The sequence below is a fragment of the Lactuca sativa genome, chromosome 7 (genome assembly GCF_002870075.4).
Source record: "Lactuca sativa cultivar Salinas chromosome 7, Lsat_Salinas_v11, whole genome shotgun sequence".
NCBI classification, from domain to species: domain Eukaryota; kingdom Viridiplantae; phylum Streptophyta; class Magnoliopsida; order Asterales; family Asteraceae; genus Lactuca; species Lactuca sativa.
This window is the reverse complement of record NC_056629.2, coordinates 166331138-166402054: the sequence shown is the minus strand read 5'-3', so window position 1 is coordinate 166402054 and position 70917 is coordinate 166331138. Positions and strand designations below refer to the sequence as shown.

At 34.1% G+C, this 70917-nt stretch overlaps 7 protein-coding genes and 1 long non-coding RNA gene across 9 annotated transcripts; 4 read left to right on the top strand and 4 right to left on the bottom strand.

Annotated features, from left to right (window-relative positions):
* The first annotated feature begins 14381 nt into the window (after positions 1 to 14381).
* LOC111919078 (V-type proton ATPase subunit a2) lies at positions 14382 to 20146 on the top strand. Its single transcript, XM_052765330.1, has 16 exons — positions 14382 to 14676; positions 15474 to 15518; positions 15619 to 15741; positions 15880 to 15987; positions 16062 to 16172; positions 16254 to 16427; positions 16517 to 16654; positions 16763 to 16870; positions 16965 to 17072; positions 17168 to 17316; positions 18331 to 18645; positions 18725 to 18931; positions 19023 to 19290; positions 19373 to 19560; positions 19649 to 19708; positions 19791 to 20146. The coding sequence occupies exons 1-16, from the start codon at positions 14524 to 14526 to the stop codon at positions 19993 to 19995; spliced, it is 2460 nt and encodes an 819-aa protein (XP_052621290.1). The 5' UTR covers positions 14382 to 14523; the 3' UTR covers positions 19996 to 20146.
* LOC111919079 (cysteine protease RD19A) lies at positions 20114 to 21638 on the bottom strand. The gene is made up of 4 exons (XM_023914686.3): positions 21136 to 21638; positions 20907 to 21026; positions 20584 to 20830; positions 20114 to 20484 (listed from the first exon to the last, which is right to left on the bottom strand). Exons 1-4 carry the CDS (start codon positions 21577 to 21579, stop codon positions 20213 to 20215), a joined length of 1083 nt encoding a protein of 360 aa, XP_023770454.1. The 5' UTR covers positions 21580 to 21638; the 3' UTR covers positions 20114 to 20212.
* Positions 21639 to 25378: 3740 nt separating this feature from the next.
* Positions 25379 to 27229, bottom strand: LOC111919077 (E3 ubiquitin-protein ligase RSL1). The gene is made up of 2 exons (XM_023914683.3): positions 26358 to 27229; positions 25379 to 25764 (listed from the first exon to the last, which is right to left on the bottom strand). Exons 1-2 carry the CDS (start codon positions 26981 to 26983, stop codon positions 25593 to 25595), a joined length of 798 nt encoding a protein of 265 aa, XP_023770451.1. The 5' UTR covers positions 26984 to 27229; the 3' UTR covers positions 25379 to 25592.
* Positions 27230 to 36160: 8931 nt separating this feature from the next.
* Positions 36161 to 38756, top strand: LOC111919075 (uncharacterized). Its single transcript, XR_002859402.3, has 5 exons — positions 36161 to 36341; positions 36793 to 36850; positions 36934 to 37023; positions 37114 to 37240; positions 38568 to 38756. It is a non-coding gene; the product is annotated as an uncharacterized LOC111919075 (long non-coding RNA).
* An 11712-nt stretch (positions 38757 to 50468) lies between these two features.
* Positions 50469 to 54844, bottom strand: LOC111919074 (protein COFACTOR ASSEMBLY OF COMPLEX C SUBUNIT B CCB4, chloroplastic). Of its 2 annotated transcripts, none has more exons than XM_052765329.1 (9): positions 54708 to 54844; positions 52114 to 52272; positions 51864 to 52030; positions 51557 to 51656; positions 51393 to 51466; positions 51145 to 51323; positions 50999 to 51069; positions 50812 to 50892; positions 50469 to 50650 (listed from the first exon to the last, which is right to left on the bottom strand). In XM_052765329.1, exons 2-9 carry the CDS (start codon positions 52219 to 52221, stop codon positions 50555 to 50557), a joined length of 876 nt encoding a protein of 291 aa, XP_052621289.1. In that variant the 5' UTR covers positions 52222 to 52272; positions 54708 to 54844; the 3' UTR covers positions 50469 to 50554. The 2 variants fall into 2 exon arrangements, with proteins under 2 accessions (XP_052621289.1, XP_052621288.1); XM_052765328.1 differs by having other exon boundaries at positions 52114 to 52255; positions 54708 to 54837.
* Positions 54821 to 57790, top strand: LOC111919073 (purple acid phosphatase 2). Its single transcript, XM_023914680.3, has 8 exons — positions 54821 to 55507; positions 55730 to 55930; positions 56046 to 56157; positions 56245 to 56474; positions 56602 to 56740; positions 56844 to 57064; positions 57250 to 57371; positions 57486 to 57790. The coding sequence occupies exons 1-8, from the start codon at positions 55328 to 55330 to the stop codon at positions 57676 to 57678; spliced, it is 1398 nt and encodes a 465-aa protein (XP_023770448.1). The 5' UTR covers positions 54821 to 55327; the 3' UTR covers positions 57679 to 57790.
* A 2701-nt stretch (positions 57791 to 60491) lies between these two features.
* On the top strand, positions 60492 to 64265 carry LOC111919072 (uncharacterized). Its single transcript, XM_023914679.3, has 11 exons — positions 60492 to 60885; positions 61094 to 61203; positions 61438 to 61528; positions 61645 to 61792; positions 61882 to 62019; positions 62133 to 62272; positions 62578 to 62625; positions 62710 to 62820; positions 62906 to 63087; positions 63172 to 63293; positions 63827 to 64265. Exons 1-11 carry the CDS (start codon positions 60682 to 60684, stop codon positions 64027 to 64029), a joined length of 1497 nt encoding a protein of 498 aa, XP_023770447.1. The 5' UTR covers positions 60492 to 60681; the 3' UTR covers positions 64030 to 64265.
* A 1716-nt stretch (positions 64266 to 65981) lies between these two features.
* LOC111919048 (chromatin remodeling protein SHL) lies at positions 65982 to 67560 on the bottom strand. Its single transcript, XM_023914661.2, has 5 exons — positions 67433 to 67560; positions 66993 to 67338; positions 66611 to 66679; positions 66320 to 66455; positions 65982 to 66218 (listed from the first exon to the last, which is right to left on the bottom strand). Exons 1-5 carry the CDS (start codon positions 67515 to 67517, stop codon positions 66192 to 66194), a joined length of 663 nt encoding a protein of 220 aa, XP_023770429.1. The 5' UTR covers positions 67518 to 67560; the 3' UTR covers positions 65982 to 66191.
* Positions 67561 to 70917: the final 3357 nt, after the last annotated feature.

Here is a 70917-nt window from a genome sequence, read left to right as displayed (position 1 = left end):
CCGCATAGTGCAGTTTGATAAAATGATGAACCGCAAACCACACCACGAAATTCTAAACCACATTATGTGGTGCGGTACGGGCGGTTTGTGCGGTTTTTTGCACAACCCTTATATATATATATATATATATATATATATATATATATATATATATATATATATATATATATAGGAAGATTCAAATTGGTGTTTGTCGATGAAAATTTTGAAAAGTCAAACTCGAAAAAAAGTCAAAATCAGATTTTCAAGTGTCGATTCTATGAATTGAAGGTTGAAATTAGATGATACAAATCGAACTTGGGTTGTTTGATGTCGAAATAGTGCTTGATTGAGTCTAATTTCAAAATTGGTTGGGTTCATGGATTTGATGTCGAACACTGTGAATGAGTTCATGTTCGCATTGTTGAATGTGATTTGGAAATCGAACCTCTTGTGATCAATATTGATTTCGACATAAGGAGACTTTGTGTTGAAAAGAGTTGATTTCGACATGTAGTATCAATTTTGGTTTGGAATTGGATCATGGTGTCGAACGTATTTAGACTGATGTTGGATTGAGAACGAATGGGTGTGTTCGTGGTCAACAGGAAGTTCTGGAGTCGTTATTTTTTGTTTGGGATAATTGAAATCGAAATCAGTTTCGTAATTGGTAGATTCGCTTTTGAGGTCAACTTTGAGTTCGCATATGGATCATGTTTTTGTTTTTGAAATCAATAGAGGTTGTTTTGGCACAACGGGTCACTGCATAATTTCGAAATTGACAGTTTTTACCCGAATTTTTGAAATTTAGGTCAAAGGAGGTCTGAGAAGTATCAAATTCGAAAATTATGATATTTTTGGATTTTCCGATCTGATAAATTTAGGTCAAAGGCGGTCTGAGAAGTATCAAATTCGAAAACAATGAACATATATGTGTGTGTATCATTAGGATTCAATATGAAGCTTATCATTCATCCCAAATTGGTTATAACAATCGTGAAGCATGATATGCCAAGATTTCTCATAGGTAGTATAGAGGTTGGGGAAGCCCACAACATACCTTCTTAATCAGAATCAAGGATTCAATTGAAGCAATTGAACCCAATAAATTGATTAGCCTTAAGAATGAAGGAATCCCCAATTCCTAGAGGATGTCAATGCTTACACATCCATAAAGCAGTCATGATTCATAAGCTAGAGATGATTTCTACATTGTTTTAAAAACCGGTTTTTTAATTGAATCGGTAGTGTGACGTTTTCCGGTTCAACCGGTTTAACCGGTTCAACCAGATGGTCAAACCGATTATATATTTTTACATGTTTTCAATTATCCTGCATACATTGATTACAAAACTTTTCATCTTTTTAGTATTACAAACGTAAATAGAATGCAACATATAAAGACAATCATTATACAAGCCAAAATCAAACAAATAAACCCAAAACAAACACAAAAATCCAAGACTCTCCAGTTCAATCTGGTCCATTCCAGTTCGATTTAGCCGGTTGAACTGGTTTTTTACCAAAACCGACCGGTTCAATCCTGTTAGGAAATAGTTATAAAACCGGTCCAAATCGAACCGTCGTCACCTCCGGTTCCCGGTTCAACCGGCCGGTTCGAACCAGTTTTTAAAACACTGGATTTCTACCATCATAAAGCCCTTGTTCTAAGTAAATTCAATGATTCAGTGCTAAACCAAAGAAATAAACCAACAATTGCTCATTCAAGTATCAGGCTCATGATCAAAGTATTAAACAAGCATAAGAATTATGAACTAGAATCATAAACATAATATAATTGACAATTAAACATGAATCCTTCAAAAACCCACAAATATCCAAGGGTTTTAGCCAAAGTTAACCAAAATAGAGAAATTAGTCACTCATGGCAACAAAATAACAATCACAAAAGTATAATTGCATCAAGGAACTACCAATTACTTAGAAAGATGAGAATAATGAGTATCAAGCTCCAAAAATCGCCTCTAATGGTCTCCAATTGTGGAAAATCAAAGTGTTTGCTGAAAGATCCAACCCTAAGGTAAATGGTGAACAAAATGACCAAAATGCCCAAAAGGGTGCAGTTGTGCGGGTACAGTGTTTGCTAAAAGATCCAGCCCCCAAGGTAAATGGTGAACAAAATGACCAAAATGCCCAAAAGTGTGCAGTTGTGTGGGTACCCGCGCAAGTGTTGCGCGACTGAGACTCCACCCTCGCAGATATTGTTGGAATGCTATTGGCCCATTTTTCTCCACTACACACCCCACTACCCAAGATTCCCTTGGTCCTCTCCATGCCTCAAATGATTCAAATTTGGCCAATCATCTTCAAGCTTCAAATATGGATAGTCCAAGCCCAAATATCCTTTGATGGATCCCTAAATCCCAATAATGCATCGAAAAGCCCACCAAGCCCAATTGTAGTTAAACCGCAACGAGCTCCAAAACCCTGCAAAATATCTCATGCAAAATAGAAAGTACTCGATACGATCCATGATAAAGAAAATAAAGAATATACAATGCAATACTAATAAAAGAGCTAAAAAATACTAAAATAAACGAATAAAAATAAGGTATAAATAAGCTATCAAATCACCCCAAGCTTAAACCTAACTTGTCCTCAAGTTAGAACAAGACTAAAATGAGCTCAGGATGAGCTAAACTAAAAGGGAAAAAGAAAGATACCATAGAACTTGGTCAACATCAGTCAACATGGTCAGAATTAGTCCTTCATGGATCCTATGCCTCTTCAAAATGTTCCCCGCTTTAGAGCCATAAACTGCATTCTCAAACCACTTGATGGGCGAATAGATCACGGTTGGATATAGTCGCGGTGTGCAATACAAAGGAAACAGAGGATGCGCCCATTGGGGGCACTTTAAATCACCAATGCAGATCATAATGCATGAAGGAAAGCCGCCTCTTCACACACGATGATTCCTACATTTGTCAGGCTAAAGTGTATAATAACAAAATAGGGTTTTGCAGCGTGGCCTCCGGGAAAACATCCGGCTTCAGGGGCTTCTCCCTTGTACTGTCCTTTATAGTCTACCGTCTCATCGTCATATCATTTTCTCACCAAAATCAAAAATAAAATAAAATAAGAAAAATCTACTTAACCTAAATCTAAACCTAACATCTTAAATCTTCAATCTTGAACTTTTGTTATTTGGTCTTCAAACTCATTGCTGCTTGAGGGGCTTCTCCCTTGTACTGTCCTTTATAATCTACCATCTCATCGTCATATCATTTTCTCACCAAAATCAAAAATAAAATAAAATAAGAAAAATCTACTTAGCCTAAATCTAAACCTAACATCTTAAATCTTCAATCTTGAACTTCTGTTAGTTGGTCTTCAAACTCATTGCTGCTTGATCTTCTGCCTTCTCATTTTTTTTTTGGAGAGAAGTCTTGAACTTGGATTCTTGTTCTTCTTTTTGTGTTGCTCTTTTTCTTCATTTTTCTTCTTTCTTTTTATTGCTTTTCTTGAATCTTCTTTTATCGTCTCTTATTGTCTTCGCTTTTCCAATTTCTTCATTTTTTTGTCTTTTCTTCTTGGAAGGTCTAAGGAATTTCACCATGTAACATAGGACTCCAATAGTGAAAATGGAGTAATAGATAAAGGCTAACATGAACACCTAATGATCATTGACAATGTGTCAAGATCTACTAAAAAGGGTGGGGAATGACTCAAAAATGGGTGTTACCAAAAAAACTTGGTCCCCAAAGAAGTGAATTGGGGGACCTACTTCAAAGTTCATCAAGCATCTCAATGCAAGGTGTGATAAACAAAATCTATCTAACTATATACTCTAGACCCCTAGAAAAATGACGACATATCTTAAAAAGGTTGTGAGAATCTAACTAAGCAAGGCTCGGACAAGACTTGGGAGTACTAAGGGGTATTCCCCCCAAAACCAAGATGCGAGTCTTCAATGCTTCAAAATACCTTACCGGGATAATCTTTGCTCGCACACATCGGTTTGACCCCGCACCTAGACCCAATCAAGCTACCTGCATCTGACCCCCACACAAGCGGTCTCAAAGTGGTCTGTGAGGCTCAAAATGTGTCCCATTTGTCCAATACAAAGAATTCCATATCAAGATCCGGGACCAATTTATGATTCAATACTTATGACTCGGCGCTATGGTACCTATAGGGATGAGAAGACAAGATAGAACAAAAATGCATGAACTTAAACTAGAATGCATCTAAAAAGTATGAAAATTAGAAAAGAAGGAAACAAAATATGTAATACTTTTGAATTTTTTTATGCAATTTTTTTATGAATGACCTGGATGACTTACTCTAAATGCAACTATATACAACCTAAATGCAATAAAAAAATAAAAGATAAAGAATAACCCGCCCCAAGCTTAAAATTAAGCATTGTCCTCAATGCTTAGGATGGGAGTAAGGAAAGATCATACCGGGATCAAGGTGGTGGAGGCACGCGAGGACGGTATGGAAGCAAGACATGAGTCGAACAATAATGCATGGGTGGACTTCTTGGCGGCCTAAATACACACGGTTGAAAGCTTGGTCGCGCAAAGGAAGCCGGTGCAATGGCTCGAAAATTTATTATGAAGTGGCAGGTTTGCACGGGTACCCTCGCAAACTTTGCGCGGGTGATGGTTGGGTCGCGCAAAAATCTGCGAGGGTGGCAGTCAGCCACGCAAACGTCTGCATGGGTGGGGGTTCATCCGCACGCTCACATCAGAATGCACCTCGTGTTAGGGGAATTTTGAGCTCATATTTGTGTGAATAGGGCTGGGTCGCGCAACGTTTGCGCAGGCACCCTCGCAAATTGCAGATTTTGACACTTTTTGCAAACTTTACCAAGATCATTGCTAAGCCTCAAGATGCTTATTTTTGACCAAATTCAAGCCTAGAAACACCAAAACTTCAGGCGGAGATTATTTATGTACAATGCATTTATTTAATGTCTTTGCCAAGACAAGTCCCGCTTCCGTCAACCTTCGTAAATCATAGTTTCCAATGTTACGTTGTCGAATTCACCCGTGTAAAAGCCTTCATAAAATGGTTTCAAATGGTGCCCATTCAGTGTGAATATTTGATTCGTTTCTAAACTCTTGATTTCAACCGCACCATGATCAAACACTTTTATAACAATAAAAGGTCCGTTCCATCGAGATCGCAATTTTCCCAGGAATAACTTTAACCGCGAATGATAAAGAAGAACTTTTTGACCCGGAATAAAATGCTTTCGAGTGATGTGCTTGTCATGAAACACCTTTTTCTTGTCTTTGTACTTTTTTAACCTTTTAATTATCTTCTTCTTGATCACGTCTATCATTGGAGGATGTGTAGGTGGGTGGATTATGGAATGGGGCATCTTGTTTGGAGAATGAGATAAGGCAACTTGAGAGAAATTTTTCCTTGTTGACTTGCTTACTTCCAAAGTGTTCATAATCTTTTCAACTTCGGAGTCCAATGTAAACATTTCTAGTGTTTTCTTCAAACTTTCACAATCAAGGTTCATGTTGAGTATCATCTCCAAAATATCCCCATGAGACAAATCAAACACTTTTGGGGTTATTGGCTCAATTACATCAACCTGATACAATGGAGAAATGTTGCTAGGGTACCTCATTGCTTCAAAGATGTTGAAGTGAATATTTTCTCCATCAAACTCCATGTTTATCTTTCCTTAATGGACATCAATGATTGTGTGAGCAGTATTCATGAAAGCTCTTCCAAGGAGGATCATAGATCATTTGGAAGGAGTCTTCTCTTTAAGATCAATGACATAAAAATCCGCGGGAAAAACATGTTGATTAACTTGTACTAACACATCCTCCAACACTCCTCTTGGAGACACACTTGACTTGTCCGCTAATTGAATGATTACTCTCGTTTCTTCTAAAGGTCCAACATTGAGAGATTGAAAAATCAAATATTACATCACATTGATTAAGGCTCCAAGGTCTAACATGACACTTTCGACATGAAAATCACCAATGATACAAGGGATAACAAATATTCTCGGATCCTTGCATTTGGGAGGTAACTTCTTTTGGATAACCGCAGACACATTTGTATTGACCTGATTCTTTTCATTTGCCTTGAATTTCCTCTTCTTGGTGCACAAATCCTTGAGGAAATTTGCATAACTTGGAATTTGCTTAATAGAATTCAATAGTGGAATGTTGATTTGGACCTTGCAGAAAGTTTCAAAGAATTAATTTTCTTCCTCTTTCTTCTTTGAAAGGGCTAACCGGGAAGGAAAAGGTGGTGGTATGACCAATGGATTTATGGTATTGTTGGAAGATTTGGGTCGATCAGTGTTTGTCATAACTGGTTCCTTTGGAGGAACTACAACCTTTGTAGGCTCAACAACAATAATATCATCTTCTTTTTCTCTTGAAACTCTTTTGGGGTTGCTTTCTCCAAGGGTTTTCCCACTTTTCAAGGTTATTGCACTCACATTCAGATTCTTCTCGGTTTGAGATGGAAGTTTGCCCCGTTGTTCTATCTTGTTGAGAGCGGTGGCCAAGTCTCTAATTTGTGCTTGAATGTTTGAGAATGTGTTCTTGGTCTCTTATTGAAATTGGGTTTGGCTTTGAGCAAGAGAAGTAATAAGTTCTTGAAGACTCATTTGATAGTTACCACCTGATTGACATTGTTGTTGAGGTTGTTGGTAATTTGGAGGGGTATAAGATGTTTGTGGATATGGAGGTTTTTGGGAAGGATATTGTGGATATCGGGGTCTCATCATAACATTTGGTGGGTTTTGCTTTGGTTATTCCTCCAATTTGGGTTATAGGTGTTTTGAAATCCCATGGGTCTTGGTTGACCTTGATATCCTACCATTGCATTAACATCCTCCGGTTCACTACCAAGTGTGGGACACTTATCCATATAATGTGTGACAACCATCAATTTACGGTCAAGTCAAAGTCAACTGAAGTCAACAAGTCAAACCGTTCGACTCAGTTTTCCCGTGGGTACTAGAGTTTACGTTATGTAATTTCTAAACAACTCGCTATTCTAATGAGAGATCATAAATCGAAAAGTACGTACATCTAGATCTCCTTAACCTAAAATTGTGGTGAGTGACGAGCCAAACCGATAAAACAATGTTGCATACTCATCGGGAGTGTGTAAGATCCTTAAACAAGGCTTAACAGGGTTCACGGACCTTGTATTGCGAAGCCATACACTCACATTTGTCACACACGAAACCTCTCTCAATCGTTTTCACTCTATCTCACTTTAATCGAGAATCTCTCCCAAATCTCTCCAAGAATATGAAATCTCTCCCAAATCTCTCTAAGTATGTGAAATCTCTCCCAAAACTCTCTTTGTATGAGAAATCTCTCCAAGAATGTGAAATCTCTCCCAAATCTCTCTCAAAAGTTCCCGTAACTTTTTGAAGTCATTCGGGTCATTACGACCCTTAAACGGGTCAAAACGGCTTGAAACGGGGTAAAAACAAGTAAAATAAGCTTCAGGACCTGAAACCCCTCTTAAGGAGCCGAAACCCCTCTTAGGGACCGAACCCGAAGGCTGCTGAACCGAACCCGAAGCTACTTTTCATTCGGTCTATTTCGCTCCTGATGATTTCGGACCGAGCCTCCTCTTCGCTTCTTGCTGTCTCGCCTCAGTTCGCTTCGGACCCAGCACCAGAAGGGACCGAACCTTCGGCCCCCTTACGAGAAGCCTCGCAGGAAGAGCCTTTCTTCCCGGTTTTCGACTACGACTTCATTTTAGTTTCGTTTTTAATTATTTTAACGCAGGATTTTTACCCAAAACTTTATTTTAACATATAAGGCCCCATATTTATTAATTATCCACGTTTTTGGGGATAAACCTTATCCAAGAAGAGTGGGTGAAGTACAAGAGGTGGAGTGTTGACTTTCCTTTATTCTATGACACAAGCAACCACTCTCATACCCACTCCATGTCACTATTCACCATAAGCCCATATCTAGTCATTTCATGGTACTTTTCCCACCTTTTTCCAACCACACAATTGGTCAAAGGCTAGAAAACTCTCCTCTCTCATCACACTTCTCTCATTTTCTCATTCTTCCATCAAGAACAAACTTCACTTTCTCTCATCTTCTCTCTCTAAAATTCGAGATTCGAGGCTATACTCCAAGCTTTTCTTCTACTTTTGGTAAGTATTAACATCCTTCATATGATTATTTCACTTCCCTCTTTCTCAAATCAATGATTCCTTACACAAACATCATCACATTCTTGTTAGATCTTCGAATCTTCAAGTGTTCCTGAGTTGGACACTTCTCTTCTTCAACACTCATCTACTGAAACTACTCAAGGTGAGTTCATACCCCTACATTTTCATGTTTCCTCAAGTTTTAGGGGGGGGGGGGAATACAAGTTAAAACACCAAGAACATAACTAAAATTTTCTAACAGCTTTCATCAGAAAAGTTGGACTCCATTCACGGACTGTTTTGGACAACTTAAACATTTTTGTTTTCAAAACTGTTTTAGTTGTAAGTAGTTTCAGTTCTTAGCTTTAAAATGACTACTTGCACATCTCCATACGATTTTTCTACAATTTATGGTGATTTTTACAAAACTGCCTATCATTTCAAACACCAATCCGGACCAGTCTGTGATTATGGACTTTTTCACCCAAGTTGGAGGTCATTAAAAATCATGATAAAAATTATGAGTAAACTAGACACATTTTGGGAACTCTCAGAATTTACGAATTTAGTTTTTCACCCAAGTTGGAGGTCATTAAAAATCATGATAAAAATTATGAAGTACAAGAGGTGGAGTGTATGATTTTTCTATGACTTTTCTAAAACAGCGCAGAAAGGTTAAATTTAGTTAACAATATATAACTTTCATAACACTTTGTATTATGTTGAGCAAAGTGTATAACAATAAGTTCTAAATATTGAATGTGTTTCCTTGTTAGTTTATCATCATAAAGTGAAACTTAGTCATTCATGATAAAATTATTCATTCATTTAGAACACGTATATTAAGCTATAATGAGCATAGTTTATGGATTCATAACATTAAGGCAATTTCATAAAAGAATTCTTATACATTACAAACGTTTTGGATAAACTACAATAGGTATAGTTTATGTATCATTTACTTCTCAAACTTATTTACCAAAGGTTTTCAGTTTAGTTCACGTAAATCTGTTAATGAATAAATTTGTGAGTCATTCGATTCGGGTTACTTCCAAAGTAACCAATTCAAAAAGTCCTGTAAATTGTAACCATAGTCTCTTGTAGGGAGAACGTGATAGTTGTGTATAGATCTATATTGAGTTTGACAAACCCACACCTGAGCTGCATGCAACAGCTAGACCGGCAGGTCTGTGGTGACAAGTGTCATTTCAGTTTCGCGACGCCTGAAGAACGTCGCAATTACAAGGCCGTCTAAGTCAAGTATGGTTATGATAGCTCACATGTGGTATTAACAAATCATAAGATTTACGGGTTCTAACTTTAATTTAGCGAGTTATGTCGATTTAGCTCACTGAAATTACTTTAAGTATGGAAAAATACTTGTACGTCTTCATATCAAAAAAGGTTTTATGTCGATTTAAAATCACCTTTTTATATCAATAATTACAGATATTTTTGTATATTTTCAGTCATGGTATTTAAGACTACACACCATTCATTACGGGAGTTTTCTCAAATCAGAAAGGGTTTTTACGCCAATTTGAAACCGCTTTTATATCTTTAAGTATGACAAATACTTGTTCATTCTCGGTCCTGGTATTTAGGACCACATAATTTTTGTAAGGAAAATATTGGATTTTTCTTGGTAAAATACATCTCTTTACAAAGATCGATTTTCAGACTCTTACTGTCAAAAGCTTATGAACTCACCAATCTTTGTGTTGACACTTTTCAAAACTACTTGTATTCTCAGGAATTCAGTGAAACAGGAAATCAACAACGTTTTGAGGATGGGACGATAAATCGTCAAACAGTTCATTTTGTATCATAATGTAATTGATTCGAATCATGTAAACATATACTTTGGTGTAACTTTTTCAATTATATTTATGATGGTTGTATTTACTTTGAGCACTATTATACTCGTTGTTGTGATACTCTACATGAAGTCCTCCACCCCCGGACGTTTCCGCCATCCTTGGTTTGGGGGTGTGACATAATGCCCTGTCATTGTACAAATACCACACACCATCAATTGTTGACCATTTCCCACCACCATTTGACTTAACACATTAGTCAAATCCAAGAGCTTTGATTCCAAGTGTTGGGTGTTGCTAAATTCACCAACCACTTGTGAGGAATTTCTCTTAATCTCATTTCGAGTCCCGAAGTTTCTTTAATTTTGAGAAATGGTACAAAAATGTAATTTTATCTCTTGAGGTGTCTTGTTGAAGATGTCACCACCACTTGAAGCATTAATCATCCTTCGATCTTTTTCATTCACACCCTCATAAAATTGTTGAAGAAGTAGTTGTTTGGGTATGTTGTGTTGAGGACAACTTGTACATAAGTTGTTAAATCACTCCTAAAAATCATGAAAAGTCTCATTTTCCCCTTGGCGAATCCCCAAAATGTCACTCCTTTGACTTGATATTCGGGAAGTGGGGTAGAACTTGCTATTGAAGGATTTGAGTAACTCTTCCCATATGTGAATAGATCTCGGTGGTATGTTGAATAACCACTCTCTAGCTTTATCTTCCAAGGTGAGAGGGAAGGCAGTTAGCTTGAAATCATCCAATTTCACATGTTTAGGTAACATGCTAACACATATCATATGAAAGGACTTCAAATGCCTTTGAGGATCTTCTATATCCAAACTATGGAACTTGGTGAGTTGATGTATGAAACTAGACTTCAATTCAATCCCTCAGCGGTTTGCGGGATAAACAATACCAAAAGGTGTGTAAGTAACATTCGTATCCATCATTTGTCTAAGTGTCAACTCTTGAGGGGGGTTGGGTGGATTGGGGTTATTAGGATATTGTTGCATGTAAGTGGGAGGTTGTTGGTAAGGTTGGTATGGGTATGGTTGGTGATTGTACATTGGTGGTGGATAAGGTTGGTAGTAAGGATATTAGTTATAGGGAGGTTGTTGTTGTGGGTACATTGGGTATTGATACATTGGGTATTGATACATTGGAGGGTGTTGGTAATTGGGTTGATTTGGTTGATGTGCTTGTTGTTGTTGAACTTGAAAAGCATTGTTTTAAGGTTGGTTGTTTTGGTGGAAGTTTGGGTTTTGTGGTTGTGGTTGTTGATAATTGGGTTGATTTGGGTGAGGAGGGGGTTGATTCCAAGGTGGAATATCCATGAGAGGTTCTTGTTGTTGTTGTTGTTGTTGTTGTCTTGGTTGTTGGAGTGGGGTATTGACATCTTGATTATTGGGGTTTGGGTTGGGATTGTGAGGTGGAGTGTGATCATAGCTATGTAGTTTTCAAACGGAATGTCTTCAAAGGAATGACCAACAATTGGAGAACTCGGCTCGGTGTCGGTATCACTTGAAGTATGAACTTGGTCTTCTATGATGATTAGTGGAGAAGAGGAAGAAGCTTGAATGAGTTGTTGTTGCTTTGCTTGTTTAGCTAACTTTTTCAATCTTTTTGCTTGTTTTGCAATCTCTAGATTGTAGAGTAGTTCACCGGTTCTTGTAGACCTAGGCATAAACAATCAAATAACAATAATCAAGTTCCCCAAACAACGGAGCCAAAACTTGGTGGGATGTCAAGTCTACCAAGAAAATTACACCCTTTTTTTGCAAATAAAACGTAATATAATGGTAAAAATGGGTATCGATCCTTAGGGAAATGGTTGTATTCAATCACCAATGCAATCCAATAGACTAGTGTAAATAAACTAACTAACTACAATTAAACTAAAAGGGGGTGTTGTGATTTCTTGAAAACTAAAAGACTTGAATAACTAAAAAGCTTGCAATTAAGAAAGATGGTGACATGCTCAAATATTGGAGAGAATTGGTTAACCAAGGCAATTCAACACAATGAACATTTGTGTGTTTATCATTAGGATTCAATATGAGGCTTATCATTCATCTCAAATTGGTTATAACAATCATGAAGCATGATATGCCAAGATTCCTCATAGGTAGTATGGAGGTTGGGGAAGCCCACAACACACCTTCTTAATCAAAATCAAGGATTCAATTGAAGCAATTGAACCCAAGAAGTTGATTAGCCTTAAGAATGAAGGAATCCTTAGTTCCTAGAGGATGTCAATGCTTACACATCCATAAAGGAGTCATGATTCATAAGCTAAAGATGATTTCTACCATCATAAAGCCCTTGTTTTAAGTAAATTCAATGATTAAATGCTAAACCAAAGAAATAAACCAACAATTGTTCATTCAAGTACCAAGCTCATGATCAAAGTATTAAACAAGCATAAGAATTATGAACTAGATTCATAAACATAAGATAAATGAAAATTAAGCATGAATCCTTCAAAAACCCACAAATATTCAAGGGTTTTAGCCAAAGTTAACCAAAATAGAGAAATTAGTCACTCATGGCAACAAAATAACAATCACAAAAGTATAATTGCATCAAGAAGCTACCAATTACTTAGAGAGATGAGAAGAATGAGTATCAAGCTCCAAAAATCACTTCTAATGGTCTCCAATGGTGGAAAATCGAAGTGTTTGCTGAAAGATCCAACCCCCAAGATAAATGGTGAACAAAATGACCAAAATGCCCAAAAGTGTTTAGTTGTGCGGGTACCCGCGCAAGTGTTGTGCGACTGAAACTCCACCCTCACAAATATTGTTGGAATGTTATTGGCCTATTTTTCTCTACTACACACCCCACTACCCAGGATTCCTTTGGTCCCCTCCATGCCTCACATGATTCAAATTTGGCCAATCATCTTCAAGCTTCAAATATGGATAGTCCAAGTCCAAAATAGGAATCCATGACCCATTTTCACAAGCCCACTTCATCCAAATCTTCAACTTTTTAAGCCCAAATCTTCTTTGATGGATCCGTAAAGCCCAATAATGCATCGAAAAGCCCACCAAGCCCAACTGTAGTCAAACCGCAACGAGCTCCAAAACCCTGCAAAATATATCATGCAAAATAGAAAGTACCCGATACAATCCATGATAAAGAAAATAAACAATATACAATGCAATACTAATAAAAAGAGCTAAAAATACTAAAATAAACTAATAAAAATAAGGAAATAAAATAAGTTATCAGTATTTTTAAAATAACAAAATTACCCCTTGGTATTTTCATTTTCTTCTATTTATATTAGAATAACTAAAAAAGAAAAAAAAACGTATAATCACCCTCTCCTCTACTGCTACACTTCTTCCTGATTCATCTTTCATCCCTCCGGTAAACATCACCACCACCACCACCGGTATCATCTCCCCCCATTTACTACCACATATTTCCGACCAAGCTTCAACAACGATAGATTTTGGATTTTAGATGGTGTTTTTTGGGTTCGATGGCTCATCATCTGCCCCCATTTAGCTCAACGCCTCCACCACCATCGGACCACCACCGTCTGCATATCTGCAAATACCAACACCACCGACGTTAGGGAAGTAGAGAGACGACGCCACTCCTAACCTTAACCCTAACCCTAACACCATTGAAGCTGACAGAGGTGGTCAGATCTTGAAACCCCAACCCTAGCTTCGTTGCGATCCTCCTTACGGATTTGCAACACCCACCCAACGCTTTCATCGTCAGAATTAAAAACCCTAACAATCAACTGTCTTCGCCATTCCGACGAACACTAGGGTTTGCAGAGGATTGGAGTTGACTGGAGAAACGCAACTCGAATACCTCTATCAAGTAATAATAATTCTACCCAATCCTTTGTATCATTAAAACCAGAGTTAGAACAAGAAGAATAAGAAAAGGGTTTTAGTTTTGGCAACATGATGGCTGCAGAGAAGAAGTTGTCTGAGAAGTGCTCCGACAAGGTTATCGACTCCAACGAGATGTTTGCTTCCGGTGAAAGGGTGGCGTTCCGATTGAGAAGTCGTTTGAGAAGTGTTCGATTTCTTTGTAAGAGAAAGAGAGGGAGGCGGAAGAAAAGAAAAGAGGGGTGGGGGTTGTGGTGTATCAATTTTATTTTTATTTTTTAAAATTTTTATAATGAAATGAAATTGAATAATCAAGGATAATTTTGTCATTTTAAAAATATCCAAAATAAATTGGATCAAACTCGTAATAAAATGAAAAGTTTGGACTGATGGTGCAACTCTAAACTTTTTTGGACCAAAATCATACTTTTCGACATAACAGAGTACCATTCTTGTAGTTTTGTCAAAAGAAAAATAATAATAATCATGAAATGATTTTGTTTTTAAATTTTGTATTAGTCGACCAAAATCGTCTAACTCTTATCTTTTTCTAATATAACAAAAAGAAAAAGAATATAACTAAAAATCCGAAAAGCAAAAGCGAATCGAAATAACGTGGCTGCTGTGAATATATTGTAGCGATAAGACTATCTGACAGACACAGAGACTCTGATCGATCCGGAAGGGTGACGACGATAACAAAGAGGGAGTAATCGAACAGCGACAGATGGCGGACCACGGTGGCGGAGGAGGATGTTGTCCACCGATGGATCTGTTCCGTTCAGAACCGATGCACTTGGTACAAATCATCATTCCTATTGAGTCAGCTCACTTGACTGCCTCCTACCTGGGAGATATCGGCCTCATTCAATTCAAAGATGTATGTACTCTTTCTATATCTCTGCTCGGTAGTTGTTATTGTGTGATTTCGTGATCAGTATGAAGAGTGCTTCAAATTGGATCTTTTCTTTTGGTGCATTAGCATCGTTAGTATAATTTTAATGACGTATACTGAAGCGAATCGCTTATAGGACAAGATCAACATGTTATTAAGCTGAAGTTTGAAATGTTGTTGATTTATTGAATTTAGGGCTTCAAGGTGCTTTAAATTTGCATTTTTTAAAGGAAATTTGCTTGTTCTAGCTTAAAGTTACACTGGATTGAAGATTGATTGAGCAACACTAGTTTTCTCTCTGCATAATTTCTATTTCCAACAAATCTGTTTGTTTGTAATTATGTACTCTGAACTTAATTGCTCATGGGACAAGATCAGGGTGTTGTAGAACTGAAGTTTGAATATTGTTGAATTTCGATTTTACAAGGGCTTTACAGTGGTCTAAATTAGCTCTTTTTGGGGGAAATTTGGTTGTGTGACCCAATTGAGCAAAACTAGATTCCTCTGCAGAGTTTTCAGTTTTGACAAATTGTTATCTTTTTAATTATGTATTCTGAACTGAAACACTTATAGGGCAAGATGAAGGTGTTATTGATTTACCGAACATAGGATTTTACAATTTACAGTGATTCAAAATTTTTATATAGAACTTAGTTATGTATGAAAAAGGCTTAAATACTATATAAAGGTGCTAGTTTTTATAAGCTAAGATATCTTCCTTATTGTTATCTAATTTGTTATTTTGATTCCTTCTTTAACATTACTTCCATCTGGTGTTGCAGCTGAATGCAGAAAAAAGCCCTTTTCAAAGAACATATGCTGGACAGGTGATTTTCTTTAGTTAATGCATCTGTTTTTTAGTTACTTCTTGAACTTTTTTTTTTATTATTAATGAGACAATGCTTTAAATTTTTTTCAATTGTGAAGATCAAAAGATGTGGAGAAATGGCAAGAAAATTACGTTACTTCAAAGATCAAATGTCAAAGGCAGGTCTCACACCCACACCAAAAACCGAAGCACAAGGTGATATTAATCTGGATGATCTAGAGGTATATATGAATTTTAATGAAAATCCACAAATATATATATATATATATATATATATATATATATATATATATATATATATATATATATATATATATATATATATATCCTCAATGAGGCTCATATTTGTCGTTTTTAAGGTAAAACTTGGAGATCTAGAAGCTGAGTTGATTGAAGTAAATGCAAATAGTGAAAAGTTGCAGCGTGGTTATAATGAGCTTGTGGAATATAAGCTTGTCTTACAGAAGGTATATGGAACTACATTTTGTTTTTTCTTCCATTTGATCATATACCAATTACCAAAAATACCCTTATTTGCCAGGCTGGTGAGTTTTTCAGGACAGCGGAAAGCAGTGTTGTAGCTCAACAAAGAGAACTTTCATCTGATCAAACTCCTGAAGAATCTTTGGAAACTCCTCTTCTAACAGATCAAGTACAAACCATGACACTAATCTTTTATATATATGTATATATTTTTTTGTTATCAATTGATTTAAATAATTAATTTTTGCAGGATTCAAAAACTGAGCAAGGGAAACAAGTGAAACTAGGGGTTCTTGCTGGGCTTGTGGCTAAAGGAAAATCCATGGCTTTTGAAAGAATTCTATTTCGTGCTACAAGGGGTAATGTCTTTTTAAGGCAATCTACTGTTGAAGAAGCTGTTGTTGATCCTAGCTCTGGAGAAAAGGTCGATAATACCCTTCTTCTTATTATTCATTCCATGTTGTTTATTAATCAAATCTAGTTCTTAGTTCTTACTTATTTACCACTATACAGGTTGAGAAAAATGTATTTTTGGTTTTTTATTCTGGAGAAAGAGCAAAAAGCAAAGTTCTTAAAATATGTGAAGCTTTTGGAGCAAATCGTTACCCTTTTGTGGAAGATTTAAGCAAACAAGAACAAACAATAACTGAGGTATACATTATTCAACTTACAACCATTTTTTTGTCAGTTATTGTTGTTACAACTTACAATAACTCAATAACTGAATTTTTTTTTTATTATAATTATAATTTTTTTTAGGTATCTGGAAGGACATCTGAGCTGAAGAGAACAATAGATGCTGGACTTTTGCATCGTGGAAATTTGTTACAAACAATAGGAGAACAATATGAAAGGTGGAACCTTTTGGTATGTGTTGTCTTTTTCTTTTTATTTTTTTTATTCCATTTAACCCTTATAGATAAAACATTTCTTAATCTATGTTTTCTTTAAATTTTTTAAGGTGCGAAAAGAGAAATCTATCTATCACACTCTAAACATGCTCAGCATTGATGTAACAAAAAAGTGTCTTGTGGCTGAAGGGTGGAGTCCCATATACGCAACTGAACAGGTATTTATATTTCTGTTTTCTATTTATATAAATAAATAAAAATAGTAAATTACTATTTCTTGCATTTAACCCTAATATTTTACTGTTTTTTACAGATTCAAGATGCATTGGCTCGTGCAACTATAGACTCCAACTCACAAGTTGGTGCTATATTCCGAATTTTACACACAAAAGAATTGCCTCCAACCTTTTTTAGAACAAACAAATTCACTGAATCCTTTCAAACAATTGTTGATGCATATGGGTGAGAATCATAAATTATGTGAATAGCTAGAGTAAATTACATTTTTGATCCCTTAGTATAGCTGGTTTTTGTAATTTTGGTCCCATTATATTTTCTCTTACAATTTTGTTCCTTTTTTGAAGTTCTTGTAACGTATTTTTGTTCATGTTTGAAGTTAAATGACTTTTTGGTCCCCAAGTCTACCTGATTTTTGCAATTTTGGTCCCAAACATATAGTGATTTTACTTGGAACAGGGACTAAAAATGTTACAAATATCTTAAATAAGGACCAAAATTGCATGAGAAAACTTTTTGGGACGAGAATTGAAAAAATAGCAATACTCGGGTACCAAACAACGTAATTTAATCAACTAAAAGTTTTACTTATGTTGAGTAAGTTACATTTTTGGTCCCCAGGTAGAACTGATTTTTTCAATTTTGGTCCCTAATATAGAGTGATTTTTACTTGTAAACGTTACAAAAATCTCAAAAAAGGACCAAAATCGCAAGAGAATTTTTTTGGGACAAGAATTGAAAAATAGCAATACTTGGGTACCAAAAATGCAACTTAATCAAACAAAAGTTTTACTTATGCTGAGTAAATTACATTTTTGGTCCCCAGGTAGAACTGACTTTTGCAATTTTGGTCCCCAACATATAGTGATTTTACTTGGAAACGTTACAAAAATCTCAAGTAAGCACCAAAATTGCATGAGAAAACTTTTTGGGACAAGAATTGAAAAAATAGCAATACTCAGGTACCAAAAATGTAATTTAATCAAATAAAAGTTTTTCTTTTTTGAGTAAACTACATTTTTGGTCCCCAGGTAGAACTCATTTTTTGCAATTTCGATCCTGGAAACTTGTCTTGCAAATTTAGTCCTTTGAGGTTGTTGTAACTTGTAACGTATTTAGTCCGCAAGTCATTTTACTTGGAACAAGGACCAAAAATTAAAAAATCAAGTATATTCAAGGACTAAAAATGTAATTTACTTGTATTCTCATTACCAAGAGTTTTAATCTGGTGCTATGCAGGGTTGCAAAATACCAAGAAGCAAACCCTGGAGTATACACTGTTGTCACATTCCCATTTCTGTTTGCTGTAATGTTTGGTGATTGGGGCCACGGAATATGCATATTGCTAGCAGCTTTATTTTTAATCTTCAAAGAGAAAAAATATTCAACTCAGAAGCTTGGAGACATTATGGAAATGACATTTGGAGGACGCTATGTTATATTGCTCATGTCACTCTTCTCAATCTACACTGGCTTAATCTACAACGAGTTTTTCTCAGTTCCATTTGAGTTGTTTAGCCCTTCAGCTTACGTATGCCGTGATACTTCTTGCAGGTAAAAAAATAAATAAATAATAATATATATCTTTTTTAAAAATGAATTATATTTTAAAACTTATTGAATCGTTTTGTAGTGAAGCTACCACTATTGGTTTGATAAAGGGGAGGGACACGTACCCGTTTGGTGTGGACCCCGCATGGCACGGGAGTCGGAGTGAACTTCCGTTTCTAAATTCTTTGAAGATGAAAATGTCCATTCTTATTGGTGTAGCGCAAATGAACCTTGGAATAATAATGAGCTTTTTTAACGCTTTGTACTTCAAGAACCCTGTAAATATCTGGTTAGTTAGTTTGCTTCAAATAGTAAAAACATTACTCTATGTATGTATGTATGTTTTTTTTTTTTTTTAAATTGTTTTTTTTAATTTTCAGGTTTCAGTTTATTCCTCAGATGATATTTTTGAACGGGTTGTTTGGATACCTTTCGTTTCTTATTGTTCTTAAGTGGTGCATTGGTTCAAAGGCGGATTTATATCATATAATGATATACATGTTCCTTAGTCCTACTGATGACCTTGGAGAAAATCAGCTTTTTGCAAATCAAAAAACAGTTCAACTTGTGCTTTTACTATTGTCCCTCATTGCTGTCCCATGGATGTTGCTTCCCAAGCCTTTCATTTTAAAAGCACAATACAACAGGGTATGTTTTTTCTTTTTTTTTTTTTTTTTTTTTTTTTAAACTCAAATTTTTTTAATGGAATTTTGTTTTTTTGTAACCTTAGACACACCAAGGGGAGTCCTACACGCCACTTGAAGGAGAAGATCAATCATTACAAGTGGAGGCAAATCATGATTCACATGAAGAATTTGAGTTTAGTGAAGTGTTTGTTCATCAACTTATTCATACGATAGAATTTGTACTCGGGGCTGTGTCAAATACAGCTTCTTACCTTCGTCTATGGGCACTCAGGTGAAATGACTATAATACCCTTTCTTCAATCACTACTGTTATGTAAATAATAATCTTGAGTCTAATAAATTATAAGTTTATCTTTTAGTCTGGCACATTCGGAGTTGTCAACTGTGTTCTATGAGAAGGTTCTTCTTCTTGCTTGGGGGTAAAGTTAACTCCACTTGCTTTGGATTCTAAACAGTTATACATGGTGTGTTGCTAACTATACATTTTTACAACATGTGAAGGTACAATAATGTGATAATTCTTGGCATTGGAATTCTCGTGTTTATTTTTGCAACGGTTGGTGTGTTGCTAGTGATGGAAACTCTTAGTGCCTTTCTACACGCATTAAGACTTCACTGGGTGGAGTTTCAAAACAAGTTCTACGAAGGAGATGGGTACAAATTCCATCCTTTCTCCTTCATGTTACTCGGTGATGAGGATGAATAATTGTTTAATTATTTCACACTCTTTACAAATCACCACGGACTTTATACTTTATACTTTATTTATTTATTTATAAATTATACTGTATTGTTTGCTACTACTATCTATCAACAATAATAAAGAGGTGTGAATGTGAGATTGTTATTTATGTTAATTAAGTATTGGTACATAAAAATAAATTATTAGAAATTAGAAATATGTTTAGTAAGTTTGAACAATGTTAGTGTTGGGCAACTGCAACGACTGTGGAGACCATGGAATCAACACCACAAACATTAGGACCTTTACAGATTTTGTAATATCCGTTTTCTCCCCAATTTGGTCCCCATGAGTTCTTAATGATCCAGTATGGTTTTTCCTTCCTTCTTATTGGGGAGTATCCAGAAGCACCATAACCAACCATTAGTACACCATGGTCTAGCCTTTTTGAGCATACATATGGGCATGACACTCCCCCAATATATGTCTGCATATAAACCGCATTGATAGCCACTGCATGTGAACACAAATTTTAAGAACAAAAAAAGATGAGATAAAAGAATCAATTCGTTAGGCAAAACTTAAAATCAAAGAAAAAAGATGCATGCATACCAGCAAGAGGACCATGTTTCACAAGATTAGCAGCAATCTGATCTTCATCAAGGGACACCACACTGAAATTACTCACAGATGCTACAATCTTGTTTTTATCAAATTTACATCTTCCACCATCGCTCCCTGTGTAAGGATAGTCTTCTTCCCTCATAAGCCCACCAGCTTTCAAAGTGTACTCAAAAGCACTGTTCATCAGACCTCCGTCACATCCTGAATCACATGAATCCTTTTCTTCTGGATCACACTACACTTGACACAAGTTTCAATCAATACAATAACAAAAATTGACATAAAGTGATAAAGTTATAATCGAATCAAACCTCATGGTCACAATCAACAAGTTGCTGTTCACTAAGGCTTTCAAGCTTCCCTGTAGCAAGGAAATTAGCACCTTCGAGTGCTCCAGTTGTACTAAACGACCAGCATGACCCACACGAACCCTAATTTACCACTCATCGTTTGAAAAATCAACGTCGAATTTTGCAATTTGCATTACGGAAACAAATTAGAAACAGAGTGTCGATATACTGATTGTGTAAATCGGAGTACCTGATTCTTCACATTGGTGACTGCACCATGATCTCTCCAATCGAAATCATCGGGAAGATCGTTTGTCGGAAGGATCGGAGCCTCGCTGGCGTCCGCCGGGAACCTGAGACGAGATCTCAGTCCGAGATGCTTTCGGAATTCCGATGGAGTCATGTCGGAGAATTGAGTGATGCCATGGACCGCCGATGGATCAAGCTTCTGGTGACGCTTTGCGCGGCGGAGGTTAGTTTTGAAGACAGTGAACCTGTAATCATGTTCTTCCTGTGACGCGTATGATTTACCGAATTTTCGCCTGAAGACACCGAAGTGATGCAGATGCTCCTCCGTGTTCAACGACTGGACTCGGTCGTCGACCACCTGACGGATGAAGGCGTCGTCTCCGGCGACCAAAGAGGCAACGGCGAGAAGAGAACAGGAGAGGAGGAGAAAGAGCCGGTGATCCATAATGTGTTGAATGTCGGAGTGTTTTGTTGCGGTTCTTCGATTTCAATTTCATGTACCAATTGTTCGCCGTCGAATGAATAGGAAGAAGGTTGCTTGAAAACAGCCAATAAGAAGAAGACACGTGGATGTGTTTCATTGGTGGAGCTTGCTTGTTGGTTCGGTTATTCTTGCCGCTTAGTATTGGACCGACCCGAATCCAAAGAATAAAGCGGGAAAAGACATTTCGAGCAATTATATGGATTTTTATTAAATATCAAGATTTTTAATGATAAATATTATTTTTGGTTATACAAAACCAATCAAAAATTATAAGTATATGATTCTTAACTCAAACAAAACTTATTAGTATATTAAGATTAAGAAAGGTAATATATTTATTCTGAATAAATAGTTTTCTGACATCAAGGGTATTTTGGTAGCAAGTTGATAAAAACTTTTAGGTTTTTAAAAAAATTGAGTAAAAAGTTTTGTGTGTAAGTATGAACTTAATTTTTTTTTTATTTTAAACAAATAATGTAAGATCCAAAAGTAGTTGCAAATATCTTTTAAGAATATTATGGATTTTATACGTATTTTAACTCAAACATATTTTAATCTATTATCCAAATCGTATGATAGGTTGATCTATCGATCTTGCTATTTCTATTTTTGTGATTTAATTTCCAAAAAATTATAATAGGTATAAGACTTGATGCAATGAATTGGATTGAAAGAATAATCGACTTTAATAGTAAAAATTGAAAAAAAAAGAAAAAGGCAAATATCAAAAGAATAGACAACAACTGATAAAAAATTACTACAATCATTGATAAAGCTCGCATTGGTGTCACTGAGGGGTATAAACTAAAAAGGAACAAAAACAACTCCAAGGGTTATGAACATAAAACTTAGAATATGATTTTCAGATCAATTCACTGAAAATAGTACATTACTACATTAAAGATGGTAGACAACATATACATTTAAGAAACTAATTCTAAATTAACGAAAGTAAATGACCTAAATAAAGCAGGTATATTATTTTTAATAAACCATCTCTAACCTAAGGAGAGTAAAAAAAAACAAATAATATCTTTATGACTTTCAAACAAGAAAAGTAAACAATTAAAATGTATGTCTAAAACTATAGTTTTTATTTTCTTTTAAGTGTTTTGCAAAAATAATTGTAATAGTTTGAAATGTGTAAAATGAAATAAAATCTAAAAATCTAAAAGCTCTAAAAATCGTGAATTAGATTTTGGATATGATATTTTTATTCAAAATAAAAGCTTCAAGCTACAACTGAATAAAACTTTTTTTTTTTAATTTGTTTTTTTTCTTAAAAAGTAAAATATAGGTTCTCTATTTTAAATTTCGAACTCCTATATTCAAGAGTTTTACCTATTAATTTTTTTTTCTCTCTCATTTTTCATCATCATTCTCCTCACATTTTAATTTCAAATCTTCAGTTTGTAACGAACAAATTTGGGTTCTCATCTTTCTTCTCTATGATATCATTCAAATAGATATCTAACATGAAAATACAGTTCGTATCTCAACCCAAACACATGCAAAAAAATTGAAACTCATGATAACGTTTGAAATTTTCAATTTTTCCCTGAAAGTATTTTCAAACATTCGTAATTAATACAGGAGTTCGAAAATGGTCTATTTTCAAACTTCATAATCATTTTCATATTTTATAAGAAACATCATTATCTGATATTCATGTATATGAAAAGTGGTTATTTTGGTAATTATTCATTATTCAACAATGCACAGTTATCCAATACTTTTATCACTAATTTTAGTCTTCTATCCTTATTTAAATATTTCGAAATTATGATGCTTTCCATTAAAGGTATCTTAAGCTTGGCCTCTAAGTTTCATATCTCTCGAATAGTATCCAATATTTTATTATTCAAAATCTATAGAGACACATGTAGAGCTGAATTTTTGACCTTTTACTATCTTAAGTAAAATTATGAGATAAGATAGATATCTTTGGAAATAAAGCCTGCCAAGGTGGTAGTGGTACTGCCAATTTTTCTTAAGATAAAGTTTTGCTCCATTTGAATCTGTGTAACGATAGTGTAAATGATTGAGAATGTTATAATTAAATAAATGCAATTTTTTTTATTGTAAAACATTAATATTAAAATTTTGAAAAAAGACGATTTTATAAATTAAACGAGTGAAAAAGATATTAAAATTTTGATAAAATGATATAAAAAGTCGTTCGATACATGCCGAATGAGTTAGGTTTAATTAAGTCTAATTCTGACTGATTCAGTTTGTTCAAATATTATAAAACCGAATCAGATGCTCCAAAAGCTCTTAAAATGGTTTGAATCTGACCATATCTTATCGACTCAATAAAATGCATATCCATAAATATGTTTTATTTAGCAATTTCTTTGAAATAGGCAAAGCGCGTGGGGACAATTGGTATCATTTATGCTTAAAGGCACCCCACCACCCATTTACATGAAACATGCATTAAACTTATTTTTGAAAATCCAACATATTTTTATCAAAGTTTTTAAAAAAGTCACTATATTATTTATTTGTACGTTAAGATTTTTATATTTTTTTGTATCATTTAAGGCATCGAGTTCGGTATATCCTAGATAGCCGAAAATGTTAACTAATTGATTCTCAATGTTATGATTTTTACAATTCATTAGATTAATTTTTATTTTAAATATGAGGGTTTAAATACACTACAAAAGTAATATAATGTTTTTATTAATCCTTTCATGAAAATATATTAGGTTTTTCTGAGGTCAGAAAACCTTAAATAAAAATTCCTGAAAATATAAGAGTTTTAGTGGACTAAAAAATAATATAGTTGCTTTTTTTAAGCATTTGATGAAAATAGGTTGACTTTTTCTGGGTTGGGTTTTTCTAAGGTTTTCCTATTTGAAAACTACAAACAAAAACTATAATATAATTTGCAATAACCTTTTATTTTTCTTTAATTTTGTTTTATATATATGCAAACAATGGAAGCTTAATCAAAAAAGGGTGTGTAATAAATTTGTACGAATCTCAAGTATTTTTCAAAAAATAGTAAAAAATGAAGGTAATTTTTTTTCCATTAACAACGCATTTAGCAATTGACATTGCAAAATCAATTAAACCACATTGTTTCAATATTTTGGAAAAGAAAACAAAAAATAGTATTGTGTTCGATGGCATGAATGTTTTTTGATAAGGAAGAGATCAAGAGTGGTTCCATGTTATAGAATTTAGGGTGAAATATAAAATTGCAATTTTTATCTTATTGACTTAGTCATAGTTCAAATAAAATACATCCCAAATATAAAATTATAATTTTTATCTCATGGGCATTAATCATAGTCCAAATAAAATACACGCAAGATACAATGGCAACATGTTCTATGTAACAAATGAGGCCTACACATAAGCACCAAATATGTTTGAAAAATAAGCAATTATAATTATCATGCCCATAGTTTCATGTAACATAACCAAGTTGGAACTATAACATGCAATTTTGAGACAATATGGATTTGTTTGTTACACAAGGTTAGATTTGACTAAACTAGACCACACAAACTTAATAAAACTATTTTCGATGATGAAGATCATGATACAAAATTGCAATTTTTATCACATTCCAAATGTCATACATGTCAAATGCAGTACAATATCTTCGAAGTATCACCTTGCTTGAAAATTTGACAAGATTCATATCACACTAAAATGTGATCCATAAAAGCATCACACTATCACAAGAAAAACAACCAAGCAATATAACAAAAACAAGATAATCAACATAAGAACAACAAAAAGATGGTAAATATAGTAATTTTGGATTATATAAATCCATCACAAGTAATATATAATATCACTCTTTACATAGAGAGAAAGAGGGCTTCAAGACTTATTCTAATATGATAACCAAAGCTTGTATTTAGCAAATTTTTTATTTACATTCTCTCGCATGATATAATATGAAAATCATTAAAAGACCTCTATGATAATATCATCTTCTTCTATGAGTCAAATCAATGGTGGCCTTTTCTTGTTATAGCTGTAAATAGAAGAAAAAATGGCCATAGAACCAAAATCACTATGCACAAGTGAAAAATCCACATGCAAAATGTAGATGATCTTCGACAATTGCACCAATGGTGATCCACCTTTTTTCCACACTTGTAACAAAATTCAATTCCACATCTACACCAAATGTTTAAAACCCATCATCATATATTCATATTCAAGAACAAGAACAAGAATCAAATCAAGAAAATCTTGAAAATTTTATATTCTTTTTGGGTTTTGGAGACACCATATGGATATGATATGCAAAAAGTTTCGTTGTAAATATGATCATCTTGAATTTCCCAAAACATAAACTTTTCCAAATTTAGGAGAAATTTAGGTATGAAAACACCAAATGTCATTCTCGGTTTTTTAAATCAAGAAATAACATATGATGCAAAGTTTCTTCTTACTTCAATTATAACCGTAATCAAGCTAGGAAACACGCCAAAAACCATGAATTTTTTTTGAAATTTTAAACACAATTTGTGGATCTAATCAGTTAACCATGGATTCCACCTTCTAAATTCTAATTTATCTTGATTCTTTCCCTCAATACCCTCAATCGGTTCTTTCTTTCTTAAATTGAATAAGAAATTCACAAACACAAATACCCAGGATAATAAACAAAACAATCAAGTTATTCACATTAATATATGAAGAAAAAAAAATCCTAAATTTGTGAATGGAATCTTTGATATGTGTTTGATAGAGGGAATAAGAGATACCTGCATTTAACAATGGCACAACCTTTGACAAGTTCAACACAGTGTCTGCACATAGGGCACCTCATCCATTGATTCCTCTCGGAAAGAACACCAAAAGCGATGTCGTTTCGATCCCTCATTTCACCACTCTCCTCGCACCTATACCCAGCATGCCATGGAACCTTACATCGGAAACAGAAGGCTTTCTTACAATTAGGACATACACATCGCTTTAAATTACCTTCGCCACCACACTCGTTGATAACCAAAGCCGAACAATCTCTGTTAGGGCAGTAAACCCGATCAAGCCCTAGCACCGCCGACTCGCAGAGTACGTCACACCATTTGTCGAACAGTTGGTGTGCAATCTTTGGGCGACATGAGAGGGGCTCGAGGGAGTGATCGCAGGTGAGAGCTGGACATTTGATGTCTGAAACGTTGTCCTCGAGCTTCACTTGGATGTATTTGATCATACAGTCGGTGCAAAAGGGGTGGACGCATCTGTTGCTGTTCTTGAATCTCTTGTTCGGGAGTGTTACGGGTTCTATGCAAATCTCGCAGGTGAATGTCGATGATGCTGATTCTTCTTCTTCAATTTGTTGAAGGGTTTGTGAATTTGGTTGGGGTTTCTGATTAACATTTCCCATCTAACCAAATACCAAAAAGAAAAAGGTGCAATGAAATTGTGAGCAGGCGGAGTGGAGGTTATAGAATAGTGTCGAGTAATGGCGTAAACTGAAGGCATTTACATGGGAAAATTGCTAGTAATTGTAGCGAAAATCGCTGTGTTTTCGGTATCCTCCATGGGGATGATTTAGGGTTCCTGGTCATTCATTAGTCCACTTTATCGACTCTAGAGTCCAAGCCGGGGTGAGAACTGGGACCGTACTTGGAAAAAATGTACCCGTACCAATTATAAATTATAAATTATAAATGCATATAATATTTTAGGATCAAAATTACTTAATTGGTCCCTCTCCTTTATCAGATTTACATCTCCAGGACAATCATATTTAAGTTGGCTTGTCTTTGTTAGGTTTCCGAACTTTATATTCATAATGATGTCATGTTTGTCATTCTTTTTTGGGTTTCCGTACTTAAGAATTTATGTTTGTAATGATGTCATGTTTGTCTTTAGGACTTCAGCAAATCTTAATCGAACCTTTAAGTTTAGGAGATACAATTTATTCATGGTAAAACTTCATATGTGTTCGATATATATTTATCTTAACTAATGGCTCGACATTCAGTACTGGTCAAAATATATGATCGTTGGGTTGGTAAAACTTCATATGGTTGTCGGGTTGGTTAGATAGTATTAAAAAAAAAAAACTTACGTCCACCGCACTTAACAAACTCATTTCTCATTCTCTTTAAAGAAATAGTCATGTCTCTACCCTACCACGACCAGCCAGCCAACCATTGCCATCACAACAACATATATCTCCATCTAGCTTGAAGACCCATCTCTCTCCTCTCTCTCCCTCACTAACAACTCATCCTTTTCCTCACTACGAACTCGTTACCAACAAACACTAGTAGAAGAGGAGGTAAGTACTTTTGATTCAAAACCTATAAATAAAGGTGTCAGTCAAAGGATGAGGGTTCATTTGATATAGGGCTCCATTGATGAAGGTAATAGTTAGAGGAGGAGTAAGGTGATGGGAAAGGTTCACAGCTAACCCTTAACACCTTGTTTATTAGATTTGGATTTAATAACATGCATTAATATAGGGATCCTTAGGTGAAGATGACTATATAATTTGTGAAACAAAAATGGAATTTATGAAAATTGATTTAGGTTTTCATTTTAAATCAGAATTTTGATTTATATGACTTCAGTTTAATTTGGGATTTTTCGTTCATGTTCTCATTTTAAATCAGATTTTTTTATTTTTTATTTAATCTTGGATTTGATTTCAAAGAAGTTATATATTGTGATGCTTCCTTAGATTTTTATTTTCGTAATTCTTCTAATATATTTGATTATCGAATGTTTTATGTGTGTGTGTGTGTGTGTATATATATATATATATATATATATATATATATATATATATATATATATATATATATATAGTTGCAATTAATTGATTAACTCAGTTTCATCAAGTTCCTTATGAGTTTGATATTTATTCATGTTAGAGCTAAAATCAGAGTAGTTAGATGATTGATTTTCATGAAGTAGGGGTGGGGGTGGTTGGTTGTAGACGGTCATGGTGGTGTTGGTAACGGTAGCGGACGGTGGTGACAATATGTGGTGGTAGCGGTGAAAGTGGTGACAAACCGATAGTTGGTGTGTTTGTTTTTGAATGTGTGTGTGTTTGTGTGTTTTAAAGACCAAACTCATAAAATCTAGAGTGTGTGAATGTGTTCATAAAGAAGTCCAAGAGTTAGTGAATGTGTGTGTGCGCGTTCATGAAGAACAAACCTAGATGGGTAGTGACGGGAGAGAGAGAGAGAGAGAGAGAGTTGTTTTCCTTTTCTTTTTATTTTTTTTTCAAAACAATGTATAAAATGCAAAAAAAAAAAGCAAAAAAAATCTTTTTATATAATCCAAGGACCAACCAAACAATAAAATGAAACAATATAGACTAAATGCATAAAGGTTTCCAACATTCTCCTTAGAGTGTTAAGTCTAGTAAGGCATATGGACCCATCATGTAATTTTGTATATTTTGTAATTTTGCATATTTTGTAATTTTGTCTATTTTTAAGTAAATTTTAAAATTAAACATTTCCATACGCTTTTTTTTATCAATTAATCTAATTCCTTCTGTTTTACTATTTAATAAAAAAATATCATATTCTCTTATCATTTAACATACAAAATTGGGTTTTAAACCATTTCTTGCAGTATTATGCATGGGCTTTTTAGTTAAATAATCTTAATAAGTGTTTAAATAGGCAACTTAACATTTAACAAACAAACCATGTCATTCAATATTGGCATGCATTTCTTTTATAATTTATATTTAAACACCAATACTGCAAATATATTTTTAGATTATCATATGCTTCTCTATAAATATTTCCAAATCATCGGAGAAAACCATAATATTCGATTTTCTTCCTCCTCTAGGTAGTGCTTGTATTTTATTATTATGGAAAAATATAGAAAAACACCATGTATCAATATTCAGAAAAACTCTTATATTTTGTTTATATATAGAAAACCCTTCAATTTTCAGAAGTTACCAGTTGTTTTGTGACATAACATTTATCTTGTTTGTTTTTCGGTTGATATAAAAAAAAAAAATTATCGATGTCATTTATTTTTGCTTGAGTAAATGATTTATTTATCACGTATTACCATAGACAAGGAGCAACTTTACTTATTTTTGTTTTCATATTAACCTAAAACATAAAAAGATAAATGTAACGTCACAAAACAACTAACAATTTCTTAAAAAAAAACCCAAATATTTAGGTTAATGTGAAAGGTAGCTGAAAATATAGTCTTTGAGAAGTTTGAGGAATTGAAGAAGGGGTTTGTGAATGAAGTTGGGCCTTCTTTCACGAAATGGGGAGAAAACGAAGAAACTCATAAGTCTCCTCATAAAGCTACATATACTTACCCTCCAAAGAATTCTGATGAGAAGAAGATTCTAGAAGGAACCATCCTTCAAACTCTCTCTGGTGATGATGGAGATGCCAACAAGTCCAAAAAGTCTTTTCCTCCAAAAGTGTAACATCCGTTTTCCAGATTAGATCACCTAAGAGCTTAGAAGGATTAAAGGTAAGGTTTTGGGGGAAAACCATGTGTTACGACGTGACGAATGGGGTGTCACAGCGTGACGTGCCAATTGGATGTCGCGTTTTCGGAATGCTTGTCACGATGTGACAGAATCTGCAACCCAAGCCCATGAATTTTTAGGGTGTCCTCCATATTTAATCCCCTAAACTCAAGGTTTAGGGCATCCTCTTCAGCCTCCATTCCTTCCAAACAAAACCCTAGCCTCATTGAAGCTTTGAGATCTTGTCCCTTCGGTTTGAAGCTTAGTTCTTAGTCATTGGTAGAGCTTGAAGAAAGAGGGAGATCATCTTGGTGCAAGGGAACAAGGAACTAGCTTGGATCCACCATCCACTTTAGATTTATGAGTAATTAGAGGTATAAAGCTATCATCTTGGCTTATGTTCTTCTTGGTGTAAGCTGGAGTCCTTTTTGTAAAATTTTGGTCCCTTCCATGGATGCTCTTGGAGTTTGGAGAACTCTAAAGTCTGTGTTGGCTTTTCTAGGACATTAGGCTTCTATAGAATGAGAAAAAGGTCCACGTTTGGTGTATCTTGTACTCATGCTCAAGTTCTAGCCTCATTAAGGACTTAATAGATTTAGGATTTAGATGTAGCCTTGGTATGTAGTTCTAATAGATAAAGTTGGAAACTTTATCCACTAATTCAGAGGGAAAGAGTAGATCTGATGTTTTAGGCTTTGATCTGAAAGGATTAAGCAGTTAATGGAAAGTTGGCATTTTGTCAGGTTTCACGACCTGACCAAGGGATGATCACATCGTGACGATACTCTGATGATCGACTATTTTGTCCTTATCTGACCACGACGTAACAACAAGCTTGCCACGTCGTGAGGAGTCATTGACATGTTGACTGTTGACTGTTGACTTTTTAACCAGTTTGACTTTGGGTCAAACTTGAAGGAGTTGGGTTATTGATTAACTTTCTACTGTGGTTTTGTGCTAGTTGGTTCGTGGAGCAATCAGTATGCATTACAGTGTATATCCTTGCATGTTAGGATATAGGAGTAGGGGTATGCTAGTTATAGTACCCGTAGGATGGTGATCATCTAGTGGAGTGTCCAGGGGGTTGTATGTAGTCATATAGGATAAACTAAGAACACTTGATCTAGGCTTTCTTTCCTGTTCCTTGTTTGGTTGTAGCTCTAGAGTGGGATCTCCTATTTGAATGTATATCTCACCTCTGGTTACATATAGCTATGCATTCCCTAGATATTTATCAGTAGTGTTGTGGTTACTGTGTGAAGTCTGGTACGCGGTAATGAGTTGTTAGATAGGTATACTAGGGTAGATAGTTGCATGTGCTTATGTGTTTACTTAATTGTTGTTTGTTACATATGTTGACATATTGTGGTGGGGTGGGTTGAGACGGTCCTGCTTTGTGTTGTAGGCCAACATATTTGGGTGGGCAAACAGTGTGTTGTAGGCAGTGGTAGGTGAGGTGTGTGCTGAGAAGGAGCAGTGCAGGTTCACTGTAGACCTTGTGAGGCGGGTTAGTCGCATTGTAGGCTCGGGGGGGGGGGGGGGATCCAGTCTTATGTTGTGGTCCCAGTGTGCATGCATTGTATGTATATTGTGGTGTGTGGTATTTTGGGGGAACTCACTAAGTTTTGGCTTACAGTTGTGGATTTAATGTTTTTTAGGTACCAATAGTGATCATGGGAAGACGAAGGCGTAACTCTTCACATTGATCAACAGCCATGGAGATATTGTGTTTCTTATATTATCCTGATTTAGACAAATGTATCTTGGAACAAATTGTTTTTCTTAAATGGAATTTTATAAATATGAAGTTTTACCTTAATTAAAAAGGAAAAAAAAATTATTGTGAAAAATTGAACGTTACAAAAAGCTCCAACTTCTTTGAAGTCAGGTCCTCCTAAGTCACCCTTAAAGACAATTGTTCTAAGAGACCTCGGAAAGGAAAATACTGAAAAAGAAGAAATACTCTGGTCATATCCCATCTTCCAAGAAGATGAAGTAGATGAAGAAACTAAAACGTGTCAAACCCCCGACCGACAACGGGAACGTCGGGGTGCGCGACATAGAGATGGATCACAGTTAAAACATACAAAAAACAATACAAAACTCGCGATATGAATTACATGATTCTATTAACTTATAATATTGATTACATTGTTTGCGATCAAAAGGTACATCAAAACATTACAAGTTCATCAAAACATAATATTGAAGCTTAATAGTTGCTTGAACAGATATGCCATATCAAAAACAAGGAACCAAGGATTTCATATTACTTGGTGCGTGTGCACTTATAGCTCTTAGGTTCCTGAGAATACATGCATTTTAAAGATACGTCAACAATAATGTTGGTGAGTTCCACATGTTTTGAATCTGTGTACTTTTATAACCAAAATTATATTTATATAATTATGATTGGTTGGGCAGTTTATATAAAAACGTACTTTTTATAACCAAAAGTATAAAATTAGAGAATATAAGTACTTACCTTATTTATGTGAATACATGCTTGTAATCGGTACAAGTGTGTGTTGTGTATAAGTTTTGTCTACTTATATGAATTCGTGCTTGTAACCCCGTACAAGTGAGTGTGTTGCTTATAATTATTTATTTATAAAAATATAAGTTTCATAACAACAAAAGTTCATGTGATTCGTATATTTATAAGTACTTATTTTACTTATATAATATACTGATACTTATCAATCATTCTAAGTATGTGTTCAAGCTACATATAGTCCTATTTTAACTCATATGAGTGCTTTTAGAGTGTACTCCAGGGATATCATAAGCCTATAATCGATCTATATGAGAAGATCATACCTTTGTACGACACTACAAGGGGCATGCCGAACAGCATCACCAACACTTTAACTTACATCATGAAAGAGATAGAGAATGAATAGTTATCATCTGTTTTGACTCGTCAGGCGGAGGTTGTAGCTAGCAACCATAGGAGGGGGTGTTAACCGTATAGATCTATACACAACGTTCCTTGCTCCTTTAATATTAACGGTTATAGCACATAGGGTTTCACTAAGTTTTTGTTCTTAGTTGATGAAGAGACACCCATATAGTAATCCCTAGTTTAAACAATTCTAAAAGTGTGTGATTTCGTGTCCTAAACCTTACTTAAGTTATAAAGTTTACTAAACTGATTGTTCATTCGTGGTATAAAACTATAACAAGTTTCTAACGAAATTTACGCATTGTAACGACTATATTTTGACTAAGCTCAGGTTTTAGCCAATGTAAAACTAACATTACCAATATATGTACAAATCCAAAATAGAAGTAAATATATCATTTTAAGTGAATAAATGAAAATAACAACTATTTTAACAATTATAATTAATTAATTATAAACCATAAAATAAACCTTTATAATTATAATACAACTTTATTTGTCATTTAAAACATCAAATAAATAAACTGAGCATATATGGTTTAAAATATATATTTAAGGGTTAATAAAGTTCATTTTATCAAACCAATATATATATATATATATATATATATATATATATATATATATATATATATATATATATAAACAAAAACATATAATTAAATAAACTTTTAAACTAACATTAATTTAGCGTTTATATTAAAATAATAACGAGTGATACACGTACTCTCCCTCGAAAACATTAAAAGGTTATAAGGGGTCATATACGAGTTGGGAAGAGTATTTTCGTAATTGTTCGGGATCACCGAAGGGTCGTTGGAGCTCCGCCGACAGTGATGGCTTGCGGCGGCTCTCGACTGTTGTTACTTTCACCGATGGCTTATCAGAGAGAGTTGGTTCGTCGGAGGGCATCTGATCGGAGAGGAAGTGGCAGCAACTAGTGCACGATGGCGAGGAGGGATTCGAACCCCCGACACCGTGGTTCGTAGCCACGTGCTCTAATCCTCTGAGCTACAGGCCCCACTCCGTCTCCACTGGATCTGTTCCCGGGAGTGCACGATGACATAAAGGTGATAGAACAGGTGGCACACGGTGGAATTGTTGGATTAAAGTGCCTAAGGTCCTACTTAAATTGGTATAATGTTGAAGAATAAAGTAAAGTCCATTTTAGGTTGCCCTCATAACCAGGAAATGGATTGGATTGATTCTAAAAGAGAGATAAAGATTTGTTAATATATTATATAATTACTATATTAAATCGAAATAGTAATAATTAAATAAGAATTAATCGGAATTAATTTGGAATTAATTAGAATTAATTAAAGGTGCAATGACTTGCTATGGAATCTTATATGGACTCGACATAAATTTTTGGAGGGAAAGTAGTTGTTCTTGGTGGAGACTTTAGGCAAACACTTCAAGTACTACGGAAAGGAACTAGACCTGAAAAGATTTCGCCTTACAAACTCTCCGCTATGACGACCCCTTTCTTAGTTATTGTTAGAAGAAAACATGATATCGTTATTAGATCCAGTGTTTACTGATTTTCTTATGATAATAGGTGACGTCAAAAAAAATTCAGAAGGCAATGATCTTGTAAGTATACCCTTAAAAATGTTCGTTGAGACCAATGATAGCGTTGATGGTTTAAACGTCCTTATTAAACATGTTTACCCAAATTTATTTGTAAATTCAATAAACAACCCTTCAAACTTGAATCAAGCAATTCTAACTACAAAAACATTTTTGTTGACGAAATCAATGATATCATGATAAAGAAATTTCCAGGAGAAGAAGTAGAGTATAATAGTTGTGATGAAACACTCGATCCAAATGACCAAGTTTATTATGATGATCTTTTGCATAGTTTGACTCCTAATGGCATGCCGCCGCTTAAACTTATTTTGAAGCATAAATCACCAATCATTCTTTTGAGAAACATGAATCCTATAGAGGGGCTATGTAATGGCACCAGATTTTTTTGTAAAGATTTAAACAGGGACGTGATATAAGCAGATATAAGCATAAATAACCTTTGGAGATTTTGCTGGAAACGAAGTTTTCATTCATAAAATCCCTTTGCAGCCAACAATTGGTGATCAATACACTATACCATTTAAGAGGATTTAATTTCCTATCTGGATATGCTTTGCAGTGACTATTAACAAAGCACAAGGGCAAACATTAGATTTTTTGGACGTGTTCAGCACGTAGTTTTTAAAAACTTCCGGCTTCTAGTTTTTAGGAAAATGCTTGTAAAAAAATAAAGTTCCTTTCGGCGATAGGAGCGTTTAACTTTTAGTCTAAACAAAACATTCCAAAATCAAAAGCTAAATGGAGAAACTTTCAACAAAATACACCAAAATCAAACGCTAGCCGCTAACTGCTACCCACTACCAGATAGTTTTGAACATGCCCTTTGTGGGCGTGTACTTGAAAGAATAAGTTTTTTCCTATGATCAACTCTATGTAGCCCTGTCTCAGTCCAAGAAAATTGAAAATGTAAAATTCCTTATCAAATGAAATAATTCTTTTACAGAGACAAGAAAAACCAAAAATATCGTTTATATATAAGTATCGAAACATGCCAAATATGCAAACACATTCATATGTATGTATCTGTTCAGAGTCGGTCTTTAGGATTTAAATGATTAGGATGAACTAAAAAAAATCTCTTATTGCTATAATAATAATAATAATAATAATAATAATAATAAATTTGGACCCAAAAAAATTAGGACCTATGGAGGTGCACCCTCTATCCCATTAACACCTCTAATATATTAGTATAAAAATGATATCTAATTTACATAAGAAAATTTTAATGTGCATTACAGATCTTTATCTTATTAATTGCAAATGAATAACTCGCATAGGAAATTACTAATTATTCTTTATGGACCTATTATTATTTTTTTGCAACTAAAAGATCAAAATTTAAAGTTGTCCTGTTATAGATTTAGATTTCTCCACAAAAATGATGCATATAAATTGCCATCAGCTATTCTGGTTTCTTTTTTCTCCATTCACTTTTTAACATTTGGGTTCTTTTAAGTTTTTTTTTTTTAATTTTCTTAAATTGGACTTTCATTTTACTAAAACTTATTTACCTTTTGCCTTCATTTGTCTCCTCCTTTTATATCTTCTAGAACCCATATACATTTACATCAACACCTCTTCACAACACGTGGCCTCTCCTATTTCCAAGATCCTTCTCTTGCTGCCACCTTCATCTACTTTCTGAACTCGTACTTCAAGAAACCCACTCTAAGAAACCCAGCTACTTCATTGTCTCAATTAAATCATCATGTATCGCATTTAAATTATCCGTCTTCTGCTTCTTCTTTGTAATTTACATACCAGGTATTTATCTTTTCTCAACATTATCTATTCCACAGATGAATGCATGTTTGTTTGTTAGTATTAGTTTTTTTACCCTTTCACTAAAAAAAAATGTACAATTAGCTTTATACTTCCATTCAACATTTAGGTTTCTAATTTTTATGCATGTCGATTTCTGGTTGCTTCTTTCATGTTTATTTCACCCCAGTTTACAAAACAGATTTTTTTATCTTTTGTAAACCGAAAATTCTTTTCATCTACTGTCAAAGAAGCAATGGACAATGTGCTTTCTACCCAAATTTTTGATTCTATTTTTTTTTACGAAAACTAACAGTTTTGCATATATTTCTTCTTTTTTGCTGTAAATAAAGAATCTCCCACTTTATACAAGTTTTCATTTTTTTTCTCAACATTACGTTTTTAGCAATGCATCTGAATTTTAATAACTAACTATCTTAATTTACAATGTCAGTTCCAGTTTACCCCTTTGAGTGAATTGTAGAAACATGCTGAAACTGAAACTTACCAATGTAAGAGAAAGTATTCAAACTCACCACTATAATAACTGTAAATTCTAATTTTAATACTTACATATATTTTTCCACAAGTAAAGGTGTCAGAGGTGTTGTTATCAAATGCTTCCCGACCGATGTCAAGGATCAAATCTGAAAACAAAAATAACTGTGATCATTGTCAATGAAGAGTAAGTACAAAAAAAACCACCTCCTCCATTCACAAAGATTTATTATTTAATGTACATTATTATCTGACATTTGATGTTTCTACCCTACAGAAAAAAAAACCTCTCATACTTTCGTTGTGGAACTAAATTGAGAAGAATGAAGGTCATTTGCTGGACCAAATAAGTGAGACGAGACCACTAACATTTGCTATGTGTGTTAAAGTGACTACCTTTAACGGTTAGTTTACCTGATTATAGAAGATAATAATACATCATATACATCATCAACTACACAAAAATTACTTACACTCATCAACTATCATTAAGCACGAGAATAGGCTCTGGAATCATGATTAATCCACCTGCGACACACCTGCGACACACCTGCAGAAATGGTTTCTTTTAATAAAAAATTATAATTTTATCTGAACTTGTAACTGAGACTAACTGTTACATCTATACCACAGGTACAATAAGAACAAAACAGAACTTAAGGAATGCATACAAGGACATTGAGATTTTACTTCCATATCTATAAGAGGAAGACATAGTTTCTATTGCTAAAACAATCACAAACTTCAAATATGTAAGTAATAACAATGAATGAAGTCTTAAAAGTAATATTCTTTAAGTTATACTAAACACCATACAATTAACATCATTTGTTTTCAAACACAATGAAAAATAGCATGGATAAGAGGCAACATGTGTTTACCAACCTGATATAGAAGCTTCTCACATACAACATGTTCAAATTGCTTAAAATCTATTGAAGCAGACGCGACCTAGAAAATCAAATGTCAATCATGTAAAACCGAATTCGAGGCTCAAGTATTGTAAGTGTTTTTTCATTATAAACAAATATTTACTAAAATCAAATATTAATAATATTATAATATTTGATTTTAGTAAATGTTGGTTTATAATGAAGAAACACTTACAATACTTGAGCCTCGAATTCGGTTTTACATGATTGAAATTTGATTTTCTAGGTCGCGTCTGCTTCAATAGATTTTAAGCAATTTAAACATGCTGTGTGTGAGAAGCTTCTATATTAGGTTGGTAAACACATGTTGCCTCTTATCCATGTTGTTTTTCATTGTGTTTGAAAACAAATGATTTTAATTATATGGTGTTTAGTATAACTTAAAGAATATTACTTTTAAGACTTCATTCATTGTTATTACTTACATATTTATTTGAAGTTTCTGATTGTTTTTAGCGATTGGAACTATGTCTTCCTCTTGTGGATATGGAGGTAAAATCTCAATGTCCTTGTATGTCTTCTTACGAAGTAATTCCTTAAGTTCTGTTTTGTTCTTGCTGTACCTGTGGCATAGATGTAACAGTTAGTTTCAGTTACAAGTTCAAATAAAATTATAAATTTTTTGTTAAAAGAAACCATTTCTGCAGTTGAAGATCTTCTGTCAGAGGTGGATTAATCATGATTCCAGAGCCCATTCTCGTGCTTAGTGATAAACCTGAATTGAAAGTCAGCTGATAAGTGTAAGTAAGTTTTGTGTATTTGATGATGTATATGATGTGTTATTATCTTCTATACTCAGGTAAACTAACTGTTAAAGGTAGGGATGAGCATAGGCGGTTACCCACTTCATTTTGCAAGACCTGGAACCGGAGATTCCTTGGAAGTTAGAACTGAAACCAGAATTGGTCTAGGCAGTTTTTAAATTTTTGTAACCAGTCCCGGAACCGGCGATATAGTTCAGTCCAAAATCGAATCGATTCGGACAAAATCGGACCAATATATATTTTAAACCGGTGTAAATAACACACACACATATTCATATGTAACACTACTATATATATATATATATATATATATATATATATATGGAAATGATCAAATGAAAACACCTAAAAGGTTGAGAATTCAAGAACAGTTCTGAACCAATCAATATATAAGGGCATATAGGTAAACTTGTCTTTTAATTAAATTACAAAAAATAAAATAAAATGATATTTTCCTAAATTTTTAGGATTCTAATTGATTGTTACCAATAAAATGATTTTTTTTAAGTATACAATTGGCTAAAAATATATAACAATTTACTAATTTTATGATTTAATTTTATCAAATAGTGTCATATTCATAAATGAAAATGTCGTGTGACTGATTCATGAATTGATATAAAAAAATGTTTAAGAATTCATCATTTCATTACAAATAAATACGTCTCTAATTACAATTATAAATGAATACAACTCTAATCATACATGAATACATTTACCATAATACAAAGTACATCTAAATTCCTATATTTTCAGTAGTTATATTCATAAATGAATATAAAGTGAATCATAAATAAATTCCTATAACATTGTTCTTTTTCTTCCAATTTTCTTGTTGCTATCATACATATAGAAACGAAGAGCGCTGCATTTCCATGCTTTACGGTTATCCTTCTTCGAAACATCAAGCTCTAAATTATACCTGTTCTAAACATAAATCATTAATGTATAAAATCATGCGGTTACAATATACTTATATTCATTGATGATTAACTACAAAATAAGACATTTGACATTGTATTCATATAAGATTACAACTAGATTTATATTGATAAATTAACGGTCACATTCATAATATATGAACAAGAGTTAGAACAATAAGAAGGGATGAAAATGAAATCATACGAAATTCTGAATCATTTATCTAAGATTAATGCATCAGGGTAGATGAACAAAGAAGCAGACAGAAGATCAGAATTCTAGTGCTAAAATGGGAAATGCAATAAACAAAGTATCATAGAGCAATAGATCAAGAATGCTTCAAACCTCATAGATTCTCAGAACATATATAAATTAAATATGGTTTTTAACTAGCGAAAAAAAAAAGAACACGGGTAAGAGTATGAACCTGAACTGCCAAGACTTAATAAACATCTATTAATCAAAACTGAACTTAAAAATTATCTCAAATGAGTCAAAGATTCCGATTATATCGCATTCATCATAGACGCGCCAGTTATGAGAAAATTTAAGATGAAGTCTGGGTACTACAAGTGAATAATACCTCATTCGATCCTCCATATCGAATTCGATCCTCCTTTCATGAACCGCTAATTTTTTAAATCCCTCCCGCTCCACTGTTCTCTTCGTCCCCTTTGTATTTCTTGCTGTTTCTCCATTCTTCTTCAATGCGGTCATCTTCAACATCTTCGCCATCATCTTCTCTTCCCTTCCGCTTCTGTTTCATCGAATTCAAGGATGCAGGTCTAGAATCTCCAATTAATATCGATGAACTAAAATCGAGTTGTAGGAGAACGATTGGAGATCGAGTTGCAGGGGGCGAGGTCTAATGGTGGCGTAGGGATCAGACGGTGATATGTTGAAGATGTCAATTTAATGCTCTATGAGATTAGGTCAAGAAATAGAGAGGCAGAGAGTAATTATAGGAGTTTACAAAATTAGGGTGATGCTTATTTACCTTAATAGCCTTTATAATTTTCTTTAATTTAAAAATTAAAATTTAAATGTATTAATAATTAGAAAAATAACAATTAATTATAGCCACACATCTTAAAAATTAGATGGTCCAGATCTGTTCTCGCGTTCTCAACCTTTTAGGTGTTCTCATTTGATCTTACTCATATATATATATATATATATATATATATATATATATATATATATATATATATATATATATATATATATATATATATAATCCAAAAGTAATAATTGCGAATCGGAGTATTCCAAAATTTTTTAGTATCATAAAATAGCAAGGATGTGCACGATCATGCCTTTTTTTTCCCCGATCATCTGAAGTACATGAAACATAAAATTAAACTGTAATTCAAAGTTTAACGAGTTCCCCCAAAGTACCACACACAACCAAACAAATATACATATTGCATGCTGGGTCCACAACCTCCTGGTTGGATTGCCATACATATCACATATTGGGTCCACAACCTCCTGGTTGGCTTGCCACTCTAGCTCACAATCTCCTGATTGGATTGCCCGAGTTGTTGGCTTATAGCACAAATACAACCTCAACCCAACCACACTATGTCGAGATATGCAATAGATAAACATATAACCAATCAATAGACAAACAGATAGATCTACAGGTCATTACTACATAGCAACATCCTATATATATAACAAATAACTACAACATAATAATATCCTATATACCAGGATACATAACCTAGTGGGTCCAAATTGATGTCTTCGACCCGTAAGTACAGTGAGGAAAACTCACCTCATAGTCTTAAAAGACAACAGGAAAGAACGTCGCTCCAAACGTCAACTCTATGGGTCACATATACACAGACAGTGAGTGTAACGTTTTATTTAAAATAAAATAAATAAATAAATAAAATAAATAAAATAAATAAATAATAAATCCTAAAACCCTGAGATGTATTTTATATTTTATTTTATCCCTAAAGTCGTATTAACTTAGCGAGGTGTACACCTTGGGGTGTTAAAAGTTATACTTTCCGGATATTGAGAGTTAAATTGTAACATATGGGCTAGTATTGAATAGATTTTTGGAAGCAGGTGGCTATAGAGTAAATTATGGACTTAAATTGAAAGGAAAAGAGAGGGAGGGGACAGAAGTGTAAAAATTTGTTAAAAGTTTGATATTGGGGACGGGGACTTAAACCCGTCACCCCCACTCTCCCTTATTCCTCGTTAAAGAGTGCAACACCTCAACCCTAACCCTAAAACTTACACCCGCCGACACCCTTATCACTCCACACCTCCGGCTGTCGTAATACCCTTGACGCCATCGTGAACCACCGAAGACAACCACCGTTGTTGTTGCCGATGATAGCGGCGATCGACGAGACCGTGGCCGTTGTTGCCTCTCTCTCCCTCCCTCCCTCCCTCCCCCTCTCTCTCTGGTAATGGCGTAACCCTTCCACTCTTTGTTCTTCTGTCATTCATCGCGTTTCGTCGCCACCGCCGCTCCGACGGCTGTCACGTTTTGATATCATTCTTCCGACCACTGCCTGCTACCACGAGCATGGCTATGTTGTGTGTGTTTTCATATGTATGGGTGCATGTTTCAGTCGATGTCGCGTGTGTGTGTGTTTGTTGGCCAGAAATCGTAGAAGCACCCACCATGGCAGCCGATATGGTGGCTGTCGTCGTTCTACCACCACCAGCCGCCACCTCGGGTGGTTGTGTGCATGTGTAGGTGTTAGATTAACTTTCTGTGTAAACCGACAGGCTTTGGATGGTGTTTGGACCTAAAAATTATAACTCCCGCCATTAAAATGGTGGTTGCTGCCATGGACCGCCGCCGATCACCACTGCCCCGAGGTGGCAGTGGGTGGTTCTCGATTTATATTTAATTACCTAAACATCTAACTTTAGTACAAGAGGCATGAGTTTGGGGTTGGAAACCTTAATTAAGGTTTAGAAAAAGCTAATGTCAAGAAAATCCTAGTTTTGTAGTTTTGTTGGGACCTGCATAAAAACTGTTAATTGAACTTTAAGTAGTACTTAATAATGTCCTATAATTAACTTAATGCAATATTGGAGTTACCGAATTAAGCCCTTAAGGAGTTTAGTGTGGAACACTAACCGTAGTTGTGATTTCATGTGGAAAACCCTAGAATCGGGGAGCTCTATTATGGACAATGATTGGGCGCGTATATGGGCTATTGATTGGATTATTATTACACCCGAGAATGACTAAGTCAAACCTTAATCAGTCCCACCCTTAGATGATTAAGTCCTCAATGGGTTAAGTGTTCTTACTTAACCTAATCATCATTTTATGTGAAACCCTAATCGCCATTTCCTGTAAGGTACTCACTGTTACAAGTGACTATTGTGACATCTCCATTTTCACGGCCAGAAAAGACCGATTTTGTTTATGTTTTATAAAAACCAGAGTACCTGTTTTAATAAAAATGTTGTGGAATTTGTTCCCAGTAAAACATGATAAATACGTTATCAAATCACTTTCGAAGAAATGTATTTTTATTCATTTTTAAACATTTGGGATGTCATCGTCAATACATAAACATAAGCATAAACAGAACTTACATTCATTATCACTAGTGATTTATATCTCCTTAATCTCTCAGTGTAATGTGACTTCATATCAACACCTGTGATATAAATAAACTGAGTGAGTCAGGTTGGGAAACCTGGTGAGTACATAGGGATTTCAATCCTACAATGTTATACCATATATATATAGTTTCAAACTCACAAAATATACAATTTCACCATATATATATAAACAACTCTTATCCCACTCCGTCGATCCTCACAACGAGACTATCCATACTCTCGGACCTAAGATTAGCCGTTTTACCTAATCTATACTCTCGGATCAGAAATGAACGACTTTACCTAGTCCATACTCTCGGACTAGGGACGAATGACTAATCCATACTCTCGGATTAATGATGAATGATTATGCCTAATCCATGCTCTCGGACTAGGGACAATGACTATGTCTAATCCATGCTCCCGGATCAATGACATATACTAAGGTTTTATTCTCTGAGTATAATTCACTCGTACTCGTAAGAAAACACTACCCAATATTCCTCATAATTAATTTAGGTTTACTCTTTATCCTAAATCAGCATATATAATCAGGTATGTTCTTTAACAAGTATCTCAGGAAACATCAAATAATTCGCACATAAACATATATTTAATACTTCAATCGGTACTTGTATTAAAATCATGTTCATGAAAGGACTATGCACTCACTTGAAAAGGTGGTGATTCCGAACTCAGACAACGCTTCGCTTCTTAAAAATAATTTCCTTCGATGAAACCTAGTATTATTACCACTAGAGTTTAGTCTATTATTTGTCGAGACTAATTAATAGTCTAGCTATTATTACTATTATATAAGCATTAAAAAATACTTATATAACACATAACAATAGCCCAAGTACTTATTATAAGTTCCTAATAACGTTACTATAATTAAATAAACGATATATTAAAAATAGCGTAGGCGTAGCTCACTTACAGCGAGTTTTATAGAAAACCGGGCTTTGCTTGGAGCAGCGTTCCCGAGCCGAAAAACTCTTCCTCTCGGATCTGTCGAGCACTTCGGGGCTTCCGCCTCGTGCTAGGGAGGTTCCCTAGGCTTTTCGGGGGGTTTCGGGGCTAGAGAAAGGTTCTAGAGAGAGAGTAAAAAGAAGAAAGAATGGGAAAGGTGTGAAGAAAATGAGGGTGAGAGAGGTTCTATTTATAGGGTGAAAATGGTTGAACTTGGTGCCACATGTCACCATCTAGTGGCAAGACTTGGGGAGAAAACAATGGCCAAGATTGTGCCACATCATCCATTTTCGCACAGCACACTTCTGACTTCTAAAATCCGTAACTTTCACATACGACCTCCGTTTTTGACGTTCTTTATATCCACACGTAGGTAAAAATAAGATCTACAACTTTCATTTTGACTGCGTTGGCTAATTCTCGACCGATCTTAAATTTAACAGTACGAGGAGATTATACTGTTAAATGTCCGCATAAAATTCATAACTTCTACATACAGACTCTGTTTTCGTCCGTCTTTTTACCGTTGAGTTCCTATTAATGAGATCTTCAATTCTCATTTAGGTCGCGTAGGCCAAAAACCGCTCGAACTAAAATTTGAGTTTTCGGGTCGTGTACTGCTATGCCAAATCTTAGAAAATTCATAACTTCCTTATACGAAGTCAGATTTGGGCGTTATTTTTTTGTATGTTATCGGTTTAACATATACTACAACTTTTATTTGGATCGATAAGGCTAAAAAGTCCTTTATCAAAAATTCACTATTTACGTCTCCCGGTGTCGTGCCGGTTTTTGCTGTAAAACTTCGACGGGTCATAACCTCTTCGTTATAACTCGGATTTCGACGTTATTTATATGTACGGAACCCTTGAGACATATTATAAAACTTGGTTAAGATTATTTATTCTAAATAATCTTTTGTCGAAAAGTCATTTTCGACCCCTATTATCTCTAAATTGACTAGCTCGGATCTACAGGCGTTACAACTATGACCTGTGATTGGGTATTGACTCAAGCATCTTCTTGTAGGTGATTGGAAGTGAGTTGAAGCTAGTAGATTTTTTGATTGCTACAGTGGTTACCTACACACATATCGAGGTGAGTTTTGCCTCACTGTACCCGTGGGTCGAAGGTACAAATGTTGGCCCACTAGTTTTGGTTATCTGTTAGTAGAAGGATACCTTAGGGACTGTATATTGTCATGTAGGATAGACCGAAGACTCTTGATCCAAGCTCTCTTACCTGTTCCTTGATTAGTTGTGGTTCTAGAATAAGGTCATATGTCCGGGTGACTATCTCACCTTTGAGTATATACGACCATGCATTCTTTGGATCGTTGATATTGAGTATGCTGCTATGTTGTAGTGATCTATTAAATCTGTGTTCTGGTATTGAGTAGGCTGCTATAATGTAGTGATCTGTTAGATCTGTGTTCTTATATTGAGTATGCTACTATGTTGTGGTGATCTGTTAGATATGTGTTCTGGTATCAAGTATATTGCTATGATGTAGTGATCTGTTAAATCTATCTCCTGGTATTGAGTATGTTGCTTTGTGGTAATAATCTATAGAATTGTATGTTATCTGTGCTTGTTGGTTATCATCTATGGAGTCAGGGCCGGTCCAAGACATTATGAGGCCCGGGGCAAAATAAAAAATGGGGCCCTTCATGCAATTTTTTCTTGGATAAAATAGGATAACACCTAAAAATTATTATCAATAAAAAGTAACTTTATTAATTAAAATTTTATTAATCTCTTTAGATATTGATATACAATTAAATAAAGTGTTTGTTAATTTATAGCGATCAAGCATTTGTTAATTTATAGCGATCAAGCAATGTATGTGTTAACAAAGTTCTCATCCACTTTTGATGTTATGAAACTTGAAAGATTTCTTTACATTACAAAGTAAATCATGGTTTTGAATATGTATGATCATCATATTTCTGGGTTTAGAGTTATGTAGTTGTATGGGTTTTTAATTTTTATTGAATCTAACTAAATGATGTTAAAAGCAAGGTCTTTAAAGGAAATTGGGATTATGCAGCAAAAGTAGTTATCCAACTCAAAGAAGAAGACTTAACCCCCTTTAAAATGGGGCTTTACTCTTTTCTTGGAAACAACATTACCATCACTCTAATTTCTCTCCTCCCCGCCTTTTATCCACCTATGAATTGTCTTATTCCATCACCATATCATGCACAATATGTATGCTATCCCAATACAACATAAAATTCTGAGTTTAGAAAGACAGAGAAATCCAAATTAAGAAGATTAACATTCAGAAATCCAAATTAAGCAAATGAAGTTCAAGAATCGTCTCTAACTTAACCAAATTAAAATTTGATTTTGTCTCTAACTTGCACAACTCCATAAAAAATCGAATTTTAGAAAAGAATTAAAATTTTCAAGAATGCTAGAACTTACAGAGATTTACAATCAGATTATCATAAATCAATTTATTCTCTAACCCTCCATTCTAAAAGATTGAAACTTCAAACTTCAGGCGATTGAGAGAGAAATCCAAGTGAGACAGCGACTGTGAATTCAAGAAATCCAAGGAGAACCGGAGAAGCAATCAGACTCGCGATTCTAAAGTAATCGTTCGATTCACTGAATTTCAATTCAGATTCTATTAAAGTGTTGTGGTTGTGGACGAATTCAAAAACAATAAAAAGAAGGATAAGAAATCGGATTCACTTGAAATCGTGAATAAGAAACAGAAGAAGGATAATCGTTGCTTTCGAGAAGACGTCGTTTGGATTTTCCATATGAAATCAATTGTTGAATAGTTACGATGCCTTGGAAGTCGGACGCACGCCAGGTCTACGTCTCGCTCCCTCCCGCTCCGTCTTTTGGATACATGCTGATTAGAGTACTGGGCTGTGAAAAAATAGTCCAATGGGCTTAAAATTAATGGGTTGATAGTATATAACCAATAAAACAAGTATAATATGGGGGCCTTTGGCATTTGGGGGCCCGGGGCGGTCGCCCAGCTTGCCCATGCCCACGGGCCGGCCCTATATGGAGTGCCCTTAGGTATTGTCTGTGGTCATGTAGGATAGCCTGATAACTCTTGGTCTAAGATCTTTTTCCTATTCCTTGTTTGGTTGTGGCTATAGAGTAGGATCGTATGTTCGGGTGGCTATCTCACCTCTGGTTACTTATGGTTACACATTCTATGGGGGTTAGCTGGTAGCGGGATTGTATGTTGTGAGAGGACTAGTAGGCGGTAGTGAACTGTATGATTGTTGTTTGCCTGTATTATGTTCCTACTTGATCCTGATTGTTTATATGTTGACAATTTTGTGTTTGGTTTGGGTTGAGGCAGTCCTACTTTGTGTTGTAGGCCAAGATAACCGGTGCGGGCCGGCTGTAAGCCGTAGGCACTAAGGCTTAGGAAGAGCAATAGGGTCGAGGCGGTAGGCCAAAAAACCCTGGGTATTCCAGCCCGATGACTGATTGGACCCATTGTATATTGGCATTCCAACCTAGGTTATTCCATCCAGAAGATGACTGGACCCGGAGGTTGATTGGGCTTGAGGTATTCCAACCCGATGGTTGATTGGACCTGACATGTTTGACCGTATATGTTATCCGTTTGCGTGGTGGTATTTTAGGGAAAACTCACTAAGCTTTATGCTTATCCAGTTGTTTATTGTTTCAGGTATCATTGGTATCTATGGGAAGGCGAAAGTGGGACTGTACACACGTATTAGCAGCATTGAGGATTCAACGTTTTCTATAAAACTCTGATTTTAAATAAATGTAATTTGGAATAAACGGTTTTCTTAATAATGGATTTATAAATTGGAAAGTTTTATCTTAATAAAAATGAAAAATTTTAGATTGTGAAAATGGGACGTTACAGTGACCTAAACTCAAATCACATCTCAAAATACTCAAAAATGCCCTAAGTCAAACTTGGTCAAACCCCAGGTCAAAGGTCAAAGTCAGAAAGTCAATGGGTCAAGGGAAGGTCAACCTGGATGAGTACGCCCTACGTACTAAACTACTACGCTAGGTGTAGCCACAATCCATCCAAAATCACAGGACTTAAACCCAATACGCGCAACGTACCGCGTCTGAATCCAAATCCTTATATTAAGAGCTTATTTCGTCAAGACCTCTTGTCCAAACTTAGATCTAGACCCATAACATCGTTCTAAGTCATAAAGTTTCCATCTTTATGACTTTCATGGCTTGGAAAGGTCCAAAAGCTAGAACCTTAACTTATTAATCCATTAAGACATCATAACCTTTGCATCGAAGGAAAAGAAGGACAAAGATCCAATTTTTATCACTCTAGACACTCTTAAACGTCCAAAATGACAACTCATTTGATCTGGTGTAGCTCATACAGTCATACCCAAAAGGACCATGATTATGGGACCAAAAAGCACAAAACTTCACATCTAGTAAGATCTAATGAGATAATCAACAAGTTTAGAAATTTATACCTTCTAGAGGTTGCTCATGCGGTGTAAAACTCAGATCTATGAAGCTTGGAGCTCCTTCCTTGCTTTCCAATGACTTCCTTCCTTCCACAATGGACAAAAACATTAAAAATGAGCTTAAAACAACACAAATGGAGATTAGGGTTTGCTAGGGACGAGAAGAGGGTTGGAGGTTGGTGAATGAAGGGATCCCAATGAGATAAGGATGCTTAAATAGGTTTCAAACCCTAAAAATTAGGGTTTAAGTTTTTGCCTTGTACGCCCAACGTACCAAAAAAACTCGTTTTCTAATTAGGTAACCAAGGGACCGATTTTGCAACAAATTTCATATATGAGCTCCTCAAACAGATCCACTCGATAGGCTACATTGCCAACCCTGACAATTACTTGAAACAACCAAATATACCGGGGGTCCCAACTTGCTCCTCTTCTTGAAACATATTACACCCTTCCAGGGTGATACCTTCAGTAAAACGATATCGTCTACCTGGAATTCTAACTCAGATCGACGTTTGTCGACATAAATATTCTGCTGACTCTGAGTTGTCTGCAACCTCTGTCTGATATGATGAATAAGTGTATTACATCCTTCCTGATGCGTATTAACCAAGATAGAACAAGCATAGTAATGTTTTCCAAGGTTGTTGCTCCACGAAGTACGAATCACAACTTCAGCTCCATAGTTGCATCTAATGGCCATTTTAGGTGGAGAAAGCTAACTTAAGAAGAAAATGGGGAAGAAGAATACTGATGAAGGTGAGTGAAAGAAGGGGAGGGGCAACGACGAAAATATCCCTACATGCTAGGCAAATGGGGCACCCAAACGGAGAAAACAAATGGTTAATTTCGACAGGACCTAGGCGGGTAGAAAATAAACGAATAAGGGACGACCCAAGTTAATTTCAAAAATAAGGACTAAACATGCAAATTGGCATATGGAGCAAGCACGATTATATATATATATATATATATATATATATATATATATATATATATATATATATATATATATATATATATATATATATATATATATATATATATATATACTGATGGATAAGAGTATAAAATATCTATCCCAACTAATTAATTTTAATAATAGTTAAAAAATAATAACAAATAAAAAATTAGTTTAACTATGAAACTTTCATGCATAACCCGCATATAAAGACGATTAAGATGATGTAGTTTTAATATGTTTTTATATATTATCATATGTTTAAAATATTATATATCTACTTAATAGTAAAATCATTATTTCATAATTCATGACAGCAAAATATTTTATTAGATTTTGCTCAACGCACGAATATTCATCTAGTTTAATGATAAATTGACCTATTCTTTGATACTTGGGTCATTTAGTGACATTCTATTGAAAAGTTGACGCACGAATATTCGTTTAGTTTAATGATAACTGACCTATTTTTTCATACTTGGGTCATTTAGTGACATTTCATTGAAAAGTTGACGTAACGCAGTGGGTTGATCGAAACACTCTTTTTTAATTTTTTATTTTAAAATTCTTTAAATTACCTTTTAAAGTAATAACCAGTTTTTGCGGAAATTTGGTGCCAATATCTCAGAGTTCTAATTTTTTTCATTGTTTAAAAGAGGTTTTAGAGGGTAATTGCTCGCATAGGTGCATTTTTTTTTATCAATGGTTGATTGCTTTAAAAAATGTAGTGGTTTATTTTATATTCTATTTTTAGACATTTAGTGTTATTTTTTTATGAGCTGTTTTTTTTTTAAATATTATTTAAAACTATGAGTAGTTTTTGTACGACAAAAATAATGCTGTGGTTAACTCGGATATTGGCCAAACTACGACTCATTATTACGGTGGAAACAGATGCGAAATAGATATTGAGGACAGTGAAATCACAAGAACAATAACAATTGTAATAAGGAAGATGATGTAACTAGATTCAAATGAAATATAATACAAAAATAGAAATATTGAATGATGTAATAAGAACACCAAACAACTCTCTCACTGGCTAAATATATATATTAAATTATTATTGTGATATACAAACATATAGTTAAATTAATAATGAATAACGAAAAACAAAACGTTTATCTTTGTTTAGAAGTAGCCAAAGGTTTTTTGGTGTTGATATGCTTAGAAAGCGTGGCATCCAGCTTCTCTCCTATTAAACTGATCCATGCCTGCAGCAGAGGGGTATATACTATTACTATACTATTATTATTATTACTTCGCTTTAACTTATGCAAAAAAAAAAAAAAAAAGCATATTTTCCTATTTATTTTGGAATTGGATTAGTGAAAAGGAAAAAATAATAAATAATAATAAAAAGATGAATGCTTTCCTGGTCTGATGTTGTGAAGCCTCGAATAGTGTCACCTCCAATTATTGCAATTCCTTTATCTCCAAGTGGTTGCAAGATCACTGCCTGTAATAAGTTTGTGCAAATTTGTAACAAAGTTTAAAACTTGGGCCAAAAGTGTAAATATACAAATGACCTGGTAAACTTGAAGACGATTTGAATGGTTTGTTACCTGTGTGTTTGAAGGGAGAAATGGGAGCTCAGATTTTCCAGGATACAGAGATAAATTTGCCAAGTAGCTTTCTGTAAAATTCTTCAAATATTATAATATAATTTATTTCAAAAATATCATCATTATCACATTCACATGTGGCTTACGTGATCCAGATTTCATAAGGCCTTGATAGATTGATCCTTGCATCAACTTATGAGCATCTACAACCATGGCTTCACCTTCATTTTCATTAGAAGCATATCCAATTTGTGCAACACAAATCCCATCATATACAATCACTACAGACTTGCTGCATGTCACTCCTGACAATGATTCCCATGCCCTAACATCACAATTCACAAACACTAACTTATCGCCATTAAAAAAATTGAAAAATGATGTTTTTCCATACCATTTTAATTCAGAAGATACAAGATCTGGAATGCTGGAATGTATTCTTTCACACTCCACACCTCGTGGTGGCACCTGAATTCAAAATTTGAAATTCATGTATCAAAGTGGTGACAAAAACCAAGTTAGAAGCTGATATGAAAGGGGGTTTTGGGGTTTTCTTACCACAGATATGGATTTAGGTCGAATTGAAAGCCACACAAGACCTGCTAAAATATTAGTTACTGCTAACCCAATTGCAAGTAGATCGGCTCTGGATTGTGAACTGCATGATGATTGAAAAAAGCTTTTAGAATACGCATTTTACAATGGCTACAGGAAAAGAGGTATTGGATTCAATTCAAAATCAGTTGCTAATGTACTGATGAATCGTATTCAATCAATCAAATTAGGAGAAAAAAAAAAGGAGATGAAAGAAAGTTAATTACGAAAATCATTAATTAGCAGAAGAAGTGAGAATCCGATTGATTACCTGCTGGCATCAGCAACCGGAGCTATGCCGGAAATTGTCCTGTTGAACAGAACACCGAACAGAGAGGTCCCTCCTACGTAGATCGGAATACTCCTGACAATATCGTCGTTTTTTGATACCCAATCAGCAATCAATTCTCTTTTTGGCCTTGGTCCTTTATAACCTCCCTTCACTTGTTCAATGAAAACTTTAAATTGAAACATAGATACATATACATATAGAGAGAGAAAGAGAGGGAAGACAAAGGCACCTGTAAGTTGGCCGAAACCCTAGAGAACTGTGGACTAGATCGGAGAAGGAGACCGGAAGGTGTATGAGAATTTAACGGGACTGCACGGAGGAGATTTCCCGCTTCCATTTAAGATCGTTCCGTAATTCGGTGGATAAGAAGACTGTTGATTATGTAGTTCTGAAAGATTTGTATTAGAGGCCCTAGACTACTGTACATACTCCATTTCACCCCTCTATTTTTTTTTTCTTTTCAATCTTTTATTTTTTGTTTAAAAAAACATGATCCAAAAATAAAAATAAGAAATAACCGATAATTAACATAAACGATTGTTTCTGATGTATTTTTTTCCGCATCTACAATTACGATGGATCACATTTTAAGAAGCTGAGTTTTGGTCGAGCAACATTGAGGATTAAAAGTTGAACACATGCTTATTAGGGTTGGTACCAAAATATTAACGAATATTAACGGGTATATTGTTAAATCGATTGCATGGTGTTTTCAACATAAATTGTTGAAGGACTAAATGTGGATAGCTGAGAAGTATTGTACCTTAGTTACAAAATCTTTCATGTACATATGTATTCTCCCATATGGATTGTGTATAATTCCCTAAGGTGTTGTATACACTATATACACATTATTAAATAGAGAATAGAGATTAGTTCTGCAATACATTCTCTCTTCTGTTTTGTTCTCTCAAAACCGTCATCTTCTAGGGTTTTGTTAGTTAGAGTCAATGTATTGAGTATATTGATTCATACTTATAGTTTGTAAAATCGATCATTAGGAGAGTATAGCGTTTCTTATGTAATTTGTTGTTTACATTTTTTCTACAATAAGTCAAGCTTAAAACCAAAGTGATGGTCTCTAACTACACAACTCGTTCTAAGAGGGACTTAAGGCCAAGTAAGGGTCACCTTTCACTAACATGATACCTACAAACCATCTGATTTCAATTCCTACTAGGTTAACCTATAGCAAGAATTCACATATCTTTTTCACCTCATTTTAAACGAAAAAGTACTATATTTCTTCTTTCCGAGGCTTAATCTTTACAAATTAACCAGATTCGGATATGGATAGTATTTTTCTGAATTTTTAGATATTTTGGATATTCGATATCCAATTATTTTTTTTAAATATTTTTTATATCAAAATATATAAGAGCGCGAGAGTTAAGGGTATTGGATGTAGTTTAGTGACGTTACTTATGCATTTTCATTTAGTTTTTGACTTTTATATTTTAATTATTTGTTATTTAAAAATATTTTTAACAGTAACTTGGTATATTTTCATATAATTGGATAATTAATCAAGTGAAAAAAAACAACATTGGTTTATCGTGTATGATGTCTAAATAAAGAGAAAAATAGATTTTTTAAGTTCAAAATTTTTCGGATATCAATAAACACCATGGTTCGAAAAAACACGCCTCAAAGCGTGCCATGACGCGAGACGTGGTGTGGCCGTTACGAAAACGTTAAAAGCAGGTTTGTTAAACTTGGCGTCCAAATAACGTGTCAATGTGCGATTTATCGCGTTATGGCACTAGTTTTTTTCAAGGCGTATATTTTTTTTTGTTTTTTTGTGGTTGGACCTAAAATAATTTATTGAGTTTTTTTTTTTATATCAAATATTAACATATCGCTTTTAAAAACTTGATATATTTGATAAAATTCAATAACTATATGATTTATCTTTTTTTAATGTATATAAACACCATCCAGATTTTTAAATATCTAAAATTTTGGATGTACGATTTTGAACACCCTGCTTAAAAGTTGAAAATGATATGAAGACGGTTTAAATAACATATGAAAAACATAAAGATAAAATAATAATTTTTTTTTTTTGAAAAAGTTAACAAATGAAAAAAGTTTATAACAACGTTTTGATAAATAAAAGTTACTAAAAACCTGATGTGACAGTAATAATATGCTTTCGAGAAATTAACCATTGAAGATATCCGAGAAGACATTTGGTTCAGATAATGCTTTTTTGGAAGAAATAAAATATTTTAAAAGAATTATAATATTAATGAATTGAAATCACAGTTGATACGAAATGAAATCTATTTTTTGTTTGGTTTGTAATCAATAGAACTGGAAAGTAAATTATGTAAATATGACCAAAATACAATTTTATTGATTTTTATAACATATTCATATTATTATTATTAATAAAAATGATAAAATTTTCAGTTATTAAAAAATTTTATCCGTTCAAACCTGTATTTTTTCTTGAACTTGCACATAATATATAAAGCAAAAAGATAGTTTTATAAAACAAAAATATGTAATTACACTGGATAAAAAACAATTACTAAATATCTTAGCTTTGTGGAATAGGTATATTGCCATTTGCCCATTTTTGTCGACCAGAGGATTAGAGGAAGAAATTTGTTACAGGGGAAAGAAACAAAGGGGAAGCCTAATAAGTCATAAAGCAAATAACCCAAATGTTTACAGAGAGTCAAAGAGAAACAGTAAAACTCACAGAGGTGGGAAAAAACTCAGAAGTATGGCAGGAGGGTGGGTGTCGCAGGAGCTGGAAAGTCTACCCAAATAGATAATCCAAATCACTTAGAGAATAAAGGAAAGGAAACTTACAGAGTAGGAGGTAGATGCCGGAGGCGGATGTAGGGAGGCTGTAATGGTGGCTGGCCGGATATCTGGATGCTTCCAGATTGAGCGTGTAAGAGACGGGAAACGATGTGCAGGAGAGAGCCGGTGACTTTTTGGGTAACAAATAGAAGCTAGGGTTAAACCGCTACCTACACGTGTGCAAAAGGATAACCGGCAACCGGTACTGTTGATAGACCCTTTGCTTTTGTAGTATTTTGTAGAATAATTATAAAAGAATAGATTTATAAAATCGTTGAAGTAATGTCGCTTTTCCCTCCCAAATAATTAGGAAGAACCCATGACCATGAGGGTTGTTGGATCCGATTTACGAGTTAACCATACACCTCCAGTCTCATGATCACTCCATCTCCATTCAGAAACCAGAGATTATACAAAATTTAGCAGATCCTTGAAGAATTCTTCGATACGTTATTCCCACTCTTTTGCAATCATCACTAACACACATTATTCCGTAAGGATTAAGCAGTGAAAAGCCAGAAATCGAGTACTTTTTTCATTTGAAAGGATGTAAAAAAAATAAAGGATACTAGAGTTCTGGTTTTGCGCATGTTAAGCTGGGAGGAATCGAAAGGAGCGTGAATAAAATGAGTGTCCGATGGTGCCCTGTTATTGTCTCTGTTCTTGGGCTATTGGTGTTCGAATCCGCTTTGTTTGTTGATGGAGGAACAACCAGTAGTTTTGTAAGAAAATATGAGAAAACTATCGATATGCCTCTTGACAGTGATGTGTTTACTGAGCCTCCTGGTTATAATGCGCCTCAACAGGTATCGATTTCCATCTAAAATCCCCATTTTCATATCGCTTTCATTTTAGGTTAGTTTTGATAGGGTTTTGTTCAATTTAAGAACCTCATTTGCATTTCGCTCAACTTCTGAGATTAATTGTATGATTTAGGAACCTCTTTACAGCTCATCTGCATCTACTTGATTTACACTTGGTATTGTCGATGATGTTAATGAAATTGATTGTCCGTTTTCTAAATCAAGGTTCATATAACCCAAGGTGATCATGTGGGGAAGGCAATGATTGTATCTTGGGTGACAATGGAGGAACCAGGTTCAGATACAGTTGTTTATTGGAGTGAAGACAGCAGTAGTCAGAACACAGCTGAGGGCATTATTACCACCTACACATACTACGATTATACTTCTGGATTCATCCATCATTGCAATCTTACTGATTTGGAGGTACTAATTTTGATTTCTACTACCAAACATTCTTATAATTCGTAACATTTAAGATCTTTACACTAATTAAAAGAAAATTTTGTTTGGAATCATATTGATTAGTTCTGTTTTGCAGCACGATACAAAATACTACTATGAAATTGGGATCGAACATGCATCAAGAACTTTCTGGTTCACAACTCCTCCCCCAATTGGACCAGATGTCCCTTTTACTTTTGGCCTTATTGGTATTCTTTCCTTAAAAACTTTCACTACTTTGGATAATTTGTACTGAATATCTGTGTCATTAAGGTTGTGTTTGTTAATTTATACAGGAGATCTTGGCCAAAGTTTTGATTCAAACATCACACTTACTCACTATGAAATGAATCCTACAAAAGGAAAAACCGTCTTATTCGTTGGAGACATTTCTTATGCTGATAACTATCCTTATCATGATAACACAAGATGGGATTCATGGGGAAGATTTGCTGAAAGAAGTACAGCATATCAACCATGGATATGGACTGCAGGAAATCATGAACTTGACTTTGCACCCGAACTTGTAACTCTTTGACTTTTCACCTTCCTTTCTTTATAAACTCACAAACTTTTGTCTATTCAATCCTCAAATATGTCTCAAAAGATTCAAGAAAAGTCAAAAGATTCAAGTTTTGGTAATTTTGTTGCAGGGAGAGACTGAACCTTTTAAGCCTTATACTCACAGGTATCAAGTCCCCTTTGAAGCATCAGAAAGTACTTCCCCTTTTTGGTACTCAATCAAGATAGCTTCAGCATACATCATTGTTTTATCTTCATATTCAGCTTATGGTATTCAAATTTCAAATTTTTTTTTTTCTACTAAATATAGAATCATTCACAACCCCAAATCATAGAAACAAAAAGGTGTAAACTTTTTACAAAATTTTGTTAGGTAAATACACTCCTCAACACGAATGGCTGGAAAAAGAATTGCCCAAAGTTGATAGAAGTGAAACCCCATGGTTGATTGTAATGACGCATACGCCCTTGTACAATAGCTATATCTATCATTATATGGAAGGTGAATCTATGAGAGTCATATTCGAGCCTTGGTTTGTAAAATACAAAGTTGATGTTGTGTTTTCTGGTCATGTCCATGCCTATGAACGCACAGTAAGTCTTTCTTTCTAGTTTCTACACATGGAAAAAGTAAATGAGGGCAAATTTGTAAAAAGTTAAAAACTTTCTCTATTAAGTAAAAAAGAAACACCCATATAGAGGTTGCTTGACTTTTGGGTAAAGTAAGTGTTGTATATAGAAAGTTTGAGGGTAAAATGACGATTTTGCCCTTGGTACAGGAGAGAATATCAAACATTGGTTATGATGTTGTTAACTCGAAATGTGATCCTATAAAAGATGATTCTGCTCCTATATACATAACCATTGGGGATGGAGGAAATCTTGAGGGATTGGCTATCAAGTAATTAAAATATAATATTTCTTTTGTTATTTAATGATTGTATTTTTAAATTTTATTATAAAAATTTGATGATAAGTAACACTTATGGTTTGTTGAATGATGATGATGATGTAGCATGACTGAGCCACAACCGATGTACTCTGCTTTTAGAGAAGCTAGTTATGGGCATGCTATTTTGGACATCAAGAATAGAACACATGCGTATCATAGTTGGCATAGGAATCAAGATGGATATGCTGTTACAGCTGATTCAATGTGGTTTTATAATAGATATTGGTATAATCATGACTTACATGCATCATCATGATTCATGATCATTTTTTTTTTCTTTTTTATTTTAAAGTCAGTAATACCTTGTAAATCAATTCGTGTAGTATCTGGTTTTCTTTCCAGAAGAGCCATTGTCCTACATATTTAGAGGAGATACGAATGTGTCTATCTGGGACTCTAATATAGGAATATATAAAGTTTTATATTGTATGGGTGAAAATGGATATGGAAATATTTCATTGCAAATGCTTAGATTTGGGATAATATTTGTGGTTAGTAGTAAGTAATATCACAAACTAAATGATGTACTATCTTTTGATCAATGAACATCGTTTCCAACTAAAATCAATTGTACATGCAACTAGATACTGCTGGAATATCATATACTTCGTGGGAAAAAAAGTATGTTAGAGTTTTAAGACAAATAACTATTTGATATCTAAATTTAGAGGGTTCTTTGGATTGTATTTCTAGTAGAAGTAATTTACTAAAACAGGGAATGCTCGACCGATGACAAAGATGAAACATGTAGCTTTGGAGGTTATTTTCATGACAACTATATGGGTTTTGTGGTCTTATAGAAATACAATGGTGTTTTGTCACAAATACATTAGAAGGATTGATTTTCAAAAAGATCATAGATTGCTAGTTTTATGCATAGAAATAGTAAGATCAAAGCCAATTGAGTTGTGTGGTTACAAAATCCCATTATGGTTGGTCCTTTGTAATTGTCTATTCTTTTGCTATCTCCTCGTTGGTTTGACTAATAAAATTCAAAGTATACATATCTACCCTAATAAATAAAAATGATTTTGCCACGTGTCTCCTTCTCCTTTATTTTGACATTTGTCATTTTCTAGATTTTTTTAAATTATTTAATATCCACTTGTCATTTTTATAGTATATATTTTTTTTTATTCAAATTCCACCTATTAAATGCCACTTCATATTAATTAATTTTATAAATATATTAATTAATGTACATAATAACTTTTTATTTGTGAATTCTTCTTTCAATTAATATATTAATTATTGTATATGTATATTAATGTAGATAGTACATTGTATTTGTGAATTCATATTAATTAATTTTATTAGTATAGATTAATTAAAATCAAATTACATAATTTTTTTTGAAACGACAAATCTAATTTATTCCTAAACTACTCTTTAAATCAACATATGTTCACAACGGAACTTGAACCCTCAACCTCAATGAGAAAGGACAACACCGGTTATCGCTATGCTAGAAACACTTTGGTACCAAATTACATAAATAGTCCATATGGTCTACCAAATGTCACAAATTCAGTCGTTACTTATTTTTTTTATTAGCATGGTCTTTGTGGTTATCAAACTTACATGAATTAGTCTTTTATTGTTCACATCATTACTTTTGATCCATTTAATAAACCCGTGTAATACACGTGTCTCACACCTAGTTTGATTATATCCGCCTTTCTAACCCGTTATAGTTTTCTTGCTGGTTCCAAGCACGACGACAAAAATAATGGAGGGGTATACCGGTCAATTGGGTCATTTCTTTTTAAAATGTTTTACTAACTATTATTTTATAAAAAATACTTTGATGACTCTAACACACGACAAACAACCTAGGGGGCAACCCCCACCATGGCAGAGCTCATGCCACCTAGGTCCCTTGGCCGGTAGTTAGCTTCAAGCAAAGCACCCCAACCTGACAACTCAATTTGTTGGGGAGTGGCTATGCTAAGGCCCTCACCAAAGCTCTTAGCATGGCTGAACACCTGCCCCAAGGTGAGCTCGCTGGCAGCTTAGCGAGATAAGAGAGGAGAAAGAGAGTGTAGGTTGTTTGTGATTGGCTATTTCAAATTTTCAAATTTTATTTTTTTCTTCCTAAGGCATGCTGACACACTACAACTTTCTAAAATCATGTTATGCTTACGTGACATGTAAAAAATGATGTGACAATATATCATACACACCCCTACTCCCTTTATTCTAAATGAAATGTTAGGTGCAAAGTGCGCCTATATGCGTCATGTGAACCACACACATAGGTGGTACTCCTACTAGGACTTCCATCGGTTACTTTTTACTATACATACCAAAAGTTTGCCCACTATATGTGACAATTTGATTCCTTTTTCGAAGTATTTTTTTCAGTCCAAATATTTGATTAGAGTTGATATCTTATTCATTTTAACTTCGATTTATCTTATTCATTTTAACTTTGATTTTGAATATATAATATATCCTTACAATACAAAGCTTTTTCAAAGGAAAACCCAATAACAAATATCCAACTTTCTATATGTCCAAAGTCAATGAAAATTCACATTTTCTAATTAAAGAGATTTTTTTTTTCCGAGTCCTCGATTTCCCCTTCAACATATATAGAAGTTGATGGAACCATGTCTAGCTGATGCGGGACACTAAAAAATTCCATGAGAAGGATACTCAATGAGATCAAACTCGATGCATAATGAGATCATACTAGATGCGTTGAGTCCTGAGGGTGCCGGACAACAACTGATATTAGTGTGTCGTCGAAGATTTTTTCCAAAGATCTCAAAATCATTTGAGACTGAATCTCAACAATATAGAATAATAACATATATAATATATGATACTTTATCACAAGGTTTGAAATTTCGGTCTAATAAAATGTAAGTATTTATTTTGAAAAAAAAAATATATTTTTTTATTGAATAGGAACCGCCTGAAATTTTAAACCGATTAAGAAATAATACAAGGAGCAAATTGTCAATATGTTCAAGCTAAGAGGGAAAAAGTGTAATTATACCGTCATCGAAGGTCCGGAAACGAAAAATGGTTCGTTGTCATTTGTCAACACCATTTTCAAACTCACGACTCGTGAAATCTCTATTTGTATGAATTCTGGAAAAAACTCCAAATTTAAATTTACTTTGCGTTGTAACGAATTAGAAAGAGCAGGTTTCCGATAATCGATCTCAAAATCCTCGATTCGTGTATCGATTTTCTATATAAGAGTTGAATTTTTAAGTGTGATGAAGGATTCTTCGGGAATCTCGTAGAAATGGCGGATCAGACGATCGAGAAACGTTCGTCTGAAGTTGATGATCATGAGAGAGAACCGAGTAAAAAGAAGGACGTTACCGAGGATCCAGAAACCTTCAGCTGTATGCTTCAGCCCTGTCCTGCCGACTCCGATCCTAAATACGTCGGAATTCGCCGCCTTCTTCTCTTTCGGAAAGCTCAGTCAGGCGTTCTTCGCCGAAAGGTACACTTTATTAGTCACCTATTTCAAATGAAGACATTTTGTTACAACAAATGTCAAACCTCGCCGGAGGATGTAGATAGGTATCCTTATTCCTTAGTTTGTCTTACCAATAGAACTCGGAATTTGACGAATAATTTGGTGAAAACAGCGACTTTACTGCTTCCTTCAATGATCAATGAATATAGCTGTGCGTATCTGTTGTGTGTAGGACTGGAGATGCAATGCTAAAGGCTATGTAGCTTATCGCAATTTCATCAACAGGCCAGATAATTGGTTAAATTCGCAAATACCAAGTCGCACTAGCACCCCTGGAACCAGGTACCTCAACTTACTTACTTACTGATTCCCCCTTTGGTTGCTCCTTTGAATTTATCAGATGCAGAAACACAAACATCCTCTGCCATTGTTAGTTTGTTCACTAGTTAGACTATGGTTTGTAAAGTTGCAAGCATATCATCAAGAATTTGCAATGATTGGCATAGTATTATTTGGAATTTTTGTTTCATATAGTAGTGACATGAGATCAGGCTAATTTACTAATTGGTTCACCAGTGGTCGATGGGTACCATCTCCAACTCCAAGTCAACTATCTATGGCTCTTGAGGTGGAAAACTGGTCCACTGGTAGCTGGACTGGTATGAAGGTTAGTTTTACTCCTTTTTTCAACATAACTACATTGATAAAACAGACATATTGGATTTGGATAATAAGTCTTGAATCTTGATGCACTTTTTTATAATCTGGTTTATATTTATGCAGGATCTACGTGATAGTCAAACACCGAGTCATAATACTGTTAGTAGTTTTGGTGTAAGTTCAACTGAATTTGAACACCCTCGTCGAAAAACTGAACATGCATATTCGTTTGTGGGAATGCATTGCATCTTTGATGAATGCAAATCAATGGGTAACTTCCGATATGAATCTGTTCTTCTCATTTTAAGTGATTACTTTTTCTTCATGGAATAAGTGTTTCAATTCTACATATATATGCAGTTACTGTTATAAAGTTTGGGCATATGAGTTCTGATGTTCTTGCTTATGGAGCAACAGATGGAACATTAACAGTTTGCAGTGTCTCTGATCCACCTTCAATCATGAACAAATTGACTGGGCACTCAAAAGATGTCACAGGTTTGATCAACTGGTACTGGCTCTTTAGTCTTTCCTTTAATATCTCTTGATTGAAAGGGGCTATTAATCATGTGTTGATGTCTTTTTTTTCATCTGTAATCTCATTTTCCCAGATTTTGACTTTTCATTGAACAACCAGTACATTGCATCATCTTCATTGGATAAAACTGTCAGGGTTTGGGATATACCAAATGGCCTTTGCATTCGAGTAATATATGGAGTTACTTCTCAGCTTTGTATTCGTTTTCATCCTGTAAGTTCACATCAAATATAACTTTCTCTTACTTATATTTAATTTCTTATTCCTTTACTTTTAACCAACATATTAAACTTATGAGATGTTTTTTTATTTTTTTTACCTGAATGAGTAATGATTTATGTATGGATAAAGTGATGTATACACACCGTAGACTGAATAAACCGTCTGAACCAGACTAAATGACCATTTTACCCTTACATTTCAAAAAAACAAATTTCACAGTATTCACGTTGGAGGAGTTAGAAAATAAAAAAAGAAGGGGGAAATAGTAATTCTTTTTTTTTTCTTAATAAATGCAGGTGAATAATAACTTCCTTTCAGTTGGCAATGCACAAAAAGAAGTCTCGGTAATTAATTCATATCCTTCACTGCTTCTTTATTTCTTTTAATTAATTAATTTATTTTATTTTTTACTTTTTTTACTATTTCAGATATTCAATTTTAGCACGGGAAGAGTAATAAGTAAAACAGTTGTGGACAGTGAGGTTACGACTCTTGATTATGACCATACGGGTCAGTTTATTTTTTGTGGGGATGCACAGGTGAGCTTTTTATTTTTTATTTTTTTATAAACTTCATTTTCAAAACTTTGTCATTTATATAAAAATTATTGTTTTATTTATTTAGGGATGTATATACACAGTTAAAGTAAACTCTCATCAAGGTACTTTATCACGCTCACATCGCACTAAAACTAGCAGCAAGGAAAAGTCAGAATTCACTACTATACAATACAGAACATTTTCTTTAATGACACAAGGTCCTGTGTTATTGGCTCTTACACGAGATGGAAATTTGTCTTTCTTCAGGTTCTTAATTATCTGATTTAAAATTAATTTCATATGTTTAAATTTGATGAAAGTAAGTTGTTGTTTAATTTTTATTTGTTGCAGTGTTTCTTTGGAGTTACAAGGCTATTTGACTCTACAGTGCTCCCTCAAGTTGGCCCCACGTCTTCATAGCATTCGTGCTTCTTTTTGTCCATTACTTTCCCTTGAAAAAGGGGAATATATAGGTATATACAAAATGACTTCAAAATTTGGACTGAATTTGCAATTTTGAGTAAAGCATAGGGACCATATTCGTAATGAAATGCAAACTTAAGGACGACTTAAAATTTGGGACTGAGCTTGCAATTTCGAGTGCAGCACAGGGACCAATTTTGTAACTTACTCTAATATTATGATCATATTAGGAAAAGTAACAAAAGTATGTTATTTTCCATAATTAATTACCGCTGGAGAGAATTGATAATATGTTCCAAGAGTAATTTACATTTTTGGTCCCTGAGTATAGTTGAGTTTTTTAATTTTGGTCCTTATTTGGGGTTTTTGTAATATTTTTAGTCCCTATGTCAAGTAAAATGATTATAGTTTGGGACCAAAATTGTAAAAATCAGATATATTCAGGGCCAAAAATAGTCATTTGACTTGTAACAAGGACCAAGAAGGTGACAGAAGCTTAGAAAAGGACCAAAATTGCGAAAACCAGATATAGTTAGGGGGGAAATGTAATTTACTGATACAAGGGTTTTTGTGTGTTGATAAGTGATTGGAAGTGAGGATGCAGCTGTGTATTTCTATGACTTAACTCGGCCGAAGAATACATGTGTGAACAAACTCCAGGGACATGGATACCCGGTGATTGCAGTTGCATGGAATCATGGTGAGAATCTTTTGGCTTCCTCTGATTTTGGTGGCACTGTAATTGTTTGGAAGAGAGAAAAATCAAAGCAAAAAGAGGTCACCTAAAATAAAATCCTTTTTTTTTCCAACTCTTTTTCTGATATCTAGATCAATGTAAATTAGGTCATTTTTAGATAAAATCATTAAGGTAGTTGAAATACAACAGTTTAAAACATGTATTTTTTTTTAATCATCGACTTCAAGTAGGCATTTCACCATTGTCTGATTCACAATCTTTGTGATAAAAGGTACCAGTAGAAAATACACAAGTATGATTCTAATAGAAAAATTACTTGTGGACATATTCTTCGACTTTTTTTTTTCAAGTGTAAAAGTAAGGAATCTAAAGAAAATATGACCTTGAAAGTTGAAAGTAGTCATTAGTCATTCCCCATGGAAACCAACCCATACCTTAACTTTTCCCATGAAAGTCACCCCATAATAGAGTGTCGGATAATTTATCTTTTAAGTATATTTAATAAGTTACTAAATTTTCTTTTAATTTCGCATTCCGTCTACTGTGGCAACCGACAACTGATATGCACTCTAATGTTGTAATGAGAATATAGAAAAATTTTAGTGACATAGTGGATACAATTAAAAATAAATGGACTAATAAGTAAATTGTATTTTATGACATTAACCTGTTAACATTTTTGTCGCATTTCTTTTTAGGATGTACTTAATCATACTCCTGTATTTTGCAACACACACACATACATTTGCCAAACATGAGTTTGCAAAATTTGAAGTTACATATCTTCTTCCAAAGCATTTTAGAGTAAAATTACAAAATACTTAATGAAATTGTGAAATGCTTTCAAAACAAATAGCAAAGAATGAAAATTCGTGATCATAGTAAGATCAAACCGGATCCAAAGATCCTACCATAATCAACTAGTTTGTTTTTTAAGAGCTATAATTATCTCAAAAATTAATTATGAAACATATTAATAAGTTATTTTAACTTAAACTTTAGATTTCAAAAAGATCAATATGTCCAAGTTCCAACAAACATGTAACACAATAAAAATATATCTGATCAACTATATCTATTACAAAAACATAGTTGTCCGTGAGGTAAAGAGGAGTACCTCCACTCTACACTGCAGTTGAGTGCGCGGTGAGGCCTCGCACGGTAGATTTCCACCGTATCTCTCTCCTTCAAAGTGGATCCATATTTGAATGAATCATGAGGAATCCACAAAGTGGATCCCTATTGAAGCACATTACTTATTTTTATTGTACAAACAATTGATACATAATTTTTATTTCTTTCTTCAAAAATATTGTCAAATATTCCTTTAACTAGATGTATGAACAAATCAAACTAATTTTTATTTCTTTCTTCAAAAATATTGTCAAATATTCCTTTAAGTAGATATATGAACAAATCAGTACAAACAATTGATACATAATTATAATTATTCTAACCATGTTGTTAACATTTTTTAGTTACATATATATAATATTTTTGAAATAATAGTTTCTTTCAAATGATCTGACTTAGATTTTTAAAAAATCATTTCTAATCATTAAAACTATTAATAATACGATTGAAAATTAAGCTAAATGAAAGTGTTGATAACAACATATGTTTCTAACCTAACAAGACATGATAGAACAGATTAAAGTGTGTTTGTCATGCACTTATATTTTGGTGTCAACCAGACAACAAATGCAACTTTTGTCCCATCCAAAAAAGTTCAAACACAATGGGACATGGACTCACTTTGCTTTTTTTCATTTGTGCAAAAAACATAAAGAACCTCATTGTCTTAAATTAACCCTAAAAAGTTTGTCCAACCAAGTCTACAAACACAGCCTTAAAGATAATAAAAGACGTGTATTAAATGTAAACTACATAATTGGTCATTTAACATGGACTTAACGGATGTGCCGATGCAATTAAGGACCATCTTTGCAACAAATGAAAATTTGGACTCTAAAATCCAAAATTCTTGGCATACCACAGGGACCATTCCTGTAATTTACTTAAAAACTTATAACAAACACTGTACATTAAACAAGAAACTTAATTTACTTAAAAAACATAATCATCATAGGCCACCAAAGTACCAAACTCATAAACTTCAAACAAAATCAAATCATATTCACAAAGATTATGATATTCAAACCCTAGTTTCCATCTCATAAGTCACATCAACCTACTATTGCTGCTATCTTCAACAAGAGTTTTAACTTTTAATACATTAAACCTGTGCATATTACCTTCGACGACGTTTTGTCTCCACCTGAAAACACCATAATATATCATAAACATGAAAATTTTAAACTTTATTTTTTATTTTTTATTTTTTTTATCATGATATGTTATTGTGGGACAAAAATTTACCTTCATGGTTGAATTCCTGGAATTAGCACGAGGGTTTTGGAGAATCCTTTGTTCTTCAGATGAACAGCTTCGACAAAATAAGTGTTCAATTGTTTTAGCCTCATCCACTGTCATCTTTAAACAATCAGGATGAAACCTGAAATCAAAAGGGTATCAAAGTTTACAAACGAAAATTATCATAATCCATAAGTAGATTCATGGAAAGCATATCAAGATTCAAGAGAATTCAAACATTTGGTGTTTTAATCTTGTTATTTTTATCCCCAAAATGTTAACTTGAATGTGACTTACCAATCAGTGCAGCCATCACACTGGATCATGAACTGATCAGGATTGTAAGGCATTTCACACGTGCAGTACCTGTCATATTAACACAAATTAAACAGATTAATAATCAACGGCATATCTATGAACTATATGATGTATCTATCAATTGGACAACTCTTCGAATTTAGTCATACCAATCTTAAGTTAGGAAAAGCACACAGATTCAGAAGCCTTGATGTTATTTTGATCCTGTTAGCATCTAGTTAGTTAACTAGCAGTGTATAAAGTTCGAAGTTCAATCCAAAATTTCTTAAGATAAATTTTTTCCAACAAATTCTATCCAAATGCAAACAATTTCATCAACAACGTATGGAAATTATGAAAAAAGGATATAGCAGAAACATACACTGCTACGCTATTGGGAGTGAAGTCTCCGGTGGAAGAATGATACTCAAAACGACAGAAGAAATCGTCGTTGCCAATGTCATCGAGTGATGTATAGCTCTTGAAAGTGTGAACCTTACACTTGCCTTCGATTGTATCAGGGCTTTGAACATCACGGTGATCGGAAATGAATACTTCTGTGCTTCCGTGAAATGGTTGTTTGCCGTCTTTTGATTCCTCCGGCCGGTAGTACCACCGGATGTGAACTTTCACGTTGCTTCCGTTGTCGTCGGATACGATCTTATCCACTTTTGCTATGTACGGTGGCTTCGAAGGATTGGGAGATCGCATGAACACGCAATCGCCGGCTGATTCGAAGGGAAAAACAGAAATTGGTTAGAAAAGAATGAATTTCTTAGAAAGAAGAAAAGAGTGATGAGGATTGATTGAGATGAAACTAACGTCTTATGGATTCGTTAATGGCTTTGACGGTGTAAGAATCTAGGGTTTTTTCGTTGCCGCGGACTTTGGCCATGGACTGATGCATGACTTCAAGCAGGCATGAAACACGATCAAAAGACAAAAGAGATTGCGTGTGTTTATTACTCAGAGTTGAATTTATACTTCTTTTGTAATAAAATTAATACAAAACTACATATATGGTCCTTGTGTTTTATAAAAAGTAACACATTTAGTCTCTAATTTTTTTTTTTTTTTTTTTGTATATATATATATATATATATATATATATATATATATATATATATATATATATATATATATATATGGTTAGGTTCATGTGAGACGACCTAATTTTGTGAGACCGTGACACACATTTTTTTATTTTTTTTTTATTTTTTTAGTTAATTCAAGTTCCGAAAATAATATTTAAAAAAAGAATTTTTTGATTTTTTCCATTTATTTTGCATTTTAAAATTATTTTTAGAATATGTACAGTGTAATATTCTATTTAGAATATTTCACGTATTTTTAAAAAAAATATGATTTTTTTTATTTTATTTTTATTTTTTTATTTATTTTTAGTTAATTCAAGTTCCGAAAATAATATTTAAAAAAAGAATTTTTTGATTTTTTCCATTTATTTTGCATTTTAAAATTATTTTTAGAATATGTACAATGTAATATTCTATTTAGAATATTTCACGTATTTTTCAAAAAACATATGATTTTTTTTATTTTATTTATTTATTTTTAGTTAATTCAAGTTCCGAAAATAATATTTAAAAAAAGAATTTTTAGATTTTTCCATTTATTTTGCATTTTAAAATTATTTTTTAGAATATGTCAGTATAATATTCTATTTAGAATATTTCACGTATTTTTCAAAAAAAAAACGGGATTTTTTTTTATTTTTTTTAGTTAATTCAATTTTCGAAAATAATATTTAAAAAAATAATTTTTGGATTTTTCCATTTATTTTGCATTTTAAAATTATTTTTAGATTTGGTCTCACGGTCTCACAAAATTAGAATGGTCTCAAATGAACCTGAACCTATATATATATATATATATATATATATATATATATATATATATATATATATATATATATATATATATATATATATATATATATATATATATATATAGGGATAGAAACCACACCCGGTAAAATGAATTGACTCCACATTGTTTATGTGGGAGCTATTTCCACGCCAAAGATATCGTTGCCGTTTGTTCATGGTTTCTATCGACTCTCCTCCATCATCAACATTGTTTGATTTCTACAACCCAGAAGTCTATGTTCAATCCATAAATCATTCCTACACCTACGCTTCTACAATTACAGATTACAGTTTATCCCATAAAATGATTCTACACCCTTAGATATCACAGCTTCAAACAGTGGTGTAACATCAAAAACCCTAAGGTACTAAAATTCATCCATTTATTTGTTTTGCATTATGAGGGTCCTCATGACATTAGATCTTGGGGATCACGACGTGAGGGACCATTGGCTTGTTGACCCGTATTTTGGAGACTCACAACATGAGCATGGCTTAATGACCTCAAACCTTAATTTTCGAGTATTTAAGAGAATGAGGGGCTATGTTTATCCATCCTCAGCCTCTCTCACCCTCTAAGCCTCTAGAAAGCCCTAATCTCGACCCTCTTGAATTCCTTAGGCATTTTTGAGATCTTTGAAGCATTCTTTGGTGGTTTTTGGCTCTTTGAAGTGGAAGAAGACCTTGGCTGAGCAACCTCTTGGCGTTTTGGCTCTTACCTTGCAATCTCTTGGAGCTTTTGGACCATTGTAAGTCTTAAACCTTTTTCATTCTAGATCTAAGTTATAAGCTCCTTTTTACATGATTGAGTCGGATTGCTTGCATGTGTTCCATAAAGTTGCCAACTTTATGGATCATTGAGTCATTCTCTATAATATAGTCTTTGGATATGAGTTTTGGTGTAGTTTGAGACTCCAAGTTTGAGTTTAGATCTCATTTTCCCCACTTTTGGCCTGATAAGAGCTTGAGTCATGCATTGGACATGCATGACTAAAAAGCTACGATTTTTATCATCCCTTGGGTAAAGGAAGACCATCTGGAAAGTCCCAATATGAATGTAAGGAATAAGAGCTTAATGCTTGAAGTTGGTCAGTACAGATCTCACGACGTGAGGATTAAGATCGTCGCGTCGTGAGAATGTTGGCCATCCCGACTATTTTGTTCGTATTAGGTAACGGCGTAACTTAGGGTTAGGTCGCGACGTGACAAGGATTGGAACCTTCTTGATGGGTTGAGTTGACTTGCTGAGTCGGGACTGGGTCGAGTTGGTCCTCACGACGTGACCATGGGCTGTTCATAACGTAAGGACCAACTATTGGAGTTTAGACCGTTGACTTTGGGTCATGTTGGGTCATGACATTTCTGATTTGGGCTTTTTGTCTAGCACATTGGGCTTCCTTGGTTTTAGACCCATGATGGGTTTTGGGCGCAATCTGGAAGATTGGGCCATGATTGGACTTTGGGTTGCCATTTAGGATTTGGCCTTTTTAGTAATTGGGTTGGGCCTTGGCTTTGAGCCAAGTTAGAAAAAGGTTAAAATGGTCTTTTACCCTGGTTTTGGGCTAAGCAACTTAGATTCTTGATTTCGAGTCAAGATGCAATTGTTAATTGGATATTATTTTGTGATGATAGCGTGAGGATATTCTGGACTAGTAGACAGAGATTCGTTGAGTGATTCAGCAGTTACAGGTGAGTTTCCCCGCTTGGTTTTAGCGGGTTGAAGGCACCGATGTCGGCCCATGGTTGTTATGTTAGGATGTCGGATGTCTGTGCGACTCTTGCATGTGTTATGTGCTTGTATGCTTACTGGTCGGGGCCTGACGACTATTTTGTATGATATGTATCTTTGTGATTATTGCATATGTTATGTGTTTATGTGTTTATATGTTTTATGTATACCGGGCGCGACCCAATGACTGACAGATTTGTATATCGAGATGTCGGGCGGGTCCCATTATATGATTATTATGTATGGTATGTGGTATTTTGGGGAGCTCACTAAGCTTTGTGCTTACGGTTTTCAGTTTATATTTTCAGGTACTTCTGGTTTCAAGGGAAAGAGCTCGGAATGACTGCAGTGCACATACCACCTTGTTCCGCATTTTCATGATTACTCTGATGTTTTATGATGTAGTTGATACACTTTGTTCTACCATGGTTTTTATGATGATGTTTAGATTACAGTTTTATTAATTTAGAAACGAAAATTTTTTGTCTAAATTTTTGGGACGTTACAAGTGGCATATCCAAAACAAAATGTATGGGGCAACATACATGATTTTAAAGTTAGTACGCTGAAAAGTTACATTATTCTATAAAATTTCAAAAAAAATTACATTATGCCCAAAAATTTAAGGGGTAGCACGACTACCCCATGCAATCATGTATGGCTTCAAACCAAAAGTCAATTCCACACCCACA

Bases quoted from the DNA above. Each gene is read 5' to 3' on its own strand.
- LOC111919073 (XM_023914680.3), top strand. From the start codon at position 55,328: ATGAGTGTCCGATGGTGCCCTGTTATTGTCTCTGTTCTTGGGCTATTG. The intron at 55,931-56,045 runs GTACTAATTTTG...TCTGTTTTGCAG, and splicing joins GCAATCTTACTGATTTGGAG to CACGATACAAAATACTACTA. The intron at 57,372-57,485 runs GTAATTAAAATA...ATGATGATGTAG, and splicing joins CTTGAGGGATTGGCTATCAA to CATGACTGAGCCACAACCGA.
- LOC111919078 (XM_052765330.1), top strand. From the start codon at position 14,524: ATGGCGGACCACGGTGGCGGAGGAGGATGTTGTCCACCGATGGATCTG. The intron at 16,173-16,253 runs GTACAAACCATG...TAATTTTTGCAG, and splicing joins CTCCTCTTCTAACAGATCAA to GATTCAAAAACTGAGCAAGG. The intron at 17,073-17,167 runs GTATTTATATTT...TGTTTTTTACAG, and splicing joins CCATATACGCAACTGAACAG to ATTCAAGATGCATTGGCTCG.
- LOC111919048 (XM_023914661.2), bottom strand. From the start codon at position 67,517: ATGCATCAGTCCATGGCCAAAGTCCGCGGCAACGAAAAAACCCTAGAT. The intron at 66,456-66,610 runs GTAAGTCACATT...TTTTGATTTCAG, and splicing joins TGTGATGGCTGCACTGATTG to GTTTCATCCTGATTGTTTAA. The intron at 66,219-66,319 runs GTAAATTTTTGT...TGGTGTTTTCAG, and splicing joins CCAGGAATTCAACCATGAAG to GTGGAGACAAAACGTCGTCG.
- LOC111919077 (XM_023914683.3), bottom strand. From the start codon at position 26,983: ATGGGAAATGTTAATCAGAAACCCCAACCAAATTCACAAACCCTTCAA. The intron at 25,765-26,357 runs GTATCTCTTATT...CATTTGGTGTAG, and splicing joins TGTGCCATTGTTAAATGCAG to ATGTGGAATTGAATTTTGTT.
- LOC111919079 (XM_023914686.3), bottom strand. From the start codon at position 21,579: ATGGATCACCGGCTCTTTCTCCTCCTCTCCTGTTCTCTTCTCGCCGTT. The intron at 20,831-20,906 runs GTTTGATTCGAT...TGTCAAGTGTAG, and splicing joins TTGTTGATTGTGACCATGAG to TGTGATCCAGAAGAAAAGGA. The intron at 20,485-20,583 runs GTATGCATGCAT...GTTCACATGCAG, and splicing joins GAAACATGGTCCTCTTGCTG to TGGCTATCAATGCGGTTTAT.
- LOC111919072 (XM_023914679.3), top strand. From the start codon at position 60,682: ATGGCGGATCAGACGATCGAGAAACGTTCGTCTGAAGTTGATGATCAT. The intron at 61,529-61,644 runs GTTAGTTTTACT...ATATTTATGCAG, and splicing joins GTAGCTGGACTGGTATGAAG to GATCTACGTGATAGTCAAAC. The intron at 63,088-63,171 runs GTTCTTAATTAT...TATTTGTTGCAG, and splicing joins GGAAATTTGTCTTTCTTCAG to TGTTTCTTTGGAGTTACAAG.
- LOC111919074 (XM_052765329.1), bottom strand. From the start codon at position 52,221: ATGGAAGCGGGAAATCTCCTCCGTGCAGTCCCGTTAAATTCTCATACA. The intron at 52,031-52,113 runs GTGCCTTTGTCT...GAACAAGTGAAG, and splicing joins GGGTTTCGGCCAACTTACAG to GGAGGTTATAAAGGACCAAG. The intron at 51,070-51,144 runs GTAAGCCACATG...AGAATTTTACAG, and splicing joins CCTTATGAAATCTGGATCAC to AAAGCTACTTGGCAAATTTA.